We start from the raw sequence: 64,844 nt of genomic DNA, 5'->3' as shown, positions 1-64,844 counted from the left end.
GGACTTCCAGCCTCCAGAACTATGAGAAATAAGTATTCATTGGTTAAGTCACCCAGTCTGTAGTATGTACTGTGGCAGCCCATGCTAAGACACTCCCTCTTTATTCAATTTTTCATTGAGGTGAACTTCACATACCACAAAATTAACCATTTTAAAGTGAACAATTCAGTGGCATTTAGTGCATTCACAGTGTTGTACAACCACCACCTCCATCTGGTTCCACAACATGTTTATCACCCACGTACCCATTAAACTAGACCCCCTTCTAGGAGCCTACCTGATTAGGTCAGGCTCACCCATAGCACTAGTCCTTGTGATGCACCCAAAGTCAACTGATTAGCAAGTCAGTCACCAGAATGACATCTATCAGATTCACTCTTAGGTGGAGGGGATTTCACAGGACATGCACTCCAAGGACTGGAGACCTTGGGGGACATCTCAGAATGCTGCCTACCATGCCTGTCACTCAAAGACCAGCCCTGAGGGGCCGCTTCCTCTGTCTGCTCTAAGCTGGCATCCACCTGAACCACTCACACCACAGCACAGGCATTGAGGGCCTGAGCTGTGGGAAGACAAACCTGGGTGTACATGCTCTGCCAGCTCCTGATAACTCATGTCCCTTCTTGGCCTCGGTTTACACATCTGTAAAATGGGGGTGGTAACACAGCCACCTGGTAAATAAAATAGCACTGACGGAGCATCTGCCTAATGCCGGCACTGCACTGAGTACTTGAAATACATTCTTCTCTGCAAACCTCAGGATCGCCCATTCCTGGTACAGAGCAAGTGACCTGGAAATGCTAACTGTCATTATTACACTGGCCTCTGCCTTCTTTCCTTCTTCCCCATTCTTTCTAATCCCTGGACGTCTGGGTGCTTTCTGAGCCTACAACGCATGAGGCCATGAGCTCTCTAGGGAAAAAGGGAATCCCGAATTTGTTTCTCCTCATTCCTCTAGGTCTTGCCTGTGATTCTGTGCTCCCAGCAACGCTCTCTCCCACCCTGCGTGCATCTCCCCACTTGGCACCCAACAGGACCAGCCAGTGATGAATGCACTCCCACCCAGCCCCCAGCATAAAGGGGCTCCGCCCACTCCCCACCAGAGTCCAGACAGTGAGGCCAGGGGTCAGTTTCCAGGTGCTTCTCCCCCAAAATTGGTGTGGTTGGCAGAGGAGTCCGCCCTCTCTGCAGCCATTCTCTCTTCCCTCCCATCACGCAGGAGACAGGACCCCCTGCGGCAGGCAAAGCATTTGTCTCCAGATTGGCTTTCCATCAAATATCCCATCCTCCCTCATGGCAGATGGAAGGGAGTGATAGGATCTGAACTGTGGGGGGCTGTCGATTCCACTAGCTCTTTCCCCAGCCCTCAGGGCCGGTAGGGAGGGCTGAGAGTAGAGAAACAGGAGAACAAGATCTCTGATTGTTCCCCACCACCAGACTTCAGGTCCCGCTCTCCTCAGTCAGAACCCTTGGGTATGAAATCCTCCCAGCAACAGTTTTGCATTAACTGTCTTGGTTGACTGACTGTTTTTGTATGGCTCTTCCAGAGAAAAGCACAGACAATGTGGCTCAGATTAAGCCATACGAAAGGAATTCCTCAGCCTCAAAGCCTGGAGCTTGGCTCTGAGCAGAAGGGTCCCCAGCCTCTTGTCTCATGTCTCTGGCAGCCTGGGCAGTGCCCGTGCAGGGGGTCACGTTAGAGAAGTCCCATCACTTCTGAAAGGAAGGGCTGAACGTCTCAGGGCAGCGGGGCTCAGGGGCAGGGACACTGCCCGTGGTCAGTGGTCTGTGGTACATATGCACCTGGAGGGTTTCCTTGGCTTTAAGGGCCTACCATCCATCCTGTCTTCCTGGTGGCCACCATGGAGAGAGTCCCCGGTGAGCCAGGCCTTCAAGGCATTCCCCACCTCCAGGCCCCAGCACACTGGCCGGCCTCCAGGAGTACAAGAGTTGCAGGGTAGGGTGGGATGGGACAGGCCAGGGAGCGTCTGGTCAGTGGGCCCTTTGCCACAGCCACGTGCCCAGCCCAAGGCCCCAGCAGCCTGGGACCCAGAATGTCCCAGAGCACAGGTCACATTGGAAACCAAACCCTAGTGTGGGGGCTGTGGTCCAGGACTTCGCAAGGGGGCGGGGCTGCAAAGGAACAGCTCCAGTACAAAAGGACACAAGGCTGGCGTTCTGTGTTTTCTCATATCCTGTGCTCTCTGTTTGGCATCATTAATCAATCACAGGGCCAATCTACCAGCCACAGCTGTTTACATCTTCCCTGGATCCAGAGCCTCACCATGAACCCCCTCCCCATCCATCCCTCCCACCATGCCAAAGCTGCCCTGCCCCAAATCACTCAAGCCAGGGACTAAACAATGAGGGACAGCCCCTACGCCCTGGGCGTGCCAGAACTTTTCAAACTAACCCAGCCTAGGCTGTTCACCCTGCTCTGCCCTGCCTCTCCCCTGGAGACCCCAGCAAAGGCCCTGGTCTCAGCCTCCCTGGCTTCTTTCTGGTTCCTGATCAGCACTGGTGCTTTCCCAAGTGGCCCTGCACAGCATGGTGTGCCCCTTCTCTTGCAAAGTGTAAGGAATAAAAATATGCTTTTAATGGCACTGGCCTCTCCCTGTTGTCACTCAGTCACCTCCATAAATGAAAATCCCAAGGGCACATTTTGAGGCAGTTAGTTGGCAGCCTGGATCTCTGGACTTAATTGCAGGTCCAGGATGCCCACAACCAGATGGGAGTATTAAGAAAGAAGCATCTGTAGGCAGTTTTTGGAGCATAGTCAAAGCTGGGGAAGAAATCTCTTGTCTTCAGAAATACCCAGGACCCCAGAGTTCCAGTAGTTCCTGAGACTCTCGGGAGCCCATGTACCAAGTGGGGCCCAGACACGCCCCCTCCTGTGTGCTGGGCCAGGGGTGGTGGGGGCCGTTTCTGCCACTCAGCACCAGCCCTTCCATCCCCACCTCTTACATAGGAAGCCCCAAGACCCTCTTTCCAGAACCTGGAGACCCTCTACCTGACAGGCAGCTCTGTTGGGTGTGTCTTGCTCAGAACCCCCGCTTCCAGGTGGCTTTGGTCCCACAAGGCCTTCAGTGGCCCCCTGAGCTCACAGAGCCAGTCCAGGTCCACCCACAGCTCAGTGTGATTGAATAACCTGGTGTGTGGTTTTGCATCCATCGCCTGTGATACCAGGTTGGTGTACATCCTCTCCTGAGCTGGATTCTCCATCCGCGAGGCCTGCAGATGCTGGCCTCTCAGTGGTACTGTCCCTCGGGTTCAGGCCCAAGGAGCCTAAGTCCCCTTCTCTCTCTCCCTACAGGGGCTGTGTGACCGAAGTGGGCCTCCTCCACCTCTGAGATAGTGTCAGGACCCTCCATGCATCTTGGGATGGAGACAGAGCAGATGGGAGGGATGGGTGGGTGACACTGGGCAGTATGGCAGGCACACCCCTCTGGCCAGCCCCAGTCTGGGCCAGAGTGGTCAGACTTGCTGAAGGAAGTCCTTTAGGACCCAGTCCTGTCCATCCAGGGGGATTCTCAGAGGGGACATGTCCCATTTCCTGCTGATAGCAAGGCCAGAGCCCCACCCGGGCACAAAATGTTGCCCTGCTCTAGCTCTTTCTTTAGGATAACACAGTCATTTCTTCCTCTCTGATGTAAAAATTTCCACTTCTGGCCGACATAGAGTAACAGGAACTGGATTTACCCTTCTACCTGAAACAAGAGAACAACCAGACAAAACCTACAAAACTGTGGTTTTCAGACATTGGGCAGCAGTATTGCTGAGAGACAGGAAGGAGGGGGTGAGTCCTAGGATCACCCCAGCTTATTGCCAGTGGTACAGGGAGGGGAATTGAGGCCAGCCAGGTGTCTCCCTGGGATGAAGAGCTGGGCTGAGCATGCAGGGAACCAAGGTGGCTAGAATCTGTCGGATGGAGTAAGTGCTGGAGAGGAGAAAGCCACGTGCAGAGTGAGCCTGGAGATCTGCAGAGGGCCCCCCAGTCTTCAGCTGAGGGCTGAGGGGCCCGGGTAGGGGAGTCACTACATCAAAGGATTGGAAGGAACAGCCCTCAGGTGTCACACGTGGCTGGACACAAGGCACACTCCCAACAGAGCCCACTCCACGTGAAGGTCACCCTTCAGTACTCTAGTAAGAAGGCTCAGTTATGCCCCTGAACCACCTCTCACTTAACATTCATCCGGTTACAGCCGTGGTCCGCATTCCTTAATGATTCCTACTTTCATGTCCTTGGAGAACTAATAAAGATCTCCCCAGAACCTACTCTCTCTGATCCGTCCCTAGACTGCTGAGTTTTCTATGGAAGTCCTTTTCTAAAAAATGGAGATGAAATTCACATAACAATATAAATCACTTTATTTTGTGACAGTGAATGATTCAGCGGTGTTTCATACCTTCCCAAAGTTGTGCAACCACCGCCTCTATCTAGTTTCACAAACTTTTTATTCCCCAAAAGAAAACTCCATGCCTAAAAGAAAAAAAGAAAGAAAATTTAAAAATTAAAAACAAACAAACAAAACAAAACAAAACAAAAACCAAACAAACAATAAATACATTTTTTAAAAGAATTTTTACAAAAAGAAAGAAAACCGCATGCCCATGAAGCACTGACCCCTTTTCCCCTTCCCTGAGCCCCTGGAAACAATTGATCTGTTTTCTGTTTTTAAGGATCTGCTAGTCTAGAAAATTCACATTCATGGAATCATATAATATGTGTCCTTTTGTATCTGTCCCCTTTCACTCAGCCTTTTTTCCAGCATGCTAATGTTGTCACACGTATCACTGCCTCATTTCTTTTTATGGCTGAATAGTATTCCATTGTATGGATGCACCACACTGTGTTTATTCCTTCACCAGCTGATTGACACTTGAGTTGATTCCACCCTTTGGCTTTTGGGAATAATGCTGCCACGAACAGTGGTATACAAGTTTTTATTTGCACACCATGTTTAAATCTTGTAAGTATATACATGGAGGGCTTATGTTATAGTCACAGTTTCTCTTAACCAGCCCTCCATCACCTGAGCACTGCCTATATGACCTCGAGGCACCTGCTGCCTGCTCTGCCCCCTGTGCTTTTTCCATTGCTCTGGAGAGTGGTCCTCCTCCTCAGGGAACATAAGGCAGATGCGGAGGAAAGAGAAAAATCGAGTTCAGAACTAGAGACCCTGAGAGAGGAGCACAAAGGGCCACAGGAGAGGGGCGCTTCCTGCAGGGGAGAGAGGCCCTGGCTATGGTTGTGCCCAGGACTGATGGGTCCAGTGGCTCAGATGCTGACCCCAGGGGAAAAGTGGATGAAATGGATTCACTGGGTCCAGAGGCCCCTGACTCACTCCCTATCCTCCACCCTCCCCCATTTCCTCAACCTTCCCTATTCCCCTCCCCCTCAACCTGGCCTTTAATTCCAAGGAGGGAGTCCTCAGGAGTCAGCACTTGCCAATTTAAGAGGAAACTTCTAGAAAGGGACAGTCCCATAAAATGAACCCCTGGGCTCAGGTATCAGCAAATCCCCAGCTCCCCACTGCACATCTTCTGGGGCACAGAGGGGGTCCAGAGTCCCAGCAGGCCACCGTGGCCACCCAGAGGGAAGCACTGGGGGTCTGCATGCTGTCCTTGGTCTGTCCCAGCCGTGGTGCAGGGGAACCCTTCTGGTCACTGCAGTCCAGAAGCTCCTTAATGGGAGCCTGGTGGGCTGGTGAGCAGAGGGTGGGTATCAGGCCTATGAAGCCAGGAAAGAAGTGAGGAGCTCCCAAGAGATTCCAGTCATTGGAAGGCAAAGCTGTCTCTCCCTCCACGCATCACTCAAGCCTCCCTTGCCCATGGCCTGATCCCCTCCCGGAAACAGGACCATACAAAGCTTGGGAGGGGCCTCTGGATCTGGCTGGAGAGATAGGTACCAGACATGTTCACCTGGGCTACATGGGGACCAGCCACGGGGACCAGGAGGATGAGGTCTTTCCCCAAAGCACCCCTCATCCTGCGGCAAAGGGGGTCCATGAGTGTTGCCCAGAACAGTCCCCCCGTGATCCAGACTTCACCTCAGAGCCCAGTCTCTCTTCCCACACCTGGCCCAGCTCTGTGGCCACTCTTAGGAGCCTGAGAGAGAAGCAAATAAGGTCATTCCACTGGGCCCCACCTGCTCTGACCACAGAGGGACCACCTCTGAGGACAGGAGTCAGCAGGTAGGTGGCCACAGCTGTGCTCTGAGCATCCCCAGGCTGGCAGGGCCTCCCTGGGGAAGGGAAGGAATCAGACCTCACAGAGGACAGCTGGCAGTGGGCTTATAAGTGATGCATGCGCAAACAATGATAAGGAGGAGGATGGGGAAGTTGCTGGCACTTTCTGGAGCTCCTCCCCTCAACTAGAATGAAGATACGTGTAGAAAAGTATTTGGGGGCAAATAGGAAGGATGGATCCAGGTCTGATGCCTCCCCTGTCTCCAGCCTGATGGAGGGGCCAATCAGGCCACTCAGGCCAGGGTCTTCTCAGGGTCTTCAGCTCAGTGTAGAGAACACTGTCCTCACCCCACTGGGCAGGGATGAAGGGCCCCACGGGCCCCTAAACCCTACCAATCATGACTAGGAGGTCTGGGGCAGGGAAAGGACACCCAAGGTAGAAGCAGCCACCCACCCCTAAATGTCTCCAAGCCCCTTCCAGGACACCAGGGCTGTGAAGACCCCCACCCGCCGCCACCCCATCCTAGTCTGGCTGCCCCTTCTGCACTGGGGGGAACAGGAAGAAGGTAATTGAATCAGGGTTGCTCATTCCATCTGGAAACTTCCAACATGGAAAACCTACTGAACAACTGGGGAAGCAATTTGGGACTTTAATTAAAGGCCGGTGACTCTCCCCCGGAGCCCCACCCCACGCACAGCCAGGAGGACCCCCACATCCGTCCTCAGTGTGTTCTGAGGCCCAGCTGGGCGCCTGGTGCTGGGCGTTGGCTCTTGGGCCTGGTTGCCACTGGGAGGAGGGTGAGCAGAATGAGCCAGTTCACCCTTCCTCCTGGCTGCTTCCAGACTCTGCATTCTGAGCTGGCCCTGGGCCCCAAAACCAGACAAACTAGTGGCCCCCACAGCTCTGCTTCCAAGAAGCTTCAGGAATGGATTAGTGGGTCATGTTGGCAGGCTCGGGAAAGGGATTCTAAGCCCCTCTAGGGAGAAAATGAGCTTGGAGTGAAAGTACAGCTACCCTATTCTAAGTCTGCCTCCTCTCCGTCTGCTCCTTCTGCAAGGAATGGCATTCCAGGCAGAGGGAACAGCATATGCAAAGACTATGAGGTTGGAAAGATCACGGCAGGTGGAAGGAGCTAAGGGGGCAGAAGCTGAGGGGTGAGAGGAGCACACAGGCTTGGGGGTGGGGCTCACCTCTGAGGGCCTCAACAGCTGCGTTCAGGCATCTGGTCTTCATTCTAGAAGCAATGTGAGTGGGGGCAAAGATGGGAGTGTTTTACAATAATGGGATCTGGTTTACTCTGAAGACACCCCTCTGGCTGCTGTGCGTGCAGAGAGCTCATTGTAGGAGAACATCCAGTCGTGAGATGGCAAAAGTTTGGACAGGGTATGTCCAGGGAGAAGAAGAAACATACATGGACCAGGCTGGGAACTATGCCAGGGGTCAGGGGCTGTCCTGCCTTCCCTGATGCCCCTGCCGCCCAGGGCAGGCTGCCATGCCATCCCTAACTGAGTACCCCTTGCAGGGAATGGGGACACAGCTGTCAAGCCCAGGGCTTGTCACTCAGCAGGATCCCAAGGTGCAGTGTGACCTGTCCTCAACATCGTTATTGCAAATTGGACCAGCCCTGCCTCCACCCACATCAGAGGTCCGAGCTGGGGAGGAGGCTGTGGGTACCTCTCACCCACATCTGCCCACATTTGCCATCACATTTCCGCCAAGGTAGCTTAGAACTAGTCCCCAGCCCTGCCTGTGGCCTTGCCCTGATGGCAGGCTCTGGAGGCAGTTGCTGGCCCCCTTAGGGCAGCTCCACACTGGCATGTCCTGTGGGCCCAGAACCAGCAAGGGGTGCGCTGCTAGAGACAGATGCCCCCGTCTCCCTCCCCATCTTCTGTTGAGCCTTTTCTCACACCAATACCAGCTGACCCAAAATACACACCACCCGTGGGGTCATGTGAAAACAGTCACCATGGTGACTGGTGGGGTGTCTGGCTCAGTCAGCCAGAGCGGGTGCTGGTGCCACTGCTCTGAAATCCTCCCTCGCTGCCACCCTGGATCTTAGGACAGGGAGAAGCTCCAAGTACCCCAGGGGTGGAAAGGCCACATCAGGGCCAAGCATCTGATATAGATCTAAGGGCTGGGGTGCAGGGGCCACAGCCAGGTCCCACAAGGGCCCAGGGCATACCAGAGCTGGGCCTAAGGACCCCTGGGGGTCACTGTCAGGGCAGTTGGTGGGCACCTGGCAGACAGCACTGTAGCCAGGAGCAGGTGACAGTCATTACTGAGGGGGCCCTGCAATTCTGGGAGAGACAGGTGAACAGGGCACCCCAGCCTGCCCAAATCTGGCCTAACTTGGTTGGGGGTTAACAGGCAGCTGGGTTGCCACTGGGTGTTTATTCCTGCCCATCCCAGAGGAGGGAGCACTACGTGGATAAGCACCAGGGAACTAGGGCACAGAGGGCCTGGGGGACTGGGCATGGCCCAAGGAGTGCGCAGGATCTGGTGGGTGGGGCCTGTGGTGTGGGCTTTGCTTGGTGGGCGTGGCCTGGGTGGGTCATGTGCGGTTTTGCTGCAAGCTGCTTAGAGGCTGTTAGAACCACCCCTGCACACAGGAGTCACCTCATACTCGCTACTGGCAATTTCACCAGATTTCCAGGAGGGAGTGTCCAAGGGGCACTAGGACGCAGAATTAGCTGGGGTCTTGGGTGCAGCCTGGAAAGCTGGACAGATCCAGCTTTAATCCTGCCCCACCGCTCAAGTGGGCCACGTGAGGCCTCAGTTTTCCTGTCTGGAACACAGGGACAGTCCTCCTTGGCACCCCAGGTCTGAGAAGAGAGCCCGAGGATGACCTCCTGAGTCACTAGGGCTAAGCTGTGTGTCACTGAGCAGGCCCCGAATGCCTCTGAGCCTCAGTTGCTCATTTGTGACAGGCGGCCAAGCTCCCTGCACACCTCGAGGGATGTATAACCACCATCAGGTTTTTAACCACTCGTGGCATGAACAGTGACTGGTTGAGTTAGCTGGTATGAGTATCATTTCCCCAGGAGATGGCACCTCCTAACCTGAACCCTTCAACCCCCAAGGGCACGTACAAGAACAGAGATCCAAACTTTATTTTGTAAATACTCCTCTCTACCCAGTATATGTACACGGCCCACCCTGGCCAGGTGACAGGCATAAATTAAGGTTTTACCCGAGTCCCCAAGCAGGGCATGGGCGGGCCAGGCCTTGTCAGTCCCAGCCAAAGTCCTGGCCTGTCATCTGGTAGAACTTGCGGTTGAAGGGCCGGTAGAAGTCCCGCAGGCGCTGGACCACAGCCTCGGGCACTCGGGGGTGGGGCCGGCCCTTGGATTTGCCCAGGCAGCGGGGGCGGCTGCTCCCCTGGGCTTTCTTGAGGCAGGGGAAGCCCTTGGTGGCATTGAAGTAGAAGTGCTTGTCCGTGACGACCCGTTTGAGGCCCAGGAAGTCCTGCACGCGGCCCACCTCTCCGGCAGGGTCGCTGACCAGGCGCTCGCCGCTGACAAACAGGAAGTGCGACAGGGGGAAGTAGCGCAGCCAGTTGTCCAGATGCTGGGCGTAGAGGCCAATGCGTACGGCGCTCCAGGCCGTGTCCACGGGGCCCAGGCCGCGGCGGAAGGCCAGGGCGTGAAAGCTGGGCAGGCCCGGCGTCTTGGAGAGCGTCTGGGCGTAGTCAGAGATGGCCCGAGTCACGGGGTTCCGCACCACCACGATCAGCTTCGTGTCCGGGGACATGCCACGGATGCGGCGGGGGGCCTCCCGAGTCACGAAGTAGCTAGGGGTCTTCTCCATGGTGATCTGCCCGTCCAGGGTGCGTGGCATCAGGCTCCTGCAGGACAAGTGGGAGGAGAGGTGGGCATGAGCGGGTGCTGGCCCTCTGAGAGCCCTCCCACCCAGGACCGGCCCCCAGGGCCCTGGGACTAACCTCCCCTTCCTCCAGGGAAGCCCTAAACTACAAGGTAGGTATGCCTTCCTACCCCCCAACTCTTAGCCAGACCCACCCATCCTAAGCACTTGGGTGGGCAGCCTGGGATGTGGGCTGTGAGGGTGCCCAGATCCAGCATGGCCCACAGTGGGGGCCCACCCTGCAAGGCTGCCCACACCCCTCCCAGAGCTAGACTGCATCCCAACCGTGACACAGCTGGGCCTCTCACCCCAGACCAACCTCTCGGCCTGAGACCTGGACTTGCTACCCACAGGGCTCCAATGACCTTCCCCATCCCGCGGGCTCCTGCTCTGTAATTACCCCAGTCTCACTTTCATTAAGTGGCTCATGGCATCCCCTGAATTAGGCCATTAGTTATTGACAAGTGTCACCAACAAATGGCAGCTGCCCTTCCTCTCTCTCCCCACTCCCCATCCCCCTACATAGCCTCTTCCCACCTTTTTAGCCCTGCTAATTCTCCCTGACCTGGGCCCCACCAGAATGCTGAAAGCCTCAGCACAGCCCAGTGAACTGGAGACGTCAGTGAGGTGGCCTAAGGGTCCGTCTCAAGACCCCAGCTGCCTGGGCCTCCCAGACCTGCCTTGGTACCCAGGGTACAAGGCTGCAGCTGCAGCATTTCTGACGAGTCCTCTCATTCTGACCAGAGGTGAGGGTCACTGACCTCATCCCAAGGTTCTCGGGGAGTCGGCGGCTAGCAGAGCCCCACCACCCAAAACCTGGGGAACCTATCCTGAGCACCCCGCCCAGGCAGGCCAGGTACCCTGAGCAGCGTCCCAAGGCCACCCCTGCCTGCCAGGTAGTGCAGGGTGGGGCGGGGCAGGATACTGCCAGCAGGGCCAGCTGAGCAAACAGCTCAGAGGGAGGGCCGAGAACTAGGTCAACAGAGGCAGAGGCTGTCAGGACCTGCACTAGGGAGGGGAGGTCTCTGTCCCCTGCCCTGGCTAACAGCTCCCAGAATTGGTCTCAGACAGAAGGGTGACACACTGGGCAGAATTCAAGGCTTATCCAGAGTAGTGACCCCATACTCAAGCCCCTGGGAGGAAGGGCCTGAGTCTCCTCTTCCTGCTCAGACCCCCAACAAAACTCAGGCTGGTGGATACATAGGTGTGCAGATACACAAGTTGGGGTGTTTGGCTTGGTGTGTTTGGATGTTGGGACAGGAGGAGGTACACATGTGATCCTGGGCAGCCCACCGGGCTCCCCTGACACCACCCATTTGGCTCAGGGGAGTGGGGTGGACTGCATGATCTACTGGCTATGGGAGCTTCCTCCACCCCTCAAAATAAGGCCCTGGGCAGAGCTGGTCTACAGAAGTCACAGGGGACAATTCTGCTCCCCCATGGCAATGACAGAGCGATCTGGGACCCCTTCCACCACACTCACTACCCTATTTGATAGACAGGTAGACTGAGGCTCAGAGAAGGAGCAGGAAGTGCTAGGTGAATGAGGGCCCACAGCCTCCTACCCCTGGGCTGCAGCTGCTGGGAGGGGCATGTCAGCTTGGATTCTGCTCTAAGCCTCATGCAGCTAGGAATCCAGGTGGGAACAGCACCCAGCCCTCCTAGGGGATAAGTTCAAACAGACCTTGGGTGGGGACAATGCCAAGAGCTGAGGCCAAGGGCTGCAGCCTGGGGTGGCCAGCTCAGGAAATCCCCTTTCCACAAGAGGGAAGACAGAAGAAGGGGGCATCGCCCCACACTGGACCTCAATGCTAAGACCACAGAGAGAAGCCAGTGCCTCATCAGAAGTCACTACCCTCCCTTTACTCTTAGGGAGCGAACCAGCCCTGTTTACTCCAAGACCCTCCTTGCCAATCTTTGACACCCCCTTTCCATCCCTTTCCTCCCCCAGGTGCCCAGTGACCCCAGGAGCACCCTCTTTCCTGCCCCAGACTGGGCCCTTCCGGTCCTGAGTATCCCCACCCCTTCTCACCCGCCTTTGGAGAGGGGCTGCAAGGAAGCCAAGAGTTAAAGGGACCTTAGCACCCACTGTTGCTTTCCCTCCAAGGAAGTCAGAGGAGCAGAAGCAGGGTAGGTGCCCCCAGCCTCACCATGGAGGGGAGAAGGCAATGGGAAGGGGGGATGCCGACTTTCCAGGCCCGCTCTTGCCACAAACCACCTTTGAGATCTGAGATCTTTGGGATCAATTACTCACCCTCCCCAGGCCTCTGAAAGCCTGTCCTCAGCCTGGAATGGAGGAGGGTGGGGATGGGGGCTTCTGGGGAGGTGGGAGAGGATGAGAGGAACAGGACTCTGACCCCCACTTGGCAGACATCTGACAAGTTGCTTGGCGGACATTCCCTCCCTGCTCATCTGGTCTGCATTTCCCTGCGGCTTCCATCCAGCCCCAGGCGACTCTCCCTCCTCCATCTCAGCCTGCTCCTCCCCGAAGTCCCACGTCCCACACCTTGCCTGGGCCTCATCCAGCCAGGCCTGGGACCCTGCAGAAACCAGCTATGATTCCTGTGTGGAACTTTACCGTGCTGATGGTGGAGGTGGGGGCATGACAGGGGGGTGAGTCCCACAGAAGCCCAGGTCCCTCCCGCTCATACTCATATCCCTACTACCCACAGTCACTGCTCCAGCCCCCGGAGCCAAGGGGGTTCCCCTGCCTTCATCCCTCCTGTCTCCTTTTCACTTTTCCAAACTGCTATAGTCAAAACATAGCCCCCACCTGTCCCCGACAGGGGACCCCCTCCTGAACTGAGACTTTGGGATATTTGTTTGTGTGACTCCAGCACCTGCCAAACAGAAGGTGCTCACTGAGTGACTAGATGAACAAATGCTGTGTGAGTTTAGGGGCACTTGGTGGGGGAGTCACAGTCCCCAGGAAGGAGGATCCAAAAGAGCCTAAGGGGTGAGCTGAGGCCTGGGGAGTGGGGACAATTTGGCCAAGGTCAAATTTGAGCATCCTGGGACCCCCTGCTGAGGCCAAGGGAAGGGCCAGAGTCACTGCCTGGTCACAACCCAGTGGGAACAGGGTGTCCCAGAAAAGCAACTAGGGGCACTGACTACCCCTCCTCTACTTACCATCCCAACCCCCCAGCCAGGAACAGGTGCTGAGGACCCTCTTTGCAGCTGGGGAGACCTAGGCAGGGGTGGGCATTTTCAGACTCACTGCACATTCATGGCTGGTTGGAAGGACAGGCAGGTTCAGAGGCACAAGTGCCTGTGAGAGACACCAAGGCCACACGCGCACATGTCAGCACATGGCCATGTCCCTTGGAGGGCCTGTGGACACACGTACTCCAGAAACTCAGCCAGTCCCCTCCTGCTTGCCTTGCACCAGCCAGTGAGGGGTCAGCGCTACCCAGCCCCAGGATGGCTCCAGATTCAAGGGGTGGAAACAACGATGGGGACAGGACCCTTTGCATCCTCCGGGCCCACCCCTCCCCTTGGTGTGGTGGCTCTATAAATGAGGAAGGAGAAAGCCTCAGGCTCCTGAATCCTCCCACTCCTATCACAGGCCTCAGGCACACCTGTGTCCCAAGAACCCCTTCCCAGGGCTGAGGATCTGACCCCAAGTCTGGCTCCAGCTGGCTCGCTCTGAGGTCCCTTAATCTCCCCAGACCAGTCCCCCAGAGCTAGAGCCTGTGCCCAGGGAGAGCCTGGATGGGACCTCAGGGTCCCCGGTTCTTCGGGAATCTTTTTAGGTCTAAACCCAGTTTTCAACTCCCCTGCAGCCCCGCATTAGCCCAGCTTCTGGGGTCAGCAGTGGGCTCTGAAGTTTGTACCATGGTTAACAATGGATCCTCCACCTCCCCCACCCTCTCCCTCCTCTTCCTCCCACTCCCCTTCTTCTCCTCCCCTCCACCCCTTCCTCTTCCTCCCCTCCTCCTCCCTCTCCTCTGCACAGAAGTGAGGAATTCAGGATGCTTTCAGATGCTGCAGTACCACCAGAGTTGGGTAATGGTCTCTCCCTGAGCTCTGAGAAAGCAGGGATTCAGGCCGTGCCTTCCAAGAAATGGCATGGTGGTGCGCCCTAGGGGTCCCACTGGGGACGTGGCGGGGCGAGGTATTTGAAGAATGGACTCACCTCCCTCATCGCCACACAACTTCCCTAGACGCCCCCTGCCCCAGTAGCAGCAGCCCTTCAGAGCTCATTGAGCCTGAACCCCCGGTTCTCACTGGGAATCCTTTATACCCTTGAGTGATTTAAATGCAAAAGGCAAAGATAACAAGTAGGGGTGGGGGCAGGGTGGAATCTGGGTACAGAGAAACTGGTAAACCTGGCAGTCAGGTCCTGCCATCCCCACTTGCCACTAATTCACCAGGTGACCTTGGGCAGGGTCCTCTCTGCCCTTTAGGGGCCTGGTGCAAGTTGGGGATGAGGCAAGTGCTGTGGGGAGAGGGGTGACTCACCCTCCATCTGTGAGTCCTCGTTTCCCCACAGGAAGGGGCAGGACACCGATGTGGGCTTGTACACAATTGAGGAAGGCAGTGGGCAGGGCCTTACACTTGGCCTTCAGTGCTACCCTGGGCAGGGAGGGGCTGGTGTTTGACTAGCCCCCAGGACAGGCTACTTCAGCTGGGGCTGAGTGTTCCCCCAATTCCACCACACACCCCAAGAACATCCTGAGTGGGAGGCAGGGCAGCTACAGAGCCCCATGGTATGAGGCTGGGGTCCCAATTCTCATTCCTGGGCATTGATCAAGGGCACCTTCCTCCTTTCTAAAGACCAAACTTTCTCCAAACCTCCAGGACTATCGAGAAGGACTCCTCTCTCCAGGATCAGGTTCTTTAGGGGTAGGTGACAGACACTTTCTAGGAGGCTGCGGGGGAACCTGGAGGCCCCGTGCTAGGGTAACTGGCCAGAGGTCAGACATGGCCCCTCAGAGTGATGCAGCTGGGAGGGACGACTGAGCAAGAAGCACTTTTAAAGCTTCTTAAGCCCCACTGGCTTGGAACTATTTCTCAGCTGGAATAGCACTCTAGTCCCGAACCAGAACTTTCCCTCGAGTTTTCAAAGTTTCTGGGAGCCCACGGCCAGTAACCATCCCTTTTTTTCATAAAACCTCCTGCTGGGGGTCCGCGTCCTCCAGGTCAAGCCTTGCCCTCCACATAGGCTCGTCTAAGCCCCAGATGATGCCCGGACACCTCGCCCCGCCGCGTCCCCAGTGGGACCCCCAGGGAGCACCACGCCGCTTCTCGGAAGGCACCAGCCAGGAAGACGGTAGGGCGTACGGGCCCGGGCGCTCACCGGTACCAAGCGAGGCCGCGCTCGTAGCACCTGTCGAAGAAGTGGGGCTCCGAGCCAAGCGCGCGGACGTCGGGGTGCAGCCGCAAGAACTCCAGCAGGGCACGAGTGCCGCCCTTCTTCACTCCCACGATGAGCGCCTGCGGGAAGCGCCGGCGGCCTGGGCCGCTGGCCACCGGCAGAGCTGGCGCCCCGGGGTTGCCGGCGGCGCGGGGCGTCTCTGTGGGGGCGGGGGCCGGCGCGGGGACACGTGCGGCCGGTGGGCAGCGTCCGGGATAGGCACAGAGACAGTAGGCGCCGAGCACCAGCGCGGCGAGCAGCAGAGGCGCACGCGGCGCCCGAAGCGCCGTCCCGGGCCCGCCCCCCGCGCCCTGGCTGCCCCCAGCCCCGCCGCCCGGGCAGCCGCTACCTGCCATGGGGCTGCACTGCGCCCAGGGACAGGAGCGGGGGCTGCAAGAGGGCACGCATCCCGGCCGGCGCCGCGCTCAGCCCGTCGGCGCCCGGCTTCTGCTCTGTGCCCAGCCGCCCAGCCGCCTGGGTGCGGGGGCGGGGCGGGGACGGGGGCGGGGACGGGGTGCCCCGCCCCTCTTGGACCACTGCCCCGCCTGGGACATGCCTGCACCCACCCGCGCTGTGGCGCGACTCTGAGCCTCGGAGACTACCCAGACGCGTCTGCTTGGAGACCCCAGATCCCAGCCCGTTCAGCTCCAATGTCTTCACCCTTCCGTGCAGGGATGCTGCGGCGGCGGGTCGGGACGCAGGACAGTGACAGAACTGCGCTGCTGGCTAAAGGACCCTGTCTTAGAGGACCGATGGCTGCCCCTTGTGAATGAGGGCGGCGTGACAGGTGAGCGGGCAGAGCAAGAGGGCCAAGGAGGCGCGTGGACCCCGGCCCTAGTGCGCAGAGGGGGTTCCCGGAATGTCGAGGGAAGTCTGCATAGGATTGGAGCGCGCCCTGCTGGTCTAGGTTTGCCTTGCCATTGCCATTCGTCAGGATCACGGGCCTGGCAGCTGGAGAGGACTAGTCAACTTTGATTACCATTTTAGAGTCTGGGAGACAGGCCCAGGGAGGACAGACGTCCTTCCAAAGAGCCCAGTGAAGTTCAGGCATCAGGCTCCTGACACTTTCTACCGTATCACGCAGTCTGTCTGCAGCCGAGTCCATCTGATGCTCCTGTGAGATGTCAGTGACCCATCTCTGATGCTGGCAAAGTAGCTCCTATTGGAGATGTGAAGGATTCAGGAGACCTGTGCTGGGGAAACTAGAAGGAGGAGCCTAGATCCTGTCCTAAGAGCTTCCTCTGAGGGGCAGGGAGACTCAGTGGCCATGCAAGTAATGAGACCTCCAGGGCACTGGACACTGCAGGAGCTTTATGCACCCCCAGCTTCATTGAACCCCCAGCACAGCAAAAGCAAGGCAGAGAAGGAGGGCTGGCTGGGAAAGAGTGAGTCACTGGTAAAGAAGGAATCAAACCCACGTCCTCGCTTTGCCTCTGCCTCAGCCTTCCTGGCCTCACAGTTGGTGCAGGTGGGCACAAGCTCCCCATAGAGACCAGCCTTTCTCCAGCCAATGCCCAGAGACCACTGTGCTGGCTTCTGCTGGTTAATGGGCTGCTCCTGAGCCTAATGGTAACTGGATCTAAGGGCATTGGGAAGGAGATTCCTAGGGGAAGGAGCACTTCCCAGGGGCAGGGGCCTCCATGACCCATAAACACGTCTAGAGTTCTCACCCAGAGGCAGCCCTGGCGGGAGAGGGCTCTATGGAGCCAGTGGGGTGAAGACCACTGACCAGGGCCCCAGTTCAGTTCCCAGATGCCATGTCTGCACCTGCTTGTCAGGGCAAGACTCAGCCAGGAGCCCCGTGGGCGGGGTGTTGGCGGGGTGTTGGCACAGCACTGTCTGGGGTGCATGCTGGCACATGCAGGGTCACAGGAAGTTCTTCTTCTGGTCTAGCTTAAAACAGGATTTGTTCCAGATAGGCTAGTTCTCCTTAGCACTCTCCCAGGTAGGATCCAACTCCACCTGCAGAACCTACCCACAGTCTTAGCAGCCACCACTCAGGGCTCCCAATTCTAGCGTTAAAACCTAGTCTTCCATCTCCTTGCACCACCACAGGCATAGCTGTTCCCACCTCCTAGTCTTTGCTCATGCTGTTCTCCCTGCTGGGAATGCCTTTTCCATACCCCCTCCCCCACACATAAACACACACTAGCTTGAGGACTTTCCAGGAAGAATTTAGCAAGAACAGCAGGACATCGACCATGCTGGGGGTGGGAGACTGAGGTCCAGGAACAAGAGTGTGCTTGAAGTGTCTGACAGCCAATCCCCTCGCTCCACACACCATCCGGCTCTCAGGTGAGGGGTGGGTGAAAATCTAGGGACATCCAGGATGGTAGTCTTGGGATGTCTGTTCATCAGCATATCCCCAGTTCCTCACAGAGCCTGGCACCTGCTAAGCACTCAATAAAGTCCAGCTGGTAGAAGGACGGGAGTAGAGAGAGAGGTTGACAAAGCCTTTCTAGAGGTGATGGTCAGGCAAGGAGCAGGTAAACAGCATCCCAGCCAGCTGGGGAAAGGCTCAGCAGCAGGGAGCAGAAGTGGGGTGCAGTGGGGGAAGCGGAGGAATTGGGTAGAGCCCGAGGTCCATTCCCAGGGAGCAGACCCTTAGAGTCTGGCCTGAGGCTGGTCCCAGTCTCAACTTCCTTTCAGCACATGGTCTCAGGCCCCTCCCACCCCAAGGCTCTGGTCCCTAAAATGGCAACCTCAGTCCTGACTCTGAAGAAACAGCTTCATCGAAGTGCAATTCCCCTACCATGCAATTCAACCATGTAGCATCTCAAATTCAGTGGTTTTCAGTATATTCACAATGTTGTCCAATCATCATAAATTGTAGAACATACTCATCACCCCAAAAAGAAATCCCGTACCTGTTAGCAGTCATTCCCCATTCTCCCCTCCCCAAGTCCCTGGCAACCACTAATCTACTTTCTGTCTCTATGAATTTGCCTCTTCTCCACATTTCGTGTAAGTGGAATCATACATCGTGTGGCCTTTTGCAACTGGCTTCTTTCATTCAGCGTAACATGTTCAAGGATCATTCATGATTTAGCATGAGGGTCAACTCTTTGTTCCTTTTTATGGCTGTATAATATTCTGCTGTGTGGATGGACCACATTCTGTTTATCCTTCCATCAGCTGATGAACACATAGGTTGTTTTGACATTTTGGTTCTTGAGAATCATGCTGCTGTGAACATTTATTTACAAGTTCTCATGTGGACATGTTTCATTTCTCTTGGGTGTATACCTAGCAGTAGAATTGCTGGGTCAGATGGTAACTCTACACTTAGCTCTTTATGAAGAGTCCTTTTGAAAGTTAAATTTGGGAATTTCAGAATCTGTCTCTCCACGTTCCTTCCCTCTTCCCCAGGATGCCTGAATTGCTCCTCCACTCTGCCTCCACCCTGCCTTGCTATCAGACACCAGCCCCAGCTACCCACTTGCTCCCTCCTTTGTGACCCAGGGATAGTGGGTTCCCCTCTCTGAGCCACATGGTGAAAAGTTTCTTTGGGGCCCTAAAAGAGACTGGCCATGGGGACACAGGGTGGGTGGCTTTCCTTGTGCCCTGAGAGGATGGTTCACCTCCTGCCTCATCTGGTCACACCTCCTCTGTCCAGAGGAAATAGGTGTGAGCAAGTCCCTTCTGCCCAGCCTGACCTCCCCGGGGGCCCCTTGGCTTTGAAGGCTTGGCATGGCCTAATTTCAGTTCCCCTTTCACCTCGTCCAGACCCCTCGCCCAGGCAGGATGGCCACACAGAGGTCCATCTGCTCAGCCTCCTTAGGACAGCCGTCAGATATGCAGACAAGTCAGGTCTGATGTGGTGGCTGGCCAGGAGGATGGAGAATTTGAAAAAGGAGGTGAGCTGAGCTGCTCAGGCTGCTGAACCAAGTAAATACTGTCCCTGGGGGAGACGACAAGGAGGGCCAGAGCAGAGGGGGACAGACAGGGCAAGTCTAGAGAAGGCATCTTAGGGAGCAAGGTAATGGTGGGAGGACACAGCCTGGCCTCACAAATCCATGACCCAGCTACCCAGCTATGTCTGTATCTCCTTCACAGACTGTAACGCTTTCTCTGTGGGTGATTCTGATCGCCATCTATCTCCTCCACCCACCCATGAGCTCTGCAAGGACAGGATGGGTCCATCTTGATCCCTTCTGTGGCTCTGTGCCTAACCACGCTGAGTGCTTATGAATGTCTGTTGAGTGACTGAGTGACCAATTCTGTGTGTGTGTCTGAGAGAGTCTAGGTGTGGAGCCCTCTCCCAAGGCCCCCTCCACCCTCTTTCCAGCCTAAGGTGAGCACCCACACACAGCCCAGGACCCCACAGGGAGCAGTGCAGGGTATACAAGCAGCTGCCCCACTCTAGAAAGTGATTAATAACACCGTGCAGTCCCACCCTCCGTGGGGGAGAGCTGGGGGAGATTTCACACATGCAGGGTTTCCAGAAACTTCCTCCTTTAGAACCACACCCTTACCCCCCCAGACCCACTCCCAGAGCCTGCTGGGATTCCTCAGAGGGGAGGGGGCCGCGGCAGAGAGTGGGGCCAGCTGTTTTTGATTTGTGTGGGGTTTTTCCACTTCAGATGCCAGATTTGCCTGAGCACATAGAGGATGCGGTTTTCTGCGGGGGAGGGGCGTCTAAGGGATGTCTACCCCCCACCCCACCCACCCACTCCTAGAGCCCAGTTCAGCCTGTAGGCAATGATGGGGTCAGGCAGCCATTACTAGGGGTGGGACACAGTACAAAGCTGACAAGCAGGAACTTTTCCGGCACTGGGAGCTGATTCAAGCTCAGCTCTACCCCTCCTAGCAGGTGACCCCGGCAGGTATCCAGCCCCAGGAAGACCCAGAACCCAGAGCCCCAGGCAGAGCATCATGGGACAAATGCCTTGAACTCTGCCCTGCTCCCTGCCAGACCCCTCCCTAAGCTGCAGGCTTCCTTCTCTGACCACAAGATCTTCAAAATTGACCCCCACCCCATCCTCGGAGAACATTCTTGTCCCCTACACTGGTCACTGCTGCCCTTCCTCTGATGCCAGCTGCCCTGTCCTCCCCCAGCCTCCAGACACACACCAGGGGCTCCGGTCTCAGAGATAGGGACCCAAGAAAAATCCACACTCCTGAGATTAAGGGAGCAAAAGTCCACTGCAGATGGAGGTGAAAGGGAGAGCCCAGGGCAACAGACAGACTGCATCTCAGGGAGCAGAGCCCACAGGGCCCTATCTCCTCTCTGCACCAGCCTCTAGCAGTGCGGGTGCCAAACCCTTTGAAGCCAAGAGTAGCTTGTAAATGTCCTGGTTGGAGATGAAACATGATAAGACATGAAGCCAGGGGCTGAACCATGGATAATCTCCAGGGTTTTACAAGGAAAAAATCATGCCTAGAGACAGGTGCTGGCAGGGTGGTGAGGGCTGGGGTGGATGGCGCTTATCTGCAGGTAACCCTCAGCACCGTCCCCAGCAGCCTCCCCTTCTGTCCGCTACCGGAGGCCCAGCAACTGTCCTCCCTGTGCTTCTTGCCCTTAAGCTCCTGAAGCAGAGCCCTAGTGCCCAGGATCAGAGTAGACTGGCAGGTGGTTCTGGGGTTCCTGCATCCCCCAGGCCACGGATACACTCATGTAGATGCGTGCTTCGCTCATCCTGAGACTGTACGACACCTACAGGGGGAGTGGGCAGAAGGCAGAACAATTGGATGCACATTCAGCTGATGCTACATGTGCAGCCCAGGAGACCCACAGTGCCTCCTGGGGAAGGAGAGAGCCACTGCGACAGAGCAACCAGGAAAGGCTTCTGGAAGGATTCCGGCAGGACATGTTGCGAGAGGATAAGGAAGAAGGAATAGCAAACTCTGGGAGCCAGGAACACAGGAGCATATTTCTAGAACGGAGTCTGGCTGGCCTAGAGTCCCAGGTGCAGGGGTTTGGGTGCAGCGGGTGTAGGTAATAAAAACAACAAAGTTGTTAAATAAATAACACAGCTAAAATTAACACAGATAAGTAAAACAGCTATTATTTGTGGAGTGGGAAATCAAGCTGGAGGGGGCATTCTCCTGAACCTTAGCAAGCAGAGCCTGTGGGAACCACTGAAGGAAGTGACCTTGGTCTGATTATTACTTTGCAAAGATCACCTTGGTTGGGACAGGTAGGAGCTGTCACTTGTCGGGGAGAGAAGTGGGCAAAGATGCGTAGGAGCTGGAACTTCAGGACTTGATGCCCCTGGAGTGGGCCAGGGTGGCAGCAAGTAAAACGTAGGCGTGAAAGGGCCACAGCGAGGGAAGGCCGGGGGCACCAGTAGGGTGGGTCCCATCCATCTGCCCTGAATAAGGGGCTTGGGCTTGGCTGGAGCTGGGAGGTTCCTGCCTCCCCCCCCAACCCAGCTCTGTCCTCCACCAGCTGACTGCTGACGCTGACGGCGGCGGCAGCGGCGGCAGAGGCACCTTGGGCCTCGACTGCTTTCCTTGCACAGGTCACTTTATCGAAGCCCATCAAATGGGCCCCCACCACCAACACCACCACCAACGGCCCCCACATCCTCGGAAGCCAGGAGGCCTCAGCTTGTGTGCCGGCACTGGCATGTTGGGCGCCAGCGAACTAGGTAGGCAGGGGACGCCGGCTCTGACCACTGGATGCCCCGGGGAAGCCGGGCCGGGGCTCGGGGCGGTGCTAGGGCTGGCGGGGAGGAGGGGAGTGCGGGGGAGGGGCCAGTGGGTCGGGGTGGGGCTGGGGCGCGAGGGGCGTGAGGGCCGCGAGGGGGCTCCGAGTCCGGCTGGGATCCGGGCGCGGGTGGGGAAAGGAGTGGGGGAGGGGCGGGGCATGGGAGGCGTGGACCTGCTGGAGCTCAGGGTGGGGCTGGGGTGCGAGAACCCGGCCCGGCAGCGGGGATCACGGGTGGTGCGGCGTGAGGCCCGAGCCGAAAGCAGGGAATCGCCCAGGCCATTGGAGCTGTAGCCACAGCGCCCCCGGCGGCGCCTCGGGGAACTGCAGCCCCGCTGGGACCCGCCCCAGCGCAGGACCCCATAGAGCAAGCGCGGCCCCTGCTGGTGGATCCTGCACTCCGTCCTTGCGCCCGGTCCCAAGGGCTGGGACCTTGAAGACCTGTGGACTCAGAAGGGGGGTCATCTTACGGGGTGGGGGCACAGTGTGCATATCTCTCTTACCAGGGCCTCGTATGGGGTGGGGGCATGGTGGCTGACTTGGCGGTGAACTTCGAGTCTGGGCGTCCCCTTCCACTTGCCAGCCCTGCCCACATGCATGCTGGGGGTCAGAGGGTCCTGGGACCTACCCACGGACCTGCCTCAGGCAGTACCCCCACCAGAATCATGGCTCTTCCTGGCACTTATCACTCAGAAGAAAGGAAAACCTTGAATGAACGAAAGTCCCAAGCGTTGTCAATTCACTCACTTGTTCTGCGTTTATCCAGCCCTCCTTTGAGCTGGCCCCTGCCTCCAGGCTGAAGATCAGCAGGGCCCCAGACAGATTCCTTCTTTCTCCCACCGGTCCCTGGCCCAGGGTGCCCTGTCCTGCCTGACTTGGTGTTAGCAGAGCACCAGGAGTTGTCTGCACCTGAATGCAACCCCTGGCTTGAAAGACTATCTTGGAGGCTCCACCTGTCAATGAAGGGGGCACTGGAGAGGGGCAGAGAGCCTTTTGTTTCTGAAGAAGGAAGTGGAGCTGCAGGCTAGAGGTTATGGTGTAACCCAGCAGCGGGGAAGGGGAGGTGACATTATTTCACCCTGCCCCTGGCAGAGACCCTGCCCATGGCCATCCATTTCCCGGCTCCCGATGTGAGAGGACCTTGGAGTCCTGGGGCTCACCCTGCTCACTGCACTCTCTCCAAGGACACTGACTGCCAGCTGCCACCCTCCAGTTAACCAGGATGTACAAATGACTGTGGGCCGCTGGGGTGCAGGCAGCCAGGCATTGCTCCTCACAGATCCCCTATCAGTCTGACCTTCCCCACACTGGCCCATCTGGGCACCCCACTACAGGTCTGAGCCCAGAGAGGCAGCCTAGGGGCACGGCCTGAACACAGTGGCTTAATTTGCAAGAGGAGGCTAGCCTGCTCTTGGGCCAAGTTCACTCTCAGGGACACTCTGGGCCAGGATGCAATGCTGGGAGAGGTGAGAAAAGTCCAAGGTCCATCCTGGCCCTAGGGCGCAGAGGTTCCTGCTCATCACTCAGCTGGCTCCCTCCCCACCCCTGGTCACCTTCAACATGCTTGCTGCCATCAGGCTAGACTGAAAAGTTGGCTGCCACCTTCACTGTTTCTCATTTGGGGTAAAGAAGAAAGGGAAGGTGTGGACAGAGAGGACCTAAGGCTAAATGGCCTCAGGCAAGTGCCTCCCCTCTGTAAGCCTCCTGTTACTCCCCTGCAGAATGAGCACCTGCCCCACTAGGGTTAGGTAGAGTGTCAGGGCAATGATGCCCATGAAGGCACACCAAGTGCTCAATCACCGCTCACCTATGGTGGGCTCGCCCTTAGTCAAAGCTGGCTGCTAGACACAGGCTGGCCTGGATCAGTGCCCCAGGGCCAGTGACAATCCTGAGTCCCAACTAGGCTCCACTTTAACTAGTGATCAGCTTGGGACACAGAGGGTAAGTTGGTACAAGCTGGAGTAATGGGGTGGGGAACCCATTCTCAGCAACCCCAGGGGATTTTCTAACAGCTGCAATCATTGCTGGCCCCCAGCAGGGCAGAGATGGAGATGTTTTCTAGACAAGGAGGCTGCCCCACTGTGGAGAGAGGGCAAGCAGCAGGAAGCCCCTCCTGAAAGGCGCTCCTCCACATCAGCCTACTTGGTGTTGTCAATGCTGACCATCCCCCAATCCCACTCACCACTTACCTTCCTCTGCTTGGTGTCAGGGATCTAATCCACAGAGCACCGTGCACTCCGAGCCCATGCATCTATGTCATCCTCCTGCCCCCTACCCCCCACCATGGCTTTCCTGTGCTCTCACACAACAAGGAGACAGACTGGGTTCCACAGACAGAGGAAGGTTCAGTGCTCTGCCCAATGTAACAAAGTGAGCCGGAGGCCCACCAAGGCCCAGCAAGTGAGCCAGCAGCCCCTGCACAGGCCAGTGACCTCACGGCAGCACAGAGACCTCTAGCCTTGGCAGGGGATCAGGGGAGGGGAAATGAGAAGGCTGAACAGGCCCACAGCACTAGCCTCTCCCTCCTCCCTCCCCAGCCACGCCAATCTCATCTGACCACCTTTGCCTTCACACCTGCAGGCTCCCCTCTACCCGATGTAGGGATGCTCCCAGTTGCTGAGTCTGTGTCTTCCAATAAGGCATTTGGAATTGAGAAAATAACCACGAGGTGGGGTTGGGGACTCACGAGACCCACTGTGAGACAGACCTGAGCTAAAAACTCCATTGACTACCAGACCTCCATAAGCCCCTAATCTGACACAGTTACATTTGTGTCTCCTCGAATTGGTATCAGTCCAGAGCCAGTGTCCAGTAGTCCCTGAAATGTCTGATTATTTCCTTTTCCCCAGTGTACACTCACCCTGGCATGGGTCACTCTGGGGAAGGCTAGGAGAAAGACAAACCATCTAAATGTTTGGAAGTAGAGCAGGGTCCTTCCTCAAGGGATCCCACCTCTGGTTCATTGAAGAGTTTCTGGACACGTAAACTGACTCAAGCCTGCAAATTGATTGAGGGGTCATGACTCTGTATTTATGAGTCAAGTTGGACTCATTCACTTGACCTAAAGCTCTTCTGCATATATAGATAGAGGGAATTCAGCAGGCTTCCAATCTATCTCACTTCTAGGAGCACCCTGTTCGACTGGCCAATGCTGGAATTCTCTTTGAGTAGGACTATTCTGATAGCTGTTTGGACCTTGCTGTCCATCACAGTGAGAACACCTCCTTGCCTTTGGTCCTTGAGAGCCACCACTTTGCCCAGCCAGCCTGGGATCCTATGACCCCCTATGCATTTCAGTCCCCAAGTCAGTATCAGCCAGTCTCACGTAATTTCCGGCTTACAGAGAACAGTGATCACAGAGCTCTTCTATGATGCCGCAAACTTATCCCTCTCAATCGTGGTGAAAGGTGTGCTCTCTGGATTCTCCCAGGTGGGTGAGTGGGTCCTAAGAGACAAATCCACACTAACATTCCCGTCTCCCTAAGCCTTTGAACCCCTCCCTCTATTAAACCAGGCAGGTCTGGCATTTCAACTCATTCAGTGTCGGCCAACCAACCAAACTTAGAGCCCTTCCTGATTCCCCAAGCTCTGTCATTAAATCTAGAATCTCTGCTAATGAGCCGCTGTCAATAAACTTGACCTGATCCAACGTTATGTTCCCTCCAACCTTATCCCACCCCTTATTATCCATACCAACACACGTTCCCTGGGTTTCAGTCAAAATTAATCGGGGAAATCGTGTAGCTCTTTTGGAGTATAGCACACCTCCTAGTGGGTCTCGCTCTGCACCTCCCCCTCCAGGGCCTGGAGCAAGCCAAGTCTGCCGCCTTCTCAGGGCCTCTGCACATACTGTGGGCAGCTCCTCTCCTTGCTTCTGTCACCAGTCACTGCTGAAGTGGCACGACCCCTCCTTGGTGTCCCCTTTCTGACCGCTGGGCCTAAAGCACCAGCCCCCTAGTCAGCCCCTCCACATAGATCTAACATCTCACTCTGCTACAATTACACACAGTCCTTATCTTCATCTGGCGTGAACTTACTGTCTCCTCAACTACACCTCAAGATCTTTAGGACAGGTCCCATCTGTCTTGTTCACGCGTGCATCCCCAGGGCTGTAGCCAGAACCTGACATTGAACAGAGGCATGCTCAATAAATATTTGTGGGAAAAGTGAAACAGCTGGGCAAAGGCTGACCCTTGGGTCCTGGCATCCCTGACAGCAAGCCTGTTAATAAAGACAGCAAGCCTGGGTTCCATTTGTTTATTGATCTCCTCCTGATGACCCTACAGAGGATTCAAGATAGGAGGGGGCTTTACCCACCCTCCCCAATGGCAGGAGCCTCAGAGCAGGTGCAGTAAGGCATGGGCACTGTATCCTGGGAAGGGGTGAACTGTAGTCTGTGAGCTCCAGGCTCCCCAGCCTTGCACAATCAAGGTAATGGAGCAACAACTGCTTTCCTAAGCCCAAGTGAGGCAAGCAGTTTTCACACAGATTGGGCAACAGGGTTCAGGATTTCATAACTGAGACACCAGGGATCTGTCCCCTCTGCCTGCTCCCCGAGCAGGTCACGATCATCACCACTCTGGCTGCCAGGAAGGGTTTCACCAGAGTGAATCATGGAGTGACAGTCTGGAGCAGCCAGCTGGGGCCGCCTCTGTTTGCATTCTGTCTCCCAACACAGCCTGGGGGAGGTGGGCCAGAGCCATTTCAGAACTGGGCCCCCCAGGGGTGAGTCCAGACAGGCAGGGAGGGGGCTGAGGAGGAGAGAAGGTTGGGGGTGCACCATCATTCAAAGATGAGCCGGGCCTAAAGCCCACTCCCTGAGACCCCTGTGTGAACAGGAGGCCAAGATGAGCTGACGGCGGGGCCCTCCAGGCCCATTCTGGCAGCCTTTTCCCAAGGAGAGCCTGTTCACAGCCAAGGCCTTGGGAGCCTTCCCGATGTTTCAGCTATCCACCCTCCCCCAAGCCTGAATGTCTGGGGTTCCACTTCCAAGGTGGGATGGCCAGAGTGTGGCCACGATGCGGTGTCCATCTAGGATGGATATGGGCTGCCCGCCTACTGTCCCTGGGAGGCAGAAGTTTCTTTGCCTGGGGAGAGAAAAACAAGTCACTGCCAACTTTTGTTTTAGACACCATGCCCAGGGCTAGCCCACCCTCACTCCAGCCTGCAGGCCAGGGAAGCGGGGAGGACCCAGACACCCAGCTTGGGGGAGTCTCTGTGCCTGTTTTGTTCCTTGAGATCTGCAGGAGAACACAGAGTCTCTTCTTTCTCCACAAGGACAGAGGAAAAATAGCTACAAAAGGACAGAAGTATTATCAAATCCTTATCATGCATCAGCCTTTACGGACACCCTCACTTAACCCCCACAGTGACGACAGCGAGCAGGTGCTGTTTGCAACCCCATTTGACAGAGAACAAAACTGAGACTAGGGACTGGCCACAGTCCTGCGGGCGGCAAATGAGGAGAGGGATTTGAGCTACAAAGAGTGGGAAGAATTAAAAAACTAAAAATAGAGTTACCATATGATCCAGCAATCCCACTCCTAGGCATATACTCGGAGAAAACTATAATTCAAAAGATACACACACCCCAATGTTCACAGCATCACTATTTACAATAGCCAAGATATAGAAGCAATCTAAATGTCCATCAACAGATGACTGGATAAAGAAGTTATGCTATATGTATACAATAGAATACTACTCAACCATAAAAAAGAATGAAATAATGCCATTTGCAGCAATATGGAAGGACCTAGAGATTGTCATATTAAGTGAAGTCAGTCAGACAGACAAAGACAAATACCATATGATATTACGTAATGTGAAATCTAAAAAAATGACATAGATGAACTTATTTACAAAACAGAAACAGAATCACAGGCATAGAAAACAAAGGTGGGGGAGGGATAAATTAGGAGTTTGGGATTAGCAGATACAAACTACTGTATATAAAATAGATAAACAACAAGGACCTAATGTATAGCACAGGGAACCATACTAAATAGCTTGTAATAACCTGTAATAAAAAAGAATATACATATGTATAAGTGAATCACTATGCTGTCCACCAAAAACTAACACAACATTGTAAATCAACTATACCTCAGTTTAAAAAAGAAAAGAAAAAAAGAGTGGGAAAAGTCCAGAGGGTGGCTGGTGTACAGACAGTCGTGCAGTGAGTGTTTGTATGAGCAGGAGAGCCAAGGGCTGGAGAGGAGGCTGAGCTCAGATAAAATGCACACAAATGAAGAACAGCTCCCAAAACAAACACTGCCAACAGAAGCACATATTTATTGAGCTCCTGCTGCGTGCCAGACCCCAGCGCACATTAATGCAGCTGACCTCAATGGGCCTGTGAAGGAGGCTCTGCCATCATGCCCTCCACTCAAAGGAGGAACCACACAGCCCCTGGTCCTCAGCCTCTGTGCCGCCCTGCCTCCCACTCCTCAGGGGGAAGGGCTAGGCCTCCAGAGAAAACCCTTCGCCACATCCACTCTCAGATGGCTCTTTTGGGCACACGTGATTGACAAGGCACAGGAGGCAAGACATCAACCCCTTATCCCTGCCCCACGGTCACCATTCAGTGGCCCTGGGCAGGACAGAGGCAGCATGCTTCGGTGCCCCCATGCTTTGTCACTGTAAGTAGACAAGACCAGCATGCCCCCGCCCCTGGGCCTCTCAGATGTACGACAGGCCTTTGCCCAGCTGCCGGAAGGCAAGCTCACCTTTAGGGATGAACTTCAGCGAGCTGCTGAATATTCAGAAGCGGGACTGTCCCCGCTTGGGGCCATCATTCAGGAACTCATGGCCCAGCCCGTTGCCACACCTGCCACAGGACACCTGGGAAGACCACAAAACAGCCATGCAAACTTCTGGCCATGAAACAGCTGCAGCGGTAGTTCCCACTGCCACCAGCATGTGGTGTCCTCCCCACACCCATGTCCCAAGGTAACTGCAGGCATGAGAGGTGGAAGCCTTCCTGTTTCTCTGTTCTCCCCAGGACCCCAGGCTCTCCCAAAAGCCTGGAGTGGCAGCTCCCCTGGTTGAGGGCAGAGCCTGGAAAAGACAGACTCTAGGCCGAGAGAGCTGTTGGGAAAGCAGCAGGAAGGGGTGGCTAGCTCTTGGGCCCTCTCTGGCCAACACCCCATCAATGCATCCCTGCTGCTACCACCCACCTTTATGGCTCCAGGCCGATTATGCTCTGGACGCTTGGCCACACTGTCAGCATGGATGGTCTCGGTGAAGGCCGGCCATGGGGATGAGTGCGCATACTTGGAGCGGCTGGAGAAGAGCTCATAGCCACACTTGACACACACGTAGACACCTGGAAGGGAAGGAGAGGCAAAAGCAGAGATGCTCATGCTGGCCTCTCTGGGGCCAGCTCCCAAATCCTTAAACCCAGGAGACAGTGCCACCCCGATTGCCAGGTGGGCTGCACACCCTCCCCACGCACTCACCCACCCAGCACGCATAGGCCTGAGTATTGGCTCTGTGGGGAACACACACCACAGAGCTCACATGTAGTGTCCTTAGCATGTGCCAGAGACCAGGAAAGCCACTTTTCACACTTATCTCATGGACTCTTCTTAGCAGCCCTGTGGCACAGATGTGTTTCCCTTTTACAGATGAGGAGGCTGAGGCTCAGTGATACAAAATGCTCACCTACAGGGTGTACAGCCGGGAAGGAGCCTGGGCAGTCTGATGACGACACAGCACTGCCCCCCGCCCACAAACAGGCCCCATATGGTGGGGGCTCTGACATGGCCAGCACCACCACTAGCCCCTCTCCATTCCCATGAGGCTATCCCTGCTACTTGAAGAAGTCTTGAGTTGGACGCCCAGCCACGTGGCCTGCTCTCCAGGAGAAGAAGAATGATCCCAGCAAAAAGAGCTCCAGTACAGATGGAGGTGTCCAAGAAGACAGAGGGCCATGGAGAACAGGGTTTAACCTATCCCTAAAAGATCACTTTGAGGAGAAAAAAAAAGTTGCAAAACTGACTTGCAGAACAGGAAACTGCCAGGGGTCCTGAGTCACTCTTCTCTTCCCTTCTTGCCCAACTTGGAAACAGCCCCCCGCCCCGAGTCTGTCACCTACTCAGCCTTTACCAGTAACTGGAGGGAGAAAAGAGGAACCAGGAGCTGCTGTGGGAGTGGAGTTTCCAGCTGGGCAGAGTAGCCTGAGGACAACCTGGAGTTCCACAACCAGAGGGTCTGAAGGGAGGACTTTGCCCAGAGGGTCCTATGTCACAGCTGGTAATCTTAGACGCCAGATGTCATAGCTTGGCCCTCTAGAGGGCCGACAGGGAACAAATCCTGCCCCAGGTACATCACTGCCCTAGAATTCCCTGTGGGCGTGTTTTTACCAAATTAGTCCATTACCAGGCAGCACAGCCCGGAAGAGGATTCATCTGGGCCTCTTGAAGCCTGAGGTCAGAGCTGAGGGCTGGCCCTGCCCCAAGCCAACCACTCACCCCCACCTCCCGCCCCTCCTACCTAGCCCAGGCAGTCCAAACTTCACCGGCCATTGGCAGCCTGGCAGCATTCCTGGTTACCCAACCCCAAGGGCCCTGGGCAGGTGAGGAAGGCACCCAGGTAATCACATTTGGATCCCAACAAGAGGATCTGTGCTTTCCAGCTTACCCCGCAGGTCTGGGGAAGTGGGGAGGAGAAAGGGCTTGGGGTAACATCAGGGGGATGCCCCAAAGAGGGGCATCCCAGTCACAGGAACTACCTCTGGACGGGACTTCCCACGGCATCCTTCTGAAGTCCAGATCCTGACCCATATATCTTCAACAGTGTCACCACCTCCATATACCCTGACCCCACAGATTTCTCTTGAAACGGCCACGCTCACACTCAAAAGTCTGTCCTCCTCGAGGACAGCGACCCTTTAGACTCTCTAATGTCCCCATCCCCTACTCCTACTCCTACTCTCCGGGCTCCCCAGGCTTCTTCCTCCTCCGATTCCCCTTACCGACATGCGCTATCATACTTGCTCCCCATTCCGGGGGCTCCCAGGTTCCATCAGCACCTGGAGGGCGTCCCCGCCCCACTGTCGCCCCAGGAGATAGCAGGTTGTACCCGGCTCAAAGTGGTTCTGGAAAACCTCGCCCCCGAAGAAGCTGCAGAACGACATGGCGCCGACGGGACCGCTGCGCGCTCGCCGCCTCAGACAGATGTGAAGCCGCCGACCCACAACCGGGGGCCTACACCCTCCTCGCCCCGCCTCCCGAATACCAATCGCTCCAGGATCAGGGACGGGCCCCAGCGCCCTGAGGCCCCACCCCCTCAGGGGACCAATCACGTCCAGAGGCGCTAGACACCATCGAAGAGGCCGCCCCCGGCTGACCCGCCCCTTTCCGCAGACCAATCCCGCCCTGGGACGAAGGTTCTGGCTTCCGCCTCCAGGAGGCCCCGCCCCTCCCGAGGACCAGCCGCCTCCGCCTTCCCAGCAGGCCCCGCCCACCACTAAAGACCATTCCTGTGTGCAGCGTCCCTGAGGCCCCACCCCTGCTGCCCAGGGGACGCAGCTGAGCTGGGTTTGGGGTGGTAACCACGGTGCACCTTGAGCCCTGTCTTCTTGTCCCTTCACGGCGCTAAGCCCGGGGTCACCGCGCGGTTGACCAGCCTTTCTGTGCCCCTCAACTCTGAGACAGAACGGGAAGAGTTGCCTCTTTTATTAGACGGGGGACAGGCGGGGATCCTGACACGCTTCTCTCAGGCTCCCTCCATTCCATCCTGCCTACAAGTCTTCCGAGGTCTCCGGCTTTTCCTTCTCAAAATGCCTCTTCTGAGGACCCTGGGGGCGGGGGGCAGGAGGAGCGTTAGTCACAGGGGTCCAACCAGCCGCCTGCGTCACTCAGAGTCGGCCCTGTGCCCACTCCCAGCATGTCCCTCCCCCACTTCTTTTCCAGCAAGAATCAGTGCCCTGGGCTGGACTCCTTAAAGCCTCCTCCTTTGGATGAGTGCAGGAGCATGCGTGCCACCCCAATCTGCTCAGCTTCCCTACTCTGGGGCAGGTAGGATGTGGTGTCTGAGCCCCAGAGAACAAGGCAGGTGGGCTCACCATGAAGGCCCTCTTCTCTTGGGCTGTCTGGAAGCGGCCGTGGCCAAACTTGGAGGTGGTATCGATGAACTTGAGCTCGATGTTCTCCAAGGACCGGCGGCTGTGCTGCACCAGGAGGGACTGGGGACCCGTGGGAGGGGTGGCATCAAGGCAGGAGGTACCCACCCACCCCCCCATCACCCCCAGCCGTCCAGTGTCTGTTAGAACCCCTCCCTTTTTGCCCTCCCCATCCCCACCCCTCCTGGAGCAGGCTGGAGGACAGGGCAAGCCAGTCCCCTGACCCCCCCACAGCAGATGGGGATCCCACTTCCCAGCCCACCACCGGGCACCAACCTTCCTCAGGGTGATGACCCGCTTCTTGGTGCCAGCGATGCAACCCTTCAGCATGACGAAGTCGTTGTTGACTTCCCCATAGTGGGGGAAGCCGCCCTGTGGGAAGGTGGGTCCAGGAAAGGGGCTGCTGAGTTAGGGGGCAGCTGGGGGCCCTAGGAGAACTCCCTTGGCCCGGGGTGACACCCTGGATCACTAAACAGGGCAGCATCTTGTGATTATCTTATCAATGATCTCTGTTTTACAGAGAGGGAAACTGAGGCTCAGAGGGTGAAGTCACTTGCTCCAGGCCCCACAGCTGCTATATACTGCAGCTGGAATTTGAGCCCAGGCAGCCTGACTGAGACCACAGTCAGTCAGAGCCACTGCATTCTGCATCCCATGACAGCAGCTGGGGTACAAGCCTCAGAGGAGGCTCTGAGGATGCAGGAACAGCAGGGCTTTCATCCACCCAGGCAGCTGCTTGCTGGTGCCTGAGCTCTTGGGGCAGGGAAGCACCCTACACACCTGCCCCACACATGCACCCCAGGCCCATCCTCACCAGTGGTGTGATGGACTTGTTGGTCACGTCGTAACTGGTGGATGCGTTGTTCTTAACCACCTTCCCATCCTCTGTGTGCAGCCCCCAGCCAATGCGGTAGATCTGCCAGGAGGACAGGGCACATTGGGGCAGCAGGTGGCCTCTGGGCTAAAGACCCAGGCACTGGTAGGGGCATTTCAGAGCCTTTGGGGGCCCGGCAGTATCTGGGTCATGCGCCCCACCCACTGGGGTCTGGTCCCGGGCATCCCCCCAACCAGGACTCCAGGCAGACCTTCTTGTTGAGCTCCGTGCGGTGGTGGTAGCCCTTCTGCCCAGCCCGGGCAATGGAGCAGCCCACGCGGGCAGGGTGCCAGGCGCCAATGCAGGCCACTTTGCGCAGCCCCTTATGGGTCTTCCTCGGCAGCTTCTTGGTGTGCCAGCGGCTTGTAACCCCTGGAGACAGGAGGGGCTGGTGGTTGAGAGGCCAGCCTGGCCCCTACTCTTTCCAGGCAGGCTTCCCAGAGCCGCAACCCCACCCAGCCCCACCTTTGACTCCCCGGCCCTTGGTGACAGCAATGACATCGATGACCTCGCTCTGGCTGAACACGCTGTGCACCGGCACCTGCTTCTCCAGCCGGGCCTGGGCCCAGGCCACCTTCTCGGCCACCGTGCCACCATTCAGCTGGATCTCCATGATGTGGGCCTTCTTCTGCCGGAAGGGCAGCAGCTTCATCTGTACAACATGGCATGGCCAGTTGGTTCCCAGAAAGTCACAGCCCACTTTGTGCACACATGGCATGACCAGCTGGTGACCCCTAGCTTTCATGCATGTGTTCATTCAACAGATGTTCCCATGCTCTGGTCTGGCCATGGACCATGTCTTGTGCTAGGCACCAGGGATACAGCATGACATGAGGCAGACAGGGTCCTGGCCCTCACAGAGCCACCATCTAGTTGGGGGACAGAAGCCTCTTGGAGAGGCCTAAGTGTTCTGATGGAATATTGAGGGCGGAAGGGACAGTTACTGCATGTAAGGGTGGTCAAGGAGAGACTCTCTTAGGAAGTGACATCCATTTCAAAAAGGAACCGCTAGGTAAAGATCTGAGAGCTTTTGAGTCAGAGGGAACCACATATGCAAAGGCCCTGTGGCAGGGAAGATCCTGGGGAGTCAGTAGGACAGAAAGGAGACCAGTATGTCTGGACCATGGTAAATGAGGAGGAGTGGGCTGGACGGAGTCAGAGGTGAGCAGGGACCTGGCCAGATGGGCCTCGCAGGGAACAGCTCAGACTTTATTCCAAGTGCAGGGTATGACATGATTTGACTCATATTTTTAAACATCTCTAGCTGTTGCTGTATGAGACACAGGCTGTACGGACAGAGGGACACAAAGATAGGATCAGGTCATAGCATAGTGCTTGACAAGTCCATATGGAGGACCTGTTGCCTCCAGGGCTCTCAGTGGGTGAGGGGGCCACCACAGTGAGCAAGAAGCTGTGACCCTGCCCCAACGGAGCTCAGGTCTGTTGACGGAGATGGACTTTAACCAACAACACACATAACCAGGAACTGCAAGTGTGCGCGTAACTGAGGTGGGTGGGGAGGGGGAGGTCACCGCTCAGGGCCTAGGGAAGGCTTCCCCGAAGGTTCTAGAATAAGCCAGAGGGTGTTGGTAACCTGTCAGCTCACAGGAAGCCAGACCCCACATACCAATGTTGAGGCAGCAGTCCCTCCACATCAGATGTCTGGCAGGAGATCCAGGACTTTCGGGCCATTTCAGGGCCTTGCTGGACCACTGGGTGTGGCCAGTGCCCCACAGTCCTCAGATGCACTGACCCCCAATATCCCATCCCTGGGTCTGCAGGCAGCCAGCCCAGCCAGTCAGCCAACACTTTGGGCCTGTGCCCCAGGCACATGGTATTTTTAGGCTGACATCTGCCAGGGCTCCTGGAAGCTGGGGTGTGGGAGAGGGGAGGAGGCCCAGGGCATGGATCCGCTGACCTGGGTGTGGACAATGACCCGAATGACCTTGCAGTACTTCTTCATGGCAGCAAAGTCCCTCTGCAGCTGCTTCTTGCCATCGGCGTCCCGCCACCTCCTGCAGGCCTTGGTGAAGGCTTTCTTCTTGCTCTTGTGCCTGAGCCACACACAGAGGCTGCTCAGCAGGTCCCAAAGGGTAGCCTCCACTGCCCACAGTCCACCAAGCAGGGGTCTTAGGACAACCAATGTCCCCCTCCCCACTTCCCTCCCCAGCAAAGGAGGCCATTACTGGGCCCCTAGGGTCCCTGAGCTGGTTCCAGTCAACATCTCTAAGCACGGACTGTCCCTCCCTCTTAAGGCCTCAGTTTCCTCCTCTGTAAAGTGGGCCCCCTCCCTGCCTCCCAGAGCTGAGAGTGAGCAGACGTGCCAGTGCTTGGGGGAGAGGCATCCTGGCCAAACCCCTGCCCCTGGCCCACCTTGCGGCAGCTGCTGAGCCCACTTCTCAAGGGAACAGCCAGGACTGGCTGGGACCCATGCCACATCATTCCTAACCCCCTCCAGGACTCTGCAAGGTGAACAATATTATCCCCATTCTGCAGATGAAGAAAGCAAGGTTCTCAAAGGTCAGAGCCCCTGGATGAGAGGCAAGTTGATAACAATTGCAACAGTGAAAACGGGGCCAGCTGGGGTTTGCTGCGCTCCTTCTCTGTGCAGAGCACATGACACGCCCTGTTCCTCCACTCCTCACAGCACCCCAGATGCAGGGACCTCTCTCGTCCCCATTCAGTGGTGTCCATTGAGGGGGTGTGTGTGTGTGTGTGTGTGTGTGTGTGTGTGTGTGGCTGGGGTGTGATTTCTAAGAGGTCAGTCAGTTCGCCTGTGGTCACACAGCCTGTTCTGACTCGGAGGCCCAAGATCATCACCGCTAAGAAAGGCTATGCTATGCCTCTCCCTCCACAAGGAAGGAGGTGTCTGTAAGGTTCCTCAGGCAGTTGAGCCTTCCCTTTTCAGGACTTGATGCCAGGGATGATTCGAGATCTAAGAACGTCATTCTAATGAAAAGAGCTTGTCAGTTACCTATTTCCCTTTTCACCCTGGTTGCTAGGAAGCTTGGAACCAACTATGACACTCCACCAAATTACTAACTTGGGGAGGTGAGTTTAGCTGAGTGATAGAGCATGTGCTTAGCATGCACGAGGTCCAGGGTTCAATCCCCAGTACATCCATTAAAAAAAGAAAAGAAAAAAAATTAATTCCTTACCCTAAGTATGAGAATATTTGCTTTCTTTTCTCCTCTAATCCAATTTCCTCTCCAGTTCCCTAGTTCTTGTCTTTTGTTGACATGAAGGCATCACACACGCATGCACCACTTCTGCCCAGTCACCCCGCTTATCCCCACACAGGGCTGGGGAGTGGTGGGCGGCCCTCACCAGTCCTTGTAGAAGCGGCGGCGGCACTCGTCACTGAGATGTTCCGCAAAGATGGTCTTGAAGCTCCGCAGGCCTCGAGGGGTGGCCACGTAGCCCACGACACCCACCACCACCAGAGGCGGTGTCTCCACAATCGTCACTGCCTCCACCTCCTCTCGCTTGGAAATTTCTGGATGAAACCCAGAAACAGAGTCATGGAGGGGAGCCTCAGAGTCCCACGGGGGAGGAGGGGGAGGGAATGGAAGAGTTGAATACAGCCTTGCCTGTCCACGCTTGGGGCTGCTGGGGACAGAGGCCCCGTGAGCAGGCCCCCACTAGCCTCCAGCCCTCAGCTTCACCACTCCCTACTCTGCTCTGTGTGGGGAGCAGCCACTGGTCAAGGCCATGCAGGTGTTCTGTGCCAGCTCTGGCTCTGAGATCTCAGACAAGGCCTGATGGCTCCCTGCCTCCGTTTCCCCATCTGCCCATCTGGGAACCTGGCTAGGAGAGCAACAGCCCGGGGCAGCATCCCCCTAAGGGTAGGGTTGGGCCTCCTTTAGTGGAGCACAAATGAGTGTTAGGAGTATATGATGATGAGTTCTAGGAAAAAATACCTAAAACTTGTCCAAAACCTGTGGTTTTATAGATGTTATTACTGAGGCTGATAAAAGTAAAAGAAGAGCATGTTTTAAATATATATTAGGAGAAGCAGGGAGGGTATAGCTCAAGTGGTAGACCTCTTGCTTTGCATGCACAAGGTTCTGGGTTCAATCCCCAGTACCTCTGAAAATAAATAAATAAACCGAATTACCTACCCCCTAAAAAAAAATACATATATATATATATATATGACAAAGAACCAATGAGTGGTCCCCAGGAGGTTGAGGGAGGGTTGGCTGTGGATATAAAAGGTCCGCAAGAGGCACCCTGGGAATGTTCTGAGGTGCTGGGTATACACATTTACACATGACAGAACCACAAGACAGAGAAACACACACACACCCCCTGGTGAAACCTGAATAAGGTGAGCAGATTGTATCCATGTCACCATCCGGCTGTGACATACTACCACAGTTTTAAGAGAACTTTCCATCAGGGAATCTGGGTAAAGGGGATGTGGGCTCTCCGTATTATTTCTTAAAATAATCACCTGTGACTCTACAATAATCTTGAAACCAAAAGTACATTGGGGTGCCTGCCTTCACATCCTAGCTCCTTCAAGTTTCATAACTGCTTGGTTTCCTCATTGTAAACTGGGGCCCACGATAGATCCATCCTCAAGGGGTGGCCAGAGGTCAGTGCTGGATGACAGTCAGTGGCCTTGCCCTTTCTAGGATTGTTTCCACTCCTGGAGCCCAGTTCTAGCTCCTAGTATCTGGAAGGGTCTCCAGATCTTCTGGTCATCAGGCATGCTCTGCCCGCCCCCACCCCTGGGGGGCCCCTCGCAGCCACTCACTGAGCCCTGGCCGGTGCACCTCCCGCAGAGTGTGCGTCATGCCAGCCTTGTAGCCCAGGAAAGCCGTGAGATGCACAGGCCGGCTGGGGTCGTCCCGAGGCCATGTCTTCACCTTGCCCCGATGCCGGCGGCTCCTCTTGTGTGGCAGGAAGCCCAGATGTCCATGCCGAGGGGCAGAGAACTTCCGGTGGGACTGGGGACAGGAAGGGAAAGAGGTCAGAACTGGGGTCTTCCTGGTGGGGGCAGCTGGATGGTCCCAGAGCCCAGAAAGGAAGTGAGCTGGAGACCCCAGCCTGAGATCCAGTGGTCTTCAGTGCCTGCTTCTGTCCACAAGAAAGGAGGGAAGCGTCGCCTTGGGCAGCGTCTTAGGGATGGAGCCAGCTTAAGCCTTCCTCACCCATAGGCTTCCTGCCTCGGTGGCCCTGCCTGGCTGGGGCAGGAGGGGCAGGCCTGCACTGTGGCCGAGGGCTACGGGGGAAGTGGGCCACTGCCATCTGTCCATCTCCTTGCCTGTCCTCCTAGGCCTGGAAGCCCAAGTTCAGGCCTCCTGCTGTCCCCTGTAACCACCTACTCCTTCTCAGGCCCAAGGACTGTCTCTGGTGGGAGAGACTTCAGAAGCTCCCCTGTCCCTCCCCAGAAAGCCAGCATGCTCCGGCTCCAACCCCAAGCCCACTGACCATGGTGGTCGGTCCCTGCGGGTCAGGAAGGTAAGGGGCCTCCCTGCCAGGCGCTGGAGGTCGAGCGGCAGGTCCAGGACACACAGCAGCCAGATCCCAGATTTAGCCCCTGGCAGGGGAGCTCTGTCATCTCCCGTGTCAGGCATGGGCTCTGGTGCCAGGAACAGGCCTGGCCCAGGGCAGGGCAAAGGGGGGCAGCCCCTGGGTTGGGGACACCTGGAGCCAGGGCTGGCCCTCCTTTCCTCCAGGGTCCTGGGACTAGGTCCCACACTTTGCTTTCTGCCTCCTATGACCCTCTGGAATAGGAACAACTTGGCCTGGTAGGGAGGCTGAGAAATCTGTTGAGGGGTTTCTCTCAGGCAGCTGGCATTGGAGCAGAGAGGATTCTTGTACTGTCCTGAGGACTGTGAGCCTGAGCTGGACGAACGGGGAGCGATGGGGAGGGTTGACTCTGTGCCCAGAGGATCACCAGGGCCTTTACTCCATATAAGGATCCCTTGACTCTAATAGCTGTGATCTAAGAATATTTATTCACCCTTTCTTTTACTTTTCTTTTTTTTTTTAATGGAGGTGCTAGGGAGTTGAACCCAGGACCTCATGTATGCTAAGCACACACTCTACCACACTCTACCCCCCACCCTGCCAAGAACATTTAGACAGTTTTAGGAACTTAAATTTTGCAGTTTTGATTAAAATCTCTTATTTTTTTGATTCAAAGATTGTAAGGTTTTAAAGTTCTGTAGCTACAGAATCAGAGTTTTAGAGGCCTGAGATATTGCTGAGGGTCAGCGCATTTTGCATCATTAGATGCTAAAATCCTCCGCTACTAAAATATGACAACTCTTTGTTTTTGTTGTTTTTGAATTACAAAGCTACTTTTAACACTTGGGCTGAGCCCAGCAGGGATATAATCACTGGAAGGAGTAACCTGACAGTCCCAGAAGTGGCCCAGGGGAAGAGAGACTACCGGAAGGACGGAAGCTCCGAAGGGATGCGCTGTAGGCTCAGGACCAAAGGGAATGCCAGCGATGCTGAGGCTGTAAGCACGTAGTGGGACCGGCTCCAGATACTCAGGCCAAGAGCCAGAGGGTTGGACATGGAGCCCCAAAGCTGCTTGGGTTCCTCTCTCTCCTCTGCCTTTTTCTGTTTCTGCTGCATGATCTCCAGGTCACTCTGCTGCTGGGTAGCAGCACAAAGTCTTCATCTTGGCACTTTTCCTTAATGGAGTACCATACTCTGCTTTCTTATATTCTTTTGGTGGGCGAGCTCACACTGGTTACTGCGGGTCATGGCAATGACTCCAGCCTAACTCTGTTGGTTCCCCTCATTCAGGCCGATGTTGCAGGCCGATGTTATGATTGGCTGAGTCTGATAATTTCTAAGAGTTCATGATTTGAAGATTTGAGGTTTCTATGATTGCAGATTCTGTGTGTCCATAGGATTGATGACTCCGTGTCCCTGACCCCAGCCTCTGGGCAGGAAGTGACCAGCACTCACCCTCCCTGGTGTTGGTCAGAGGCTGTGCCAGGTATGGAGATCATAGAGGTTGGCCAGGAGGACCCTGGTCAGTGGAGCTGCCTCAGGGGCACAACAGTGCTCAGGGCCAGGATGGAGCCATCAGAACCAGAACAGATGTAGGTATGTGCATAACTGGATCGTTTTGCTGTACACCTGAAACTAACATTGTAAATCGACTATACTTCTATAAAAAATAAGAATTAAAAAACAAAACAAAAACAAAAACAGGAACAGAGTGCCCTGCACCCAGGGTAAGAATTAATTCTCCTTACTTGGAGGAGGGGTCGGAGGGTGGGGTGGGGCAAGCCCCGCCTCCTGTTCTGCCCCCAGGGAGGCCCCCCTCAAGCTCACTGGCATGAGCCAGTCCATGAGAGGCCCTGGCAAATCCAGTGGAGCCCAGAGAGGGATGCAGCAAATGGGCAATCTTGGAAGGCTCCCTGGAAAAGCAGGGCGTTTGGTAGTTTGTGTTATTTTTTGTCTTTGCTATTTGCTTGCTCTATTGGCCTGAGGTCTCCAGAAGAGCCCAGCTGTGTTCATCAGTCGGATCCCTGCTGCACTTGGCACGCAACTGGCAGTTCAGACTGAATGAGTAGATTACTTACTCCTGTGTCTGACTCGTCCTAGAATGTAAGCAGGGATCCTTGATTCCTTCACTGCCGTATACCAAGCGCCAAGACCAGCGCCCAGCACACTGTAGGCGCCCGTCGCGTGTGCAGTGGGCGCCATGGTCCCAAGCAGGGGTGCTGGCGCTGCGAAGCAGCTCCCTAGACCAGCTTGGCCTTGCCGGACGAACTACTAGTCCCATCGTGCCTTGCGGAGGCTCCCAGCCCCCGGCGACCTCTGCTACGGACTAATTACAGGTTCCATGATGCATCGCGGGCGCCAGCCGTCCTGCGCAAGCGCGACCGCCGTTGGGTGTCCTCTGTACGGGCGAACTAGGCAGAGGGGTCGAGGCGGAGGCCGGGGCAGCGAGTCTGAGAGCAGAGTCAGCCGCGCGCCGCAGCCATGCCGGACAGCTGGGACAAGGACGTGTACCCCGAGCCCCCACGCCGCACGCCGGCGCCCTCGCCGCAGACCTCGCTGCCTAACCCCATCACCTACCTTACGAAGGCGTTCGACCTCCTCGTGGACCGGCCCGTGACCCTGGTGAGAGGTACGACCCCCCAGCCCGTCCTCACCGCTCCCCGGGGCCCCCCACCGCTCCAGGAATCCCACACACCATGGGCCCGGTCACTCAGCCTGAACCCCACCCCCGCTGCATCCCAGGCCTCGCCTCCCAGAACGCTCCCCACTACACTAAGCGGTGCTGTACGTCCGCTGCCGCCTGAGGAACCTTACATGCACCCCTGGTCTCCGGCCATGTTCAAATATTAAGGGTTGTTTGCGGACTGCAGTCATCTGTCCTGAGGCTTGTCTCCCGGCACACTTTGCATCCTGCGTTTTGCACCGTAGGCGGTCAGCAAAGGGCTGTTGAGGTGCTGCGGTTCTCCACTAACCCTTTGCACGCCTGCAAAATGTCCTGGGTAGTCAATGGTGGCCGAGGTCCCCTCCACCTCTAGTGCTGTAAGTTGTCCTCCGTGTGTGCCTACGCTTGAGAGCTGCCCAAATTACCCCGTCTCTGGTCAAAACCAGGCCAGTGTTTCAAACTGTTGTCTAGTTTATGAATCAGCCGTGGGGCAGCAGCAAGACCACGCTATGCTCTCAGTCACTAGTGCCAGGCAATTGGTCCTTGCATCTAATTAATCAGTTCTTTCATTGAACAACAAAACATTGGGATGCATAGCATTCTCTGGTGGTTCTTTGGGAGGAACCAGACCCGGCTCCAAAGTCTGGAAGACACAGCAGTAGAACTGCTCCCTCTTCCCTGTAGCAATTTTTAAAGATATGTTTTATGTGTCTGGATAGATGAGACCTGACTAGATCCAACTTGTTAATTTATCCATGGGGAAGTTGAGGTCGGAAGGTCAGTGGTGGTGGAACTGGGACTAGAATCCCTGCTGGTGGCGCCCCGTTGGGGCCTTTTTGCCTACACAGTGGAGTCCTTGTGCTGTTGGGGCTTGCAGAGGAAGTGTTCTGAATCCTGCTGTCTCTCTGGGCCTCAGTCCCCTCTCTGTAAATGAAAAGGACCTGCCCTGTGTAGGATTGTTGCAGAGACAAAGTGAGACATATTAGGGAACGTGAAAGGTTGGTACCTGGCTTACAGGAAGCTATCCATCACCATTTGTAGCCTGGTCCTTTCTAGGACCATCTCTGCCAGCCCACACCTCTTCTTTGGGAGTCCAGTTACCAGTCTTTGTAAAAGCTGGGAACATTTGGGAAATCTGCCTCTTCCATGGCTTATGAGAAATAACAAAGCTCAGGGCCCAAGCTGGCCTGTCCAAACAAATAGGGCCTTTGGGTCTGGGGTTCTCTTTGCAGAGTTTATAGAGCGGCAGCACGCCAAGAACAAGTACTACTACTACCACCGTGAGTTCCGACGGGTGCCGGACATCACAGAATGCAAGGAGAAGGACATCCTGTGCATGTTTGAAGCAGAAATGCAATGGAGAAGAGACTAGTACGTTCTGCCCTTGGGCTTTCATTCTTAGTACTGAGAGCCCTACGAAGTGAGCATGTCCTGCCGAGCATATCATTCCCTCTTGATGCCATAGGCTGGTGGTCAGCTAGCAAGAATGCTTCCTGGGGTCGGCCCAGACCTTGGGGGTAAAGGGGCCAGACCACAGGGTTCCCAGGCCCTGCTTTCTTCATTCTACTTTCCCTGAGTGCAGGGAAAGGAATCCTTGTAGACCCCTTTTCTTGTTTTTCTTTTAGCAAAGTTGATCAGGAAATTGTCAACATTATCCAGGAAAGACTGAAGGCCTGTCAGCAGAGGGAAGGTGAAAGCTACAGGCAGAACTGTGCCAAGGAACTGGAGCAGTTCAGCCAGGTGTCCAAGGCCTACCAGGACCGCTGTGAGTGAGCCTGAGCCCCCGCCCCAGTCTGCCCCCAGGTCCTCCTGCTTCTGCCACCTGACGTCCCAGTCTCCACACAGCTGTGTGCTGAACCCTTTGCTAAAGGTGGTTCTTAACTCCTGCATAGTTTCTACATCACTGCCCAAAGCATGCCTATTAGCTCAGTCTCCAGCAGTGTAAAATAATCCTACCTTGTCCCCTTTCTGCTCACTAACCTGTCTTAGCTGCCCAGTATTCCTCCCTGCATGGAGAAAAGACCCCAAGTTCCCATCAAGGCAGAAGAGGCCCGTGACTCCCCTTCTCCATCTCTTTCCCAGATCACGACCTGGGGGCCCATTATTCTGCCAGGAAGTGCCTGGCAAAACAGAAGCAGAGGATGCTGGCAGAGAGAAAAGCCGCTAAAGAGGCCGCTGCTGCCTGAGGCAGCTCTATGAACCCCCTCACTGTTGCTAAAATAAAGAGTAATGGAACTTGTCTCTCAAACGTCTTATTGGCCCCACTTCCCTTTCAAATTCAGCCACCACTTTTAAAAAAGAAATAAAAAGCAACTATAAACAGGCTTCATTCACTTTATTTTTTGCATATAAAACTATGTGGTGGCCACAGCTGGAGCCTGGGTCCTCTGCACAGAAACTCTGGTGTGGGTCTTTACAAGATGGTCAGTGAATTCCTAGAAACAAACAGAAGAGATTTCAGTTGTAGCCAGACAGACTGCCACCCTCTTCACTTGCCTCACCTGTAAGGTTGGGGGGCAGACAGTACCTGATACGGAGACTTGGTGAACACAGTCTCCTTCCAAAGATCAGGGGTGAGATAGCTGTAGGTCTTGGAGATGGCATCAAAGGTGGCCTTAGCTGGAAAAAGGGTAACAGAAAAGAGTTGGTGAATTCACCAGAAATAAAACTGGAGATTGCAGATGGAAGCTGTTGCACTCCTAGGAACAGACAGGCCACTTTGGACCAGTCTGTCGTGCATTAGGAGGGCCTTCCTCTCTCTCTCTGAAAATACGCCAACCACACACAAGAGTGTGATTAAGCGGAGCTGAGAGAAGCCATGGTCTACATGTGGGCCACCTACCAAAGTTGCCCAGCGTGGCAGTGCAGCCCCTGGCAGAAGTGTAGCAGTCATCAATACCAGCCATCATCAGCAGCTTCTTGGGCACCGGGGCTGAAACAATGCCAGTACCCCTGGGTGCAGGGATGAGGCGCACCAGCACAGAACCACAGCGGCCAGTCACCTGGGAAGGGTGGAGTTATCAGGAGGTAGACTGGAGGGAGCCTGCACCATTGCAAGCCCCATCATTCAACCTCAGCCAGCCTACCTTGCAAGGAACAGTGTGAGGCTTGCCGATCTTGTTCCCCCAATAGCCTCGCCGCACAGGGACAATGGAGAGCTTGGCCAGGATGATGGCCCCCCGGATGGCTGTGGCTACCTCCTTGGAGCACTTAACACCCAAACCGACATGTCCATTGTAATCCCCAATGGCGACAAATGCCTGCAGAAAAAATGATGTGGGTGGTGGTCCACTGGCCTTCACAGCATCAGTAACTTCCCACCACATAGGGTCTGTTGCGCCCCTCAAGGCAAGACTGGCCACCAGGAGGCCAATCTGAGGTCTCAAGGAGATCCTTTCTGTCTCTCCCCATTACGAAAGTCACACGCGTGGAAACAAGTGCAACCATGCAGAGCTGAGAGAGTCTCACAAAACACCCTGACAGAAACAGCCCAGAAAAACAAGACGGCTGGGTTACCTTGAACCGGGTCCGCTGGCCAGCACGGGTCTGCTTTTGCACAGGCATAATCTTCAAAACCTCGTCCTTCAGGGATGCCCCCAAGAAAAAGTCAATGATCTCAGATTCCTACAAGAAAAAAAGAAAACTTGTTACAAAGATATATGATAAAAAAATTCAAACACCTGTCGCTGGCTTCCAACAGAACTGACTTTTTATTTGTCCAACCGTTTTCTTTCACGTTGACTACCCAATCAGATGGAAAAGCCCGGCATCCACATAGTCTAATACAGAGCACGCGGCCCCTCAATAGTCAGCCAATAACAGGTCTCCCTCGATCCCAGGTCAAATGAGACTCACCTACCCCAGGCCCCTACCAAAAAAATAGGCCCATTCTTACCTTGATGGGCAGGGAGAAGAGATATATCTCCTCCAGAGACTTGATCTTCATATCCTTCACCAAGCGGCCCAGCTTGGTGACGGGGAGCCACTGGAAGAAAATTCGCGTAAGATGACCCGGAGGGCCTGCCCGCTGCCGCCCAGGGGCCCGCCTCACGACCGTAGCCCAGGCCTACCTCCTTGTCCTCTGCCTTGCCTCCGCGAGCTCCGCGGCCGCGGCCGCGACCCCGGCCCCGACCGCGACCCCGGCCCCGGACGCCGCTGCCGAAGCCTCCGCGGAAGCCACCGCGGCCTCCCATCCCAGGGGCCCCAGGGCCTCCGGGGCCTCCGGGCCCTCCCGCAGCACCGGCGTCATCCGCCATTTGCTGAAAAGAGCGACAAAAACCAGTTGGTCACTGAGGCCCTAGCATCTACGGCCGCCGAGGGCTCCCGGGCCGGGTTCCAGCCACAGGAGGCGGGAGCGCCAGCCCGGGTTCCACCCGATGTCGGCGGATTCCCGCCTCCCTAGCCCTCGGGAAGCCACTGCCACAGCAAACACTTACGTGTCGTCTCGATAAAGAAGGAAGAGGCCGCGCCGAAGGGATAATTTTATATCGCGCCAAGTGCCGCGAGATCTCAGCTGCCTCGAATCACAGGCCAATAAAGCAGCCTGTGACTGGCTCCGCGGTGCTCCGCCCTCGCCTAGCTCTGCCTGTGACTGTGTGTCTGCGGCACCGGAACCTGCGCGACTGGGCAGCTGCTATAAAGTCCCGCGCCGCTGCCACCTCACTCTCTTGGGTTGCAGGTAGGTTAACCCGTCTGGGTTGGGTCCTCCATGCGGCACTGTGAGTGCGGTGCGGGGAGATGATTGGGAGGTCGGCGTCAGTTGAAAATCGCCTGCGGCTTTGGCCGTGGCCGTGGGTGAGATTCGGCGCCTAGAGCCACTGGGGGCCTCAGCTCACAGCTCACTCCTCGGTGTGGGGTGGTGAAACCCAGGCCCCAACAGGCGCCGCCGTTCCGAGCCCCGCTGCGGCTGCTCGCGTGCCCTGGCCTCTGGCCTCTGACCCTTGACTCCGTCTTATACCCGCAGGACACCTGGATGCTAAGAGCTTGAGGCCGCCGCCGCCAGGACCGCGGGGGAGAGGGTCCTTGTTCTCGTCTTTAAATAAAGCTGTTAGTCTAACTCAGCCGTGTGTGGGTGTTCTTGGTCCTCCGCCCATCGCCCGGGAAAATGCATCTCTTGACGCTGGGACCTAGGTGTGCTGTGGAGAAGAGACCCTTGTGGGACACCTTCCCGGCCTGCTTTGAAAGATGTCATGCAGGGGCAGAATCTGGTTTTGGTGGTTGCCAGGTGACTCCGAAGAGCCCACCCCCCGAAAACTGGCAGTCAGGTTTGAACTCATCTTGTGTCTACCCACACCCCATAGCTTCCACATTAGCAAGTAAAGTACTTGGAGCTCGGTAGAAGTCAGGCTGGACCAGGAAACCATTAACAAGGGTGGGAGTGTAAGATTCACAGTTCAGAGGCTTACAGTAGTTCCCTGTTGTTCTCAGGACAAGGTTAGGGTCTTTAGGATTAGATGAGGTTAAGACTCAGTGGCACTGAACCTGCAGTTCTCTTCTGTGCCTCATGTTGGGAACATGCTGGTTTCCCAAGCTGGAATTGATTTCCCCATGCCTTTTCTCTTAGGCTTGCCCATATGTTCAGAGATTACCTGCTCTGGGAGACTTTCCCACATACTAGACTCCTCTGCTGTGGTACCACATGTTGCATGGAAACCTGGTCCCCACAACTGGTCTGTATCCTGGAGCTAGCTCTATGGGTCTCAGATCCTAAGAGACCTGATGATGGGTGCCTAACCACCCACCCTTCTCCAGCTCTTGGGGATCTGGGCAGTAGTGAGGAAACAGGAACAATCACTGCGTTTCTACTGAAGCCTCAGCTCTCGGGGGAAGTAGCCCTTGGAAGCTTGGTTCCCAGCTTAGTGGTGTTTGAAGATCAGCTGTAAACCACCCTCGCCAAAGGCAGGGGCTCTAGGGATCCACCCTGGTTCTGGGCTACCCCACATCTGTGACCCTTGAAAGGGGAGCAAGGGCCAGGTGGTACCCTGGGCCAGGGCTGTGATTGGCCTGAGCTGGACAATGCCACTGTGATGTCGGCCCACTCCTGGTATGAAATGGAGGCTCCCAAGCCCTGGGGGTCAGTGGAGCTGCCGTCCAGACACAGATCATGGTGAGCCCTTAAATTTGTGCCTAACTCCAGAGACCTGCCCAGAGCTGGACACCATTCCTCACTGAGATAATGTGGACAGTGTGGTACAGGATCCCAAATGGGACAAGGAAACCTTTCAGAGGGGTCAGGCCAGGTCTAACTCCAGGCCAAGGCCAGCTTCTGCACCTGGGGATTGGTAGTCATGGGGGTCTTGACTGTCACAGCTGCCCCCTCAAAGTGGGTGCTGACCCAACCCTCCACCTGGGGCTTGCATGTGGCCCATCTCCCACCCAAATCTTCCTGGGGTCCCCCCTCTGGGTATGGGGAGTCAGGGAATGGGATCCAGGTCCTGATGCTGGCCTGTCCTTTGCAGAGTGGAGGGTATGATCTCAATCTCTTCGCCAGCCCTCCTGACTGCAACTTCCTGTGTTCTGTCTGCCACGGGGTTCTCAAGAGACCAGTGAGGTTGCCATGCAGCCACATCTTCTGCAAGAAGTGCATCCTCCGGTGGCTGGCCAGGTGCTGCTACAGGGCACCCAAGAGGCTGGGAGGGCAGGGGTCTGGGGGGGCCATTCTTGGGGCCCAGAAGAGAGAAGAAAGGTCTGCCAAGTACCGGGTCATGATGGTCATAGGGTTCAGCTGCCAAATCTCCTGGGATACTAATATTAAGTCTAGTCACCCTGTGATATCTGTGGTCCCTAGCCCCAGCCTCAGAGCTGAGAGCTCCCTATAAAGCCCTCTTATACCTCTTCCAGCTAGAGAGGAGGGACCCCCAGGGGAGGCATGTTGCTGCCACTTGCTCCTCCCCCACTCCCAACAATCACCCCAACTCATGTCTCCTTCTAGACAAAAGACCTGTCCGTGCTGCAGGAAAGAGGTGAAACGGAAAAAGATGGTCCATGTGAATAAACTCCGGAAGACCATTGGCCGTCTGGAAGTCAAGGTAGCTCAAAACACCCACTCCCACCACCCAACACTCTTCTTCCCTGCAGGGTTGAGGGTGCAGAGCCAGGAGACAGGGTGAGAAGAATCCCATCCTCAGAACTGAGGGTTTCTCCTCTATACCTGGCTGAATTTGAGTCACATCTCTACCACTTACTTATCTGCTGTGTTACTTTGGGCAAGTTACCCAGCCTTTCTGAGCTCCAAGAGTCTCAGCTGTAACATGGGGATTATGGAGGATGAAATGTCTGCTCTGCCTACTACTACTCTCCAGCCCCTAATTTAATAGATGGGGAAACTGAGATGAAAAGAGAAGAGAAGAGGAGGGGAGGGGAGGGGAGGGGAGGGGAGGGGAGGGGAGGGGAGGGAAGGGAAGGAAAGAAGCCTGGTATACATACAATGCACCAGACCCACCCAACCATGTAACTCCCTGTTCACCAAACCTCAGGACTTGCCCTCATCCTCTTTGAGATCTAAATTTTTTTCCCCACCTCCAAGCATTTGCCCTACTGTTTCCCTCTCCATCACGTCATTGGTGTCAAAAGAGCTTGGGAGGCTCCCAGTTCAGTGGTTCCCGGTCAGTGGAATGTCAAGGATGGAACATTCTGTAGGGGATGGGCAGCTTATGGCTGGCAATGCCCAACATGGTTTAGCTTACACAATGCTCCCCTCTACCCACAGTGCAAGAACGCCGAAGCTGGCTGCCTGGTGACGTGCCCACTTGCCCATCGTAAGGGGCACCAGGACTCATGCCCTTTTGAGCTGATGGCCTGCCCCAACGAGGGCTGCATGTCTCGGGTGCCTCGTGGGGACCTGGCCGAGCACCAGCAGCACTGCCAGCATGGTGCCCATCAACGCTGCCCCCTGGGCTGCGGGGCCACACTGGGACCAGCCGAGCGTGCGAATCACAACTGCTACCGTGAGCTGCGGGAGGCCTGGAGCCAGCGCCAGGAGCGCAGCCGGACCCTGGTGTTGTGCCTGCTGCGGCGCATGCGCAAGATGCACCAAACCACCAACCTCATCCGCCGGCAGCTGGCCCAGCTCGGAGACTTCCTGGAGGAAGATGATGCCCTGCTCGTGGGCGCCCCACAAGAGGAGGCTGAGGCCACCCCAGAAGGCAGCTTTGGGGCTGAGTTGTGGGGGGCCCAGGACCAAGGTACCTTGTAAATAGAGGGATAAATAAACGCAGAGCCCAGGCCTGGCCGCCTCACCACACCTCTGTGTTTGCTGACCTTACACCTTTACCACGTTTGCAGGCCCTCTCACCTTTCCAGGCACTATTCTCTTCACCCCAAATGGTCATTCTGGCCTTTCTCCTGGACCTTTGCAAGTTCTTCCCAACCAGTTCTTCACACTGGCTGCCTGGCAGGCTCTTCCCCTGGATCTCTCTTTTCACTCAAATGTCTCCTCTGTGCAGAGGTTTCCAGATCGACCTCTCCCAGTCTCCTTCCCAGTCACCTTCTACCAATCTGTTTACCAGCTTCACAGCCAGCAGTAGTACAAACAGCTTAAAACCCTGAACTCAAAAGCCAACTCCTCACAATGATTCCCTGGGATCTCCCATTAGTTTCTGTTTTCTGCCCTATACCCTCCCCTTCCTACTAAATCCCTGCAGCCACACTGGCTTCTGTTGCTCCTAAACACCAGGCCTGTGCACTGGCTGTTCCTCAGATAATTACAGGGATCGCTGCTTCACCAAATTCGGGTTTTTGCTCGTGTCACCTTTTCAATGAAGCCTTCACCCCCAATTTAAAATTGCACCCCTACACTCTGCTCCATCCCTCGCCATGCTGTATTCTTTCCACAGCACTCATCACTTAACAATCAAGATTATTCCCTGCCCTTTCTCTGCCTAGCCCTCACCCCACTAGCTTGTGAGCTAGTCAAGAACCAGCTTCTCTAGTGCCTCCTAAGCGTCTAGAACAGGGCTTTGCACATAGAATGTGCTCAATCAATATCTGAACGACTCTGAAATTACCCGATTTATTAATTTACCTGCGTTATTCCTCATACTAGACAGTATGAGGTTAACAGCTCTCTGCTCAGGCACCGCACCCGACCTCGCTTGTCCCCAAATCCCAGAGTCCCGAAGGGGCAGGAGTCTTGGGATTCAGTAAACATTTCCTACGAATATCTTTTAAAATTTCTATCCAAAGGACAGGCAGCTGGCTACCCCAGTCGCTGCCAGTCTACCCCACCAGTCCCCGGGGCTTCCAAACAACTCTACACCCCCACCTCCGGGCCGGAGACGCCTCTGCCACCTTCCGCTTCCTGACGCGGCGGCCAGTGCCCACAGCAAAGATGTCGCCGAGCTCGCGGTGCTGGTGACGTCACAGTCGCTGCGGGAGGTGACGCCATCTCAGCGCGCCGATTGCGCAGCGCGGCGACCGTGCGGAGTGGCGCGCCGGTCTCCCTCACGCGGCGGCGGCAGCGGCGACATGGCGGAGCCCGCGGCCGGAGTGGGCCGCTTCAAGTCCAAGTAAGCCGCCACCCGGGAAGGGAGCCGGGCTCGCGGCCGGAGTAGCGAAGGCGTTCGCTTGGCTCCGGCACCCATTCGGGTTTGGGGAGGTGGTGAGGGTTGCGTACGACAGGTCCGCGCGGTCGTGGCGGCTGCGATATTACAAAGTGGAAGAGGCTGCACTGACAGCTCTCGCGGACGGCGGGCACTGGAGTGCGGCCGGGTTACTTAAACTTGGAGCGGGTTTGGGGGTGAGGACGAAAAACCCTAGAGGAGGAGGAAGGGGCGGGCTGAGCACCGTCGAGGCTGGTCCTGGGAGCGGGACACCCCACCTCCTAGGGGTAGAGAAAAAACCACTACGCCTAGGTTGGGCGACCTGCTGCCCCATTTCTCCAGCGAGCAGGAAGAGAAGTCAGACGCCGCCTAACCATATGGAGCGCAATCTGATGGGATAAACGTATTAAAGCAAATAATTTCCATCAGTGGCTGTGACAAGCACTAGCAAGGGGAAGCCCGGGTACTGGGATGGCTGACTGGGTTTGGAGGTTGAGGGGGTGCTCCATTTCACCTTGTTAGTCAGGCTTCTTCCAGTAGAGTTAGCCAGGCACCTTTGAAATTCTGGAGGAGAAGCCCAGGTCACAGGCAGGAAATAGCCTGGGTGAATGGGAAAGGTCAGCAGAGGCTTCTCCAAGCAGGGTTTTGTAAACAAGTAAGGAGAGAGGAGGGTTTGAAGGCAGGGTGGCAACATAAACAGAGTTATATTCTTAGCAGCTTCTCTGAGAGCAGAGTTTGAGAGAGTGGTAGAGACCTGGCGGAGAGGCTGGAACAACTGTCCAGAGAGGAGAGTGCAGTGGCCTGGACCAGCATGGAAGTAGCTGAGAGGGAGTGGAGAGGACATATGATGCCACCGAAATGAGGGCAGCTTGGAGAGTGGGATGGAGGAAGGAGCCAGGGTTAGGGAAGAGGTGGCCTGGACCTCAAGGATGAAGATGTTGAAGAGGATGCTACTCTGGGTTGGTACCCAGGCCTGGCCTCCCATGGCCAGCAGGGGGGCCCCCAAAGCCTGGCCTGCTCGGTAGTGGGGAATCTCTGAGAAGACTGGGCTGTTGGACTGCCTGTGCTGCCCTGGGACTGGTGTGTGTCAGCGTCCAGCTAGGGTCCCAAATCTTCTGTAACATAGGGATACCAACACCCACCTCACAGTGTAGCTGAGAGGGTTAAAGAAGATAACAGAAGAGTTCATGACCCTCTCTCCCCCATGTCCCCTCCATCCCTGCTGCTGCCCAGAAACTCCTCAAGGGCAGGTCCCTATTGCGTTGACCTCTGGGAAAGCACCTAGTATAGAGCTGGCACTGGGGACCAAGGGTTGGGTACCTCACTGTCTTCTGTCTTCCCTCCAGTTATGCTGTCGAGCGCAAGATCGAGCCTTTCTACAAGGGCGGGAAGGTGCAGGTACCAGCCCAGGGAGGGGCAGAGTTGGCAGGGTGAGGCAGGGGTTGCAGAGTGTTACCTTGGCTGAGACCCCTTTGTCACCAGCTGGACGAGACTGGGCAGCACCTTTTCTGCGTCTGTGGTACCAGAGTCAACATCCTGGATGTGGCCTCAGGGGCTGTGCTGCGGAGCCTGGAGCAGGTGAGGGCTGAGAGGGTTGGGGTGAGGGGCTGGTGTGGAGGGCAGCCTTGTCTCATGGCTGGTGCTCTATGTCTACTCTCAACCCTCAGGAGGATCAGGAGGACATTACTGCCTTTGACCTCAGTCCTGATAATGAGGTATATGGAACAGGGACAGGAGGTGGGCTCCGGTACATCCCAAGCAAACTGAGTTGATGAGGACAGCGTCCATGCCTCAACCCCCAGCTGAACTGCATCCTCCCCCAGGTGCTGGTGACAGCTAGCCGGGCACTGCTGCTGGTTCAGTGGGCCTGGCAAGAGGGCAGCATCACCCGCCTGTGGAAGGCGATACATACAGCCCCTGTGGCCACCATGGCCTTCGACCCCACCTCCACACTGCTAGCCACAGGTAGGACCTTGCTGGATGGGTGGGTTGGCTGGAACCAGGCAGGGGGCTTTGGGCACACCAGCCCTCTCCCCACTTCAAACACATTCCTACAGGTGGCTGTGATGGGGCCGTGCGTGTCTGGGACATCGTGCGGCATTATGGGACACACCACTTTCGGGGCTCACAGGGTGTCGTGCAGTGAGTAGAGGCTGCAGAGGGTGGGTGGAGCATCAAGGTCAGGGTAGCACAGCTCACCAGCCCCACCCCACCTGCTTGCAGTTTGGTGGCCTTCCACCCGGAACCCGCACGCCTGCTACTCTTCTCCTCAGCTGCAGACACCGCCATCCGGGTGTGGTCGCTGCAGGACCGGTCGTGCCTGGCCGTGCTGACTGCCCACTACAGTGCTGTCACCTCTCTGACCTTCAGTGCCGACTGCCACACCATGCTCAGGTCAGTGACCAGCCACCCAGGCCTTAGCAAGAAAGGGAAGGCCACAGCTGAGGCCCAGGAACTGAGATGGCTGTTTTCCCTCAGCTCGGGCCGTGACAAGATCTGCATTGTCTGGGATCTGCAGAGCCTCCAGGCCATGAGGACTGTGCCAGTGTTTGAGGTAGGGGCACCAGGGCCAGTGAATGGGGCAGGGTGAGGGACAGGATTGCCACCTCTGACCCACTCGTCCTCAGAGTGTAGAGGCTGCAGTGCTGTTGCCAGAGGAGCCGGTGCCTGAGCTGGGTGTGAAGTCCCCAGGCCTACATTTCCTGACTGCTGGCGACCAAGGTGTGTGGGGCTCGGCCAGGGTGGGCAGCAGGGGCCAAAGGAGGCTTGTGGACCTTGGAGTCCTAGCAGCCCGTGTCCCCAAACAGGCATGCTGCGCGTGTGGGAGGCAGCCTCTGGGCAGTGTGTCCACACACAACAGCGGTTGCCAGGCCCTGGGCGGGAGCTGACCCACTGCACCCTGGCCCAAGCCGCCGGCCTGCTCCTCAGTGTCACTGCTGATCACAACCTGCTGCTCTACGAGGCCCGCTCCCTGCAGCTCCAGAAACAGGTGAGCAAGTGCTGCCCCTGCTCAGCCCATAGGCCTGAGGGTGCCAGCCCTCCACCTACTCGGTCCCTGACCTGTGTCCCTCTCGCCCACCCCTAGTTTGCTGGCTACAGTGAGGAGGTGTTGGACGTTCGATTCCTCGGGCCTGAGGACTCCCACATTGTCGTGGCCTCTAACAGCCCCTGCCTGAAAGTGTTTGAGCTGCAGACGTCAGCCTGCCAGATTCTCCATGGCCACACAGGTGAGGGCACTGGGCCAGTGCCCCCGGGACCTCATACTGGACTGGATTGCCCCCACTTGCCATAACTGATCTCTAACCCCTCCCCCTCCCCCTTCTCCCAGACATCGTCTTGGCCTTAGATGTCTTCCGGAAGGGGTGGCTCTTTGCCAGCTGTGGCAAGGTGAGGCACTATAAAAGGTGAGGATACAGGTACCCAGGTGGGGAAGCCCAGCCCAGGATCTGTCCTCATCCCTCCCATCCCCAGGATCAGACCATCCGCATCTGGAGGATGAACAAGGCTGGTGAGGTGACCTGTGTGGCTCAGGGCTCTGGGCACACACACAGCGTGGGCACCATCTGCTGCTCGAGGTAGCGGTTCAGGGCTGGGTCCAGCGTGTCATGGAGGCAGAGGCCCAGGCCCTGCTGATGGGGCTCCAGCTTAAGGAGATGGGAGGAGGAGGCGGCGGCTTTGGCCTTTGCTCACTGGGTCTCCAGGGATATGGAATGGAGAACAGGGGCACCCCTACATGCCATTATTGGGGGTTCCTTGGAAGTGGCCTTGAGGCTGGGTGGATAAAAGGGGAGGGGTGTCACAGCGGGGAAGGTGACACTGAGCAAGGCCCAGGTGGAGAAGGTACTGTTTAGAGCTGGAGGTCTCGTGGTTGGAGCCCAGTCGCCTGGTATGACAGCACTGAGGGCGGGCAGAGTAGGCTTGAGGGCGGGCAAGTGGTCCTAGATGTGTATAGGGTTGACATGAGCAGTTCCCTTTCGGAGACAGTCTGTCTTTCTGGTCTGGACCAAGGTCTGACAGACCTGAACTATGGTGCACTGGCAGACAGGGCCAGCCAGGGCTCAGCAGGTGTCTCCCCGTCCCCCAAATCGGTCCTTAGGCTGAAGGAGACCTTCCTGGTGACAGGCAGCCAGGACTGCACAGTGAAGCTGTGGTCCCTCCCCGAAGCCCTGCCGTCCCCAGGCTCAGTCCCAGTCGGGGGCCCTGTCCTCCTCCAGGCCCAGGCCACGCAGCGCTGCCATGATAAGGTAATGGCACACAGCACCAGGTGGGGCATGGTGAGGCCCCTGCTGGGACAAGGGTCTGAGCTGCTGCCCCCTCACATCACCAGGACATCAACAGTGTAGCTGTTGCCCCCAACGACAAGCTGCTGGCCACAGGGTCACAGGACCGCACAGCCAAACTCTGGGCCCTGCCACAGTGCCAGCTGCTGGGAGTCTTCTCAGGCCACCGACGGGGCCTCTGGTGTGTTCAGTTCTCACCCATGGACCAGGTGCTGGCCACAGCCTCAGCTGACGGCACAGTCAAGCTCTGGGCGCTGCAGGACTTCAGCTGCCTCAAGGTAAGCTGCCCTTACCCCAGGCGAGGCCCTCTGGCTGGCATTTCACACCTTCCCCCACCCCACCTTGCAGACTTTTGAGGGGCATGACGCTTCTGTGCTGAAGGTGGCCTTTGTGAGCCGCGGTACCCAGCTGCTGTCCAGGTGAGTGGGCTGAGGGCGGGGTGGGACTCGGGGTGAGCTGGGGGGCAGGCCCCAAGGCTGAGCCCTCTCCCAATCCCAAACCCAGTGGCTCTGACGGGCTTGTGAAGCTCTGGACCATCAAGAACAACGAGTGTGTGAGGACGCTGGACGCCCACGAGGACAAGGTCTGGGGGCTGCACTGTAGTAGGCTGGATGACCACGCCCTCACCGGCGCCAGTGACTCCTGCATCATCCTCTGGAAGGTGCATGGGCTGGTGGGGGTGGAAAATGGGCAAGGCAGCATGGGCCTGCCTGCTGACCCCATTCTGACCCCAGGATGTGACCGAGGTGGAGCAGGCAGAGGAGCAGGCCAAGAGAGAGGAGCAGGTGGTCAAGTAAGTCCGGGGGTCTCTACCTGGCCCTGCTTGGGAGTCCCACGCATCAGTGTCAGCCCCTTGGAGTAGGGCGCACAGGCTTCCCTTCTCTTTATAGCCTGTGGGAACCAAGGCTTGGACCAGCAACACAGCTTCCCACCAGTGGGTGCTCTGCTCCAGGCTTCAGACCCCTGATGGCTCTGCCTTTAGCTCCAGCCAAGTCTCCCAGTGGCCCTGTCCCCTGTCCTCCCTCCTTCCCCCACCAGGCAGCAAGAGCTGGACAATCTGCTCCATGAAAAGCGGTACCTGCGGGCACTGGGCCTCGCCATCTCCCTGGACCGGCCCCACACGGTGCTGACCGTGATCCAGGGTCAGTGCTGCCTCAGGGGCTGGACAGGAAGGGCAGGGTTGGAGGGAGTCTCAGAGATCTGTGGTGTCCCTTCCCTGGGGCTCAATCTCCCCTCCTCCCACAGCCATCCGAAAGGACCCTGAGTCCTGCGAGAAGCTGGAAGCCACGGTGCTCCGACTGCGGCGAGACCAGAAAGGTTCGGGGTGGGGAGGTAGGGGCTGGATGATGGCTAGTAAGGGGCAGTGGCCCAGCAAGCAGGTCTGACCATCCCTGCCACCCACAGAGGCCTTGCTGCACTTCTGTGTCACGTGGAACACCAACTCACGGCACTGCCATGAAGCCCAGGCTGTGCTAGGCGTGCTCCTGCGGCATGAGGCCCCTGAAGAGCTGCTGGCCTATGAGGGTGTTCAGGCCTCACTTGAGGCCCTGCTGCCCTACACCGGTACGTGGGCACAGCCCAGGTCGGGGCAGGAAGAATCCAGCTGGCCCCCATGGACCCCTGACAGCCTTCTGTTTTCCCCCAGAGCGGCACTTCCAGCGGCTCAGCCGGACACTGCAGGCGGCCACCTTCCTAGACTTCCTGTGGCACAACATGAAGCTGCCCCCCCTCCCCGTGGCCCCCTCTGCCCTCTGAACATGCAGAAAGATGGACTTTGCCATCTCGGCACGCTGTGTCTGTCTGAGCTTTGTCTCACCCCAGGTCTTGGCCTCCAACCAGCTCCATCCCCACCCCTGGCCTGGCTGAGATCCAGCAAGCCCCGCCCCTCAGTACAGACACCGTAGCAGTGTGGGTCCATCAGGAGAGCTTTACTCAGGACAAGGCGGGGTGTAGCCTCCTGGCCTCACCCACTTGGGGTCAAGTGCTCCTCCCACAGCCCTGGGGCTGATGTGGCTGCTATCAGTCATCCCTGGAGTTTGGAGCTTCTGGGCTGCCGCTCCAGTTATGGGGTGCACAGCGCAGCCCTCCACCAGGTTCCACACACTCAAAAAGGTCCCTGACCCTCTGGGTCCCTCCTCAGTGCCCTACGGGTGATGGTGCAGCACCGGCTCTGAATAGCACTCAGTGGTGGTCGGGCAGGCACAGTAGGGGGAAGGGTCTTGGCCTGGGGGCACTTGGGGAAGTTTCGGGCCTCTCCCTCTCTGTCCTCCCCACCATCTGCCCCAAGGTGGAGCCATGGCCCGCTAAGGACTGTGCCCAGCCCGTCTGGCTGCAGTATTGTAGCTGGGAGAAGACCAGTGCGGCCACCAAATCTGTGAATAAGATGAAGTTTGGTTAGCTAGACTGGGCACCCCCACCCCACCCCACCCCCACCGAAGCCCCCACACACACCTGCACAGCCACCAGCCGCGGTCGGACGTTTCCAGCACACACACATGTGCCCCTGCAGGCACTGACAGCTCATCAGCTTGGCTGCCCTCAAAGGCACGGGAAGCACAGAACTGGGACCCTGGAGTGGATGCTTTGTGGTCACCATGGGGGCCACAGAGGCCAGGGCCTCACCTGTCGGTCCCCCCCCCATTTGCTGAATCACCACCTCCAGGCTCTCCCCATTTGGATCTCTGCAGACACCAGGGACCACTCTAAAACTCCCTGGGGCGCTGGCTCACTAGAGGGACCAGTCACACTACAGGGCTGCTCTCACCACCTAGTCATCCCCTGGCTTGAGTGCTCCCTGTGGTCCACCCGTGATGTACACTGCCCAGTAGTGCTGCTGGGTGTGGGGAGGAGGGTTAGTCTCGTACCACTGCTCACTAGGGACCGACCCCCATCTCGTCCCTGGCCCGGGGCCACCTCCTCCAGGTAGGGAGCAGGAAACCATGCCATCTGCTGGTCCTCGTTCGCCACCAGCCACCAGCCTGTGCCCAAGAGGTGGGTAGAGGTTCAGATCCTGAGGCCCCTTGGGATCCAAGGGGGCAGAAGGTCGAGTCCCCAGACTCCTGCCCAGCCCCACCTGAGGGGTGTCGCAGCAGAACGTTAAGGGCCTCCTGGGCCCGAGCCTGGAAGGGCTGGCCCCACGCATCCTGGGTGCTGAAGGGCTGCAGGCAACGCAGACTCGGAGCCCCTAGACTGCAGCTGGCAGGGCTGTCCCTGGGGCCTGGTAGGGGCTCTTCCCGGGCAGGCAGGATCACCAGGCTGGTAAGGGCCAAGGGTGCAGATGAGAGGTGGTTGAGTGGGAAGATTGGGGGTTGGCCAGCCGTCCCTCAGGAGTCCACCCAGCCTCCAGGCCTTCCCTCCTAACAGGCCCTTAATCCACCCCACCTCCCCCATCTTCCAAATGTTTCTGCCGGCAGGGAGTTGGGGGTGGGTCAGGCACCTGCCCGGTGGCAGTGCAGGCTCCAGGTCCAGAGGTTGTGGCGCGAAGAAGCCAGTGAGCACCGGGCTGCGGGACAAACGCTCCCCCACAACCAGCAGCGCCCTCAAATAGGTTTCCAGCAGCCGCAGGCGCACCAGGCCGCGGCCCGTGCGCCCCCAGTGTGCCAACAAGGATGCATCTGTGGGCAAGATAGGGACAGACTGGGACCTTGCCCTAGGGCTCCCCACATCAGACCACAGCCACTCCCACCCCTCCTGGGACCCCTGCTGGCTGACCAGGAAGTTTGGGGAGAATGCGGTCTGATCTCTGCAGCAGGCCCGCCTCCACTGGGAAGGTCTCCTTGAGGGTCTTCTGAGGGTGAGAATAGGCATCTCAGTCTCTGAGGGCCCACTGGGTTCCCCTGGGAGGGTGGGGGTCCCTTGCCAGGATCTTAGGGGCTGGAGGACCCAAGGGCAGGCACTTGAGAGGGGTGGTCATTGCTGGGTCATGCAGTTGGGGGAAGTTGGGGTCGCTCCAGGCTCACTCACATGGAGTTTTCTGAACTGATCCCAGCTTCTGCGTGCAAAGGTGTCACTGTCATCCGACCAGTGCACAGAGAAGGCGAACGTCTGTGGGATGAAAGGGTGGGGGACACCATGGAGGGACTAAGCCAGGAACTCCCTCCCTCCCTCTTGGGGCCGTCAGGGATCCCCGTTGGTTCCTACCTGGAGCTTCTCTGTCTGCACCAGAGCTGCCCCGCTCACGAACACTGGGTGTCGGGGGCCTGCCATTGCTATGGCTTTCCCAGAACTCTGTCACAGGCTTCTGGAGTCTGCCAGGTGTAGTCAAGGGTCCTACTGCCTCCCTGCCTGCGTGGGGAGGGGAGTACCCCCTGGGGCACCAGGAAGGCTGTTTGGAATTCCCCGGCAATGCCCCAGACCCACCAGGTGTTTGCGGCACTTCCCGGCCCCTGACTGGGTCCTTCACAGCTTCCTCACCGCACCCCTAGATCTGGGTGGGAGGACAGGTGCACAGGGCTTGGTGGGAGGGGCTGGGACTGCTGCCTGAGGCTCTGCTGCTGAGTCTGGGAGGAGGAGGGGAAGCATGAGCCATCAAACCACGTCAGACCTGGCCAACCCTCCCTGCCCTCCCACGCCCCATGTAGCAGTGACTGGAAAGAGCCACCTGCATGGTGTGCCCCTTGGCTCTGTCTTTGAACTCCCTGGGGCGGTGACTGCAATTGTCACCAGGAAAGAATGACCCAGCACTAAGGGCTTGAAGTCCTTTGTTTGGCTTAATTTTTATGTAGCAGGAAAGGTTATTCAATGTCCCCAAGTCACAGAGAAGGAAATTTGTGTTAAATATTGTAAGGTTTCTTTTTGTGTGTGTGTGTTGGGGAGAGACCACAGGCTCACCCTATAGGTTCCCCTGTGGTAGGGGGATTTGGGATGGGATGAACAGGGTCCATCTGTAGTCACTAGCATTTGGGGGATGGGGAGGTGGTGACCAGGACTGTTTTGAGAGTCACCTCCAAACTTACGATTTATCACAGTTTATTGCAAACAAAGCCTCTGAGATTAGGAATGACCATTCCCCCACTAACTGGGGGGTGGGGGCAGTGAAGGTTAAGGCCCTAGAGTCCCCAGACAGAGGGTGTGCCCAGATGCCCCACATTGCTGAACTGCTTCCTTATAAGGGAGATTTCTGGGGCCCCATCCTACCCTGGTATGCAGTGGTTTTGTCTGCTGTTGGGGCCACCACCTCTGTGTTGGGACTTCCACTGCCCTGTACACTCCAGGGAGATGTGAGCCTCTAGGGCATCCCTCCAGGAAACCACCCTGGCCTCAACAAAAGGCCTTTGTGTATCTGTTTGACCAGCAGCTCTCTCTGAAGCCCTCAAACCTTCCCTGGTCTTGGCCCAGGCAATGAACAATGCTGACATAGGCCTGCTTTTTGCAAAGTGCCTTCAGCCCAGCTGTCATACTCCTGCCAACCTCAGGGGGGCCCACGCTGGCCTGGTAGGGTCCAAGGTGGAAAAGATCCTGCTTCCTTGGAAGACAAAGGAGAGAAACTGGAGAAGGGCCAGTTAACTCACAGCCAGGGACCTAGAAGGATGCAGAGACCCCCCTTCCTATACTAATTAACAACCCTTGTTCCACACCCCCAGCAACCTAGATTCTTCCCACTTCTTTCCTTCTCCATAACACCTTTCATCCTGTCACCGGGACAACTACAAGAGCCCATCCTCCCCCAATGCCTGTGCTCCTCACTCACACCCAGGACATCCACTCTCCAGAGGAATCTGCAAAACAGAAATGGGATTAAGTCAGGGTAGTAGCCCTCCCCGAAACTGCCCAGCACCTTCCCACAATCCTCAGAATAAATCCTCAACTCCCATGGCAGTTGATTGAGGACCTCGGTGGGCCCCTGGCCACCCCAGATCTCTCACCACCCTCCCCAGGTCCTGTACTTTCTGCAAGAGGCCAATACCCTCCTCTCTCCTGCCTCAGCCTTGACTGACCTCCTCAACTGATTCCCCGTCCTTCAGGCCTCTGCCTAAGGGTCACCTCCTCAAGGAGGCCTCCTGGATTTCCTATACCCTGTTCACAGCACCCATCAGTTTGTACCTGAATATTTATTAGTGTGATTTCTCCTTTTGTTTTTGTTTTTTTCCATCTTGATCACTGGACTATGAGCTGAGGACGTCAGGGATGGGATCTTGCTCCCCACCCTGCCCAGCTCCTAACTGTGTTTGGAACAGATTAGGCACGACACAAGTATTTGCGGAATGAACAAATGCAGGTATGGAAGCAGAGGTATCCTTGAAGCCACTCCCGACTTCATGCAGGCTATAGGATTCGAGGGCTCTGGATGCACGCAGGAGACACACCGTCCCCTTTGCAGTCACGGCCAGGCCCCAAGTTGCCTGACTCCCGTTGCCATGGCGCCAGTCGCCCGGGCGGATCCGTGGGACCCCGGCCCCAGCACGCACCGCCCTCTGTGCGCTCACGGCCCTGCCTGGCGTTGCCATGGCGCCAAGAAACGGCTGCTGAACGCGCCCCCAACTGAGGGCACAGAGCTTAGCCGCGGGCACGCGGGACGGTCAGAGCAAAGCGATGGGTGCATCGCGGGCCGCAACACAGACGTCGCCTCGGCCGCAGCCCGAGGCCGCGGCACGGCCACGGCGCTGCTTCCACAACACGCTGCTCTTCTACTGGAGGAAACGGGAGCCCAAGCCCAGACGACGCAAGTCGGGATCGGGTCGAGGAACGAGGCCTAGGGGTGCAGCCACGACCCGGGCGTCCGGCCTCGCGCGCACCCAGGCCGCCCGGACCCCTGCTTCCAGCTCTGCCTCTTCCCGGGAGCGGGCCGAGTCCCCGGGCTCCGCCACCTCGCCGGAACCCGGCCCCGCCTCCGACCCCGCCCCCGGCCCCAGCTCAAGCTCAGCGCCCGCGCCCGCGGCGCGCGCCCCCAGCTCCTGTGGCCGCGCCCTGGCGGCGGCGCGCGCGCTGGCCTGGAGGCCGACTTGGAGACCCATCTGGAGGCCGAGCTGGCCCGGCAGGCGTTGCGCGGGCAACATGGCGGCACCCCGGGAGCGGGGGCTCTTCAGCGGCGGAAACCTCTTCTCCTTTCTGCCCGGCGGTGCGCGCTCCGAGGAGATGGACGACCTGGTGACTGACGCGCGCGGCCGGGGCGCGGGGCGACGAGATGCTGCCGCTTCGACCCCGACGCCAGCCCAGGCGCCGGCCTCTGATTCTCAGGTCGCGGAGGACACCTCCCGGAGGCGGCCCTGCCGGGCTTGCGTGGACTTCAAAACGTGGATGCGAACGCAGCAGAAGGTGCAGATACCGGGGGAAGGGGGGCGCCACCTCCCTGCAGAGTCCCGTGAGCCCTACGATTCTTAGACCCGGCCCACACACGCACCCTGGCCGTTGATCCCCCACACCTTGTTCTCAGGCACCCCGGGCAGACTTCCCAAGGCTAGGCCGAACGTTCCCGGAGGCCCTATACCTGCTGGACTTCTAGCCACCAGGGTTGACTGTCCTTAAACCTCACCCCCACGGTAGGCCCGGCTTTTTGGCTCTTAGCCACATGTGGGCTGGATCGGCCTCAGAACTTCTGTCTCTAGTCAGTGGGGCTCTGGCTGGGGCGGAAAACAGGGGAGCTTTGTAGGCTTCTATTCTGGTATGGGAAAACTGAACTGACCTTTGGTCGGCCTCCTTCCGCAGCGGGACAGCAAGTTTAGGGAAGATTGTCCTCAGGATCGCGAGGAACTAGGCCGCCACAGCTGGGCTGTCCTCCACACCCTGGCCGCTTACTACCCTGACCTGCCCACCCCAGAACAGCAGCAAGATATGGCTCAGTTCATACATTTATTTTCCAAGTTTTACCCGTGTGAGGAGTGTGCTGAAGACATAAGGAAGAGGTAAGTGGTGTCTGCACCGTTTGCAGACTGGAGCCTGGGCCTGGGGCCTCTGGCTGATGTCATAATCAGGAACCTAGAGAAATAGATGCAGAGATGGCAGAGGGTTGCCGGCAGCAGGGGCCACCAACAGAGTAGGGATTGGATCATCTAAGCCATCTCCTTTTCTCCTCAGTGGCCAAGCCACCTGGGGCTGCTGCTGGGTACTGCTGCTTTCTGCAGCCACAAGGCTTCCAGGAGGGTGGGAGGAGTGTGCTTCCCTCATGAAATCCCTTGCTTCACACAGATGGAGACTCTGGTAGGTTTAGGAGGACTCCACTTTGTCTGACTTCTGAAGCAGGACTGCCAATTTCAAGACCATGGGAACCCACTGCTTTTGCTTCCAAGAGCCACCTTTTCTTCATGGGGGAGCCCAAGAACCATTATTTGGCACAATAGGGGTTTCTGGGCTGGATGTGGGGGTCAGGACAGCCCTTGATGTTTGAAGCCTGGGCAGTTAAAACCAGGTCTCTTGCTGATCTGAGGCTCCAGGGTCCCAGGTGGAAAGAACCCGTCTGGTTTTCAGTTTTGGCTTTGTGCCAGCCCCACTCACTGCCTGGGGCCAGGGACGCTGGGGTGAGGCTTCCTGATTGTTATGAGATTGTAAAGTTGAGGCCTGTCCCTTAATGTCTTGCCCTGGGCTCCTGTCAAGGTTTGCCAAGCTCTCCAGGTGAGGGTTTGAGTGGGACTGGGAGTTTACCAGGCCTTGATGCTGCAGGGTCAGCCCTGTTCTGGGGGTTCCTCTTGGGTGTAGCCTCAGCAGTGCCCTGGCTCTCATCCCTGAATTGAACAGGCAAGGAGCTGTTGGGGCAGGGGCAGTGGGAGCCCTACCTGCCCCCATCCTCCATGAGCAACTCCCCCCACCCCATGCAGGATACACAGGAACCAGCCAGATACGCGCACTCGGGCGCACTTCACCCAGTGGCTGTGCTGCCTGCACAATGAGGTGAACCGGAAGCTAGGCAAGCCAGACTTCGACTGCTTGCAAGTGGACGAGCGCTGGCGTGACGGCTGGAAGGATGGCTCCTGTGACTAGCCAGCAGCCAACTGGAGCCTGTGGGTGGTCTGGCCAGCAGAGAGGGTGGGGCGCTCATTAAAGTGCCTCAGAGCCAGAGCCTGTTGTGTCTCACCTGTGTTGGGTGGTTCCCAGATATTGCCCGTGGAGCCCTTCCTCTCTCAAGTTAGGGGTAGAGGTGGAGATGCCCGTTCCCGGCACCCTGATGGCCTCCTCAGCCACCACCCCATGGGGCTGCAGGTGAAGGAGGCAGGAGCAGCGTAGACTGTCCTTTCCATAGAGGATTCAGCCTCCTGCTCACTTGCCGCCCTGGTGCCCTACTTCCCCCAACAGGAAGGCAACAGGCCTGGCTGTCTCGCCCCTCCAGGCCAGGCCATTGTCTCCAAACCTTGTAGCTAGGGAAAGCAGATGTGGTTGTAGCCCCAGGGGCTGTGTGCTGTTTGCACGTCAGGAAAGAGGCTCCGGAGGCTGAGCTCTGTTGCACCCAAGTCCCTGTTCAACCTGTGGCCTTGCCTAGCTGTACCAGGCCTGTCAGAGGCTTCGTGGAACTTGAGACCAAAATAAAATGCTGGAGAAGTGACTGAAGACCTGGCTGTGGTGTGTTTTGTGCCGGGACTTGCAGCGATGGACAGGGCCTGCCCTTGTCCCTTTATGGTCTTACTGCTTTCTCCCATCTGGGTTCTGGCTCCTTAGGAAGTGGGAGAGGTCCCAAGGCAAGAAAGAGTGGGTCAAGATGTTCCAGGAACAGCAAGGAGGCCGAGGAAGGGTCAAAGAGGCAAGGAGAGGTCACAAGGCAGGAGTCCTCAAGGCCCAAGGAAAGATGTGGTTTTAAGACCCAGCTCCTGTGACAAGAAGGTCTTGAAGGATTTGGAACAGAGGAATAGCAAGATGTGACTTTTGAAAGGTCCCTCTGGCTGCTGAGCTAGAATGAG

General features: G+C 56.9%; 10 protein-coding genes and 3 non-coding genes across 17 annotated transcripts; 5 read left to right on the top strand and 8 right to left on the bottom strand.

Annotated features, from left to right (window-relative positions):
* Positions 1-9,275: 9,275 nt before the first annotated feature.
* Positions 9,276-15,769, bottom strand: HS3ST6 (heparan sulfate-glucosamine 3-sulfotransferase 6). 2 transcript variants are annotated; one of them, XM_010949965.3, is made up of 2 exons: positions 15,350-15,769; positions 9,276-10,033 (listed from the first exon to the last, which is right to left on the bottom strand). In XM_010949965.3, exons 1-2 carry the CDS (start codon positions 15,760-15,762, stop codon positions 9,418-9,420), a joined length of 1,029 nt encoding a protein of 342 aa, XP_010948267.3. In that variant the 5' UTR covers positions 15,763-15,769; the 3' UTR covers positions 9,276-9,417. The 2 variants fall into 2 exon arrangements, with proteins under 2 accessions (XP_010948267.3, XP_074202660.1); XM_074346559.1 differs by having other exon boundaries at positions 15,380-15,769.
* A 10,531-nt stretch (positions 15,770-26,300) lies between these two features.
* MSRB1 (methionine sulfoxide reductase B1) lies at positions 26,301-31,300 on the bottom strand. The gene is made up of 4 exons (XM_010949902.3): positions 31,143-31,300; positions 29,237-29,385; positions 28,787-28,901; positions 26,301-27,145 (listed from the first exon to the last, which is right to left on the bottom strand). Exons 1-4 carry the CDS (start codon positions 31,195-31,197, stop codon positions 27,114-27,116), a joined length of 351 nt encoding a protein of 116 aa, XP_010948204.2. The 5' UTR covers positions 31,198-31,300; the 3' UTR covers positions 26,301-27,113.
* A 423-nt stretch (positions 31,301-31,723) lies between these two features.
* On the bottom strand, positions 31,724-38,649 carry RPL3L (ribosomal protein L3 like). The gene is made up of 10 exons (XM_074346557.1): positions 38,498-38,649; positions 37,821-38,013; positions 36,386-36,554; positions 34,977-35,112; positions 33,524-33,710; positions 33,270-33,430; positions 32,999-33,100; positions 32,461-32,556; positions 32,128-32,247; positions 31,724-31,860 (listed from the first exon to the last, which is right to left on the bottom strand). Exons 1-10 carry the CDS (start codon positions 38,498-38,500, stop codon positions 31,804-31,806), a joined length of 1,224 nt encoding a protein of 407 aa, XP_074202658.1. The 5' UTR covers positions 38,501-38,649; the 3' UTR covers positions 31,724-31,803.
* A 164-nt stretch (positions 38,650-38,813) lies between these two features.
* Positions 38,814-40,010, bottom strand: LOC105064866 (small EDRK-rich factor 2-like). Its single transcript, XM_045512818.2, is given in 1 exon segment — positions 38,814-40,010. A coding segment is annotated over 1 exon segment (327 nt). The 5' UTR covers positions 39,788-40,010; the 3' UTR covers positions 38,814-39,460.
* Positions 40,011-40,890: 880 nt separating this feature from the next.
* NDUFB10 (NADH:ubiquinone oxidoreductase subunit B10) lies at positions 40,891-43,442 on the top strand. The gene is made up of 4 exons (XM_010949900.2): positions 40,891-41,168; positions 42,434-42,572; positions 42,827-42,966; positions 43,284-43,442. Exons 1-4 carry the CDS (start codon positions 41,021-41,023, stop codon positions 43,385-43,387), a joined length of 531 nt encoding a protein of 176 aa, XP_010948202.1. The 5' UTR covers positions 40,891-41,020; the 3' UTR covers positions 43,388-43,442.
* Positions 43,443-43,519: 77 nt separating this feature from the next.
* Positions 43,520-45,760, bottom strand: RPS2 (ribosomal protein S2). The gene is made up of 8 exons (XM_010949899.3): positions 45,638-45,760; positions 45,272-45,460; positions 45,097-45,186; positions 44,718-44,825; positions 44,288-44,461; positions 44,044-44,203; positions 43,729-43,820; positions 43,520-43,636 (listed from the first exon to the last, which is right to left on the bottom strand). The coding sequence occupies exons 2-8, from the start codon at positions 45,455-45,457 to the stop codon at positions 43,556-43,558; spliced, it is 891 nt and encodes a 296-aa protein (XP_010948201.1). The 5' UTR covers positions 45,458-45,460; positions 45,638-45,760; the 3' UTR covers positions 43,520-43,555.
* LOC123615301 (small nucleolar RNA SNORA64/SNORA10 family) lies at positions 43,888-44,017 on the bottom strand. Its single transcript, XR_006722895.2, has one exon. It is a non-coding gene; the product is annotated as a small nucleolar RNA SNORA64/SNORA10 family (small nucleolar RNA).
* Positions 44,531-44,664, bottom strand: LOC123615300 (small nucleolar RNA SNORA64/SNORA10 family). Its single transcript, XR_006722893.2, has one exon. It is a non-coding gene; the product is annotated as a small nucleolar RNA SNORA64/SNORA10 family (small nucleolar RNA).
* Positions 45,761-45,884: 124 nt separating the features above from the next.
* Positions 45,885-49,441, top strand: RNF151 (ring finger protein 151). The gene is given in 5 exon segments (XM_045512817.2): positions 45,885-46,425; positions 47,660-47,805; positions 48,133-48,229; positions 48,910-49,364; positions 49,366-49,441. Coding segments are annotated over 5 exon segments (852 nt in total). The 5' UTR covers positions 45,885-46,305; the 3' UTR covers positions 49,400-49,441.
* On the top strand, positions 45,956-46,082 carry LOC123615303 (small nucleolar RNA ACA64). The gene has a single exon (XR_006722897.1). It is a non-coding gene; the product is annotated as a small nucleolar RNA ACA64 (small nucleolar RNA).
* Positions 49,442-50,564: 1,123 nt separating the features above from the next.
* Positions 50,565-56,808, top strand: TBL3 (transducin beta like 3). Of its 2 annotated transcripts, XM_074346554.1 has the most exons (22): positions 50,565-50,707; positions 52,087-52,138; positions 52,223-52,318; positions 52,408-52,455; positions 52,564-52,705; positions 52,798-52,882; positions 52,964-53,134; positions 53,219-53,294; positions 53,368-53,461; positions 53,548-53,729; positions 53,826-53,967; positions 54,069-54,127; positions 54,212-54,315; positions 54,837-54,984; positions 55,068-55,298; positions 55,369-55,439; positions 55,525-55,681; positions 55,755-55,813; positions 56,059-56,162; positions 56,266-56,337; positions 56,425-56,583; positions 56,666-56,808. In XM_074346554.1, exons 1-22 carry the CDS (start codon positions 50,667-50,669, stop codon positions 56,773-56,775), a joined length of 2,403 nt encoding a protein of 800 aa, XP_074202655.1. In that variant the 5' UTR covers positions 50,565-50,666; the 3' UTR covers positions 56,776-56,808. The 2 variants fall into 2 exon arrangements, with proteins under 2 accessions (XP_074202655.1, XP_074202656.1); XM_074346555.1 differs by lacking the exon at positions 52,798-52,882 and having other exon boundaries at positions 53,014-53,134.
* A 119-nt stretch (positions 56,809-56,927) lies between these two features.
* Positions 56,928-61,546, bottom strand: NOXO1 (NADPH oxidase organizer 1). Of its 3 annotated transcripts, none has more exons than XM_074346558.1 (9): positions 61,063-61,545; positions 59,161-60,737; positions 58,984-59,064; positions 58,732-58,804; positions 58,457-58,634; positions 58,094-58,275; positions 57,885-57,998; positions 57,472-57,589; positions 56,928-57,392 (listed from the first exon to the last, which is right to left on the bottom strand). In XM_074346558.1, the coding sequence occupies exons 2-9, from the start codon at positions 59,224-59,226 to the stop codon at positions 57,125-57,127; spliced, it is 1,080 nt and encodes a 359-aa protein (XP_074202659.1). In that variant the 5' UTR covers positions 59,227-60,737; positions 61,063-61,545; the 3' UTR covers positions 56,928-57,124. The 3 variants fall into 3 exon arrangements, with proteins under 3 accessions (XP_074202659.1, XP_010948192.1, XP_045368772.1); XM_010949890.3 differs by having other exon boundaries at positions 58,732-58,807; positions 61,063-61,543; XM_045512816.2 differs by lacking the exon at positions 57,885-57,998 and having other exon boundaries at positions 58,732-58,807; positions 61,063-61,546.
* A 388-nt stretch (positions 61,547-61,934) lies between these two features.
* GFER (growth factor, augmenter of liver regeneration) lies at positions 61,935-64,497 on the top strand. Its single transcript, XM_010949889.3, has 3 exons — positions 61,935-62,274; positions 62,665-62,861; positions 63,771-64,497. The coding sequence occupies exons 1-3, from the start codon at positions 62,014-62,016 to the stop codon at positions 63,931-63,933; spliced, it is 621 nt and encodes a 206-aa protein (XP_010948191.2). The 5' UTR covers positions 61,935-62,013; the 3' UTR covers positions 63,934-64,497.
* Positions 64,498-64,844: the final 347 nt, after the last annotated feature.

This window comes from Camelus bactrianus, chromosome 18 (genome assembly GCF_048773025.1).
Source record: "Camelus bactrianus isolate YW-2024 breed Bactrian camel chromosome 18, ASM4877302v1, whole genome shotgun sequence".
Lineage (NCBI taxonomy): Eukaryota > Metazoa > Chordata > Mammalia > Artiodactyla > Camelidae > Camelus > Camelus bactrianus.
The sequence above is the reverse complement of the archived record's forward strand: the minus strand, read 5'-3'. Positions and strand labels throughout refer to the sequence as shown.

Excerpts from the sequence above, each read along its gene's own strand:
- HS3ST6 (XM_010949965.3), bottom strand. The coding sequence starts at position 15,762 with ATGGCAGGTAGCGGCTGCCCGGGCGGCGGGGCTGGGGGCAGCCAGGGC. Across the intron at positions 10,034-15,349 it reads CGCGGCCTCGCTTGGTACCG|GAGCCTGATGCCACGCACCC; the intron begins GTGAGCGCCCGG and ends CTTGTCCTGCAG.
- RPL3L (XM_074346557.1), bottom strand. Across the intron at positions 35,113-36,385 it reads CGCCGCTTCTACAAGGACTG|GCACAAGAGCAAGAAGAAAG; the intron begins GTGAGGGCCGCC and ends TGTGTGGCTCAG. Across the intron at positions 33,101-33,269 it reads GCACGGAGCTCAACAAGAAG|ATCTACCGCATTGGCTGGGG; the intron begins GTCTGCCTGGAG and ends TCCTCCTGGCAG.
- NDUFB10 (XM_010949900.2), top strand. The coding sequence starts at position 41,021 with ATGCCGGACAGCTGGGACAAGGACGTGTACCCCGAGCCCCCACGCCGC. Across the intron at positions 41,169-42,433 it reads GCCCGTGACCCTGGTGAGAG|AGTTTATAGAGCGGCAGCAC; the intron begins GTACGACCCCCC and ends TTCTCTTTGCAG. Across the intron at positions 42,967-43,283 it reads CAAGGCCTACCAGGACCGCT|ATCACGACCTGGGGGCCCAT; the intron begins GTGAGTGAGCCT and ends TCTCTTTCCCAG.
- RPS2 (XM_010949899.3), bottom strand. The coding sequence starts at position 45,457 with ATGGCGGATGACGCCGGTGCTGCGGGAGGGCCCGGAGGCCCCGGAGGC. Across the intron at positions 44,462-44,717 it reads GCCAGCGGACCCGGTTCAAG|GCATTTGTCGCCATTGGGGA; the intron begins GTAACCCAGCCG and ends TTTTTTCTGCAG. Across the intron at positions 43,637-43,728 it reads TCACCAAGTCTCCGTATCAG|GAATTCACTGACCATCTTGT; the intron begins GTACTGTCTGCC and ends GTTTGTTTCTAG.
- TBL3 (XM_074346554.1), top strand. The coding sequence starts at position 50,667 with ATGGCGGAGCCCGCGGCCGGAGTGGGCCGCTTCAAGTCCAA. Across the intron at positions 55,682-55,754 it reads CCTGCATCATCCTCTGGAAG|GATGTGACCGAGGTGGAGCA; the intron begins GTGCATGGGCTG and ends TTCTGACCCCAG. Across the intron at positions 56,163-56,265 it reads GGTGCTGACCGTGATCCAGG|CCATCCGAAAGGACCCTGAG; the intron begins GTCAGTGCTGCC and ends CTCCTCCCACAG.
- NOXO1 (XM_010949890.3), bottom strand. The coding sequence starts at position 59,226 with ATGGCAGGCCCCCGACACCCAGTGTTCGTGAGCGGGGCAGCTCTGGTG. Across the intron at positions 58,635-58,731 it reads CATTCTCCCCAAACTTCCTG|ATGCATCCTTGTTGGCACAC; the intron begins GTCAGCCAGCAG and ends TCTTGCCCACAG. Across the intron at positions 57,590-57,884 it reads TCGGTCCCTAGTGAGCAGTG|GGTCCCAGTTCTGTGCTTCC; the intron begins GTACGAGACTAA and ends CATCCACTCCAG.
- GFER (XM_010949889.3), top strand. The coding sequence starts at position 62,014 with ATGGCGGCACCCCGGGAGCGGGGGCTCTTCAGCGGCGGAAACCTCTTC. Across the intron at positions 62,275-62,664 it reads GGATGCGAACGCAGCAGAAG|CGGGACAGCAAGTTTAGGGA; the intron begins GTGCAGATACCG and ends CTCCTTCCGCAG. Across the intron at positions 62,862-63,770 it reads GCTGAAGACATAAGGAAGAG|GATACACAGGAACCAGCCAG; the intron begins GTAAGTGGTGTC and ends CACCCCATGCAG.